The 72,089-nt window shown below is 36.6% G+C and overlaps 8 protein-coding genes across 8 annotated transcripts; all 8 read right to left on the reverse strand.

Moving 5' to 3' along the window:
- Positions 1-238: 238 nt before the first annotated feature.
- On the reverse strand, positions 239-1,213 carry LOC308678914 (olfactory receptor 5F1-like; the record flags this gene model as incomplete). The annotated part of the gene is made up of 1 exon (XM_081346144.1): positions 239-1,213. The coding sequence occupies one exon, from the start codon at positions 1,211-1,213 to the stop codon at positions 239-241; it is 975 nt and encodes a 324-aa protein (XP_081202270.1).
- An 8,750-nt stretch (positions 1,214-9,963) lies between these two features.
- LOC308678916 (olfactory receptor 5AR1-like) lies at positions 9,964-10,932 on the reverse strand (the record flags this gene model as incomplete). Its single annotated transcript, XM_081346146.1, has 1 exon — positions 9,964-10,932. One exon carries the CDS (start codon positions 10,930-10,932, stop codon positions 9,964-9,966), a length of 969 nt encoding a protein of 322 aa, XP_081202272.1.
- Positions 10,933-14,069: 3,137 nt separating this feature from the next.
- On the reverse strand, positions 14,070-15,092 carry LOC308678917 (olfactory receptor 2AP1-like; the record flags this gene model as incomplete). Its single annotated transcript, XM_081346147.1, has 1 exon — positions 14,070-15,092. One exon carries the CDS (start codon positions 15,090-15,092, stop codon positions 14,070-14,072), a length of 1,023 nt encoding a protein of 340 aa, XP_081202273.1.
- A 6,031-nt stretch (positions 15,093-21,123) lies between these two features.
- LOC308678918 (olfactory receptor 1E16-like) lies at positions 21,124-22,101 on the reverse strand (the record flags this gene model as incomplete). Its single annotated transcript, XM_081346148.1, has 1 exon — positions 21,124-22,101. The coding sequence occupies one exon, from the start codon at positions 22,099-22,101 to the stop codon at positions 21,124-21,126; it is 978 nt and encodes a 325-aa protein (XP_081202274.1).
- Positions 22,102-27,013: 4,912 nt separating this feature from the next.
- Positions 27,014-27,979, reverse strand: LOC308678919 (olfactory receptor-like protein OLF1; the record flags this gene model as incomplete). The annotated part of the gene is made up of 1 exon (XM_081346149.1): positions 27,014-27,979. The coding sequence occupies one exon, from the start codon at positions 27,977-27,979 to the stop codon at positions 27,014-27,016; it is 966 nt and encodes a 321-aa protein (XP_081202275.1).
- A 9,441-nt stretch (positions 27,980-37,420) lies between these two features.
- LOC308678920 (olfactory receptor 5G3-like) lies at positions 37,421-38,398 on the reverse strand (the record flags this gene model as incomplete). The annotated part of the gene is made up of 1 exon (XM_081346150.1): positions 37,421-38,398. One exon carries the CDS (start codon positions 38,396-38,398, stop codon positions 37,421-37,423), a length of 978 nt encoding a protein of 325 aa, XP_081202276.1.
- Positions 38,399-45,560: 7,162 nt separating this feature from the next.
- On the reverse strand, positions 45,561-46,616 carry LOC308678921 (olfactory receptor 1M1-like; the record flags this gene model as incomplete). The annotated part of the gene is made up of 1 exon (XM_081346151.1): positions 45,561-46,616. The coding sequence occupies one exon, from the start codon at positions 46,614-46,616 to the stop codon at positions 45,561-45,563; it is 1,056 nt and encodes a 351-aa protein (XP_081202277.1).
- A 12,303-nt stretch (positions 46,617-58,919) lies between these two features.
- LOC308678922 (olfactory receptor 6C75-like) lies at positions 58,920-59,897 on the reverse strand (the record flags this gene model as incomplete). The annotated part of the gene is made up of 1 exon (XM_081346152.1): positions 58,920-59,897. The coding sequence occupies one exon, from the start codon at positions 59,895-59,897 to the stop codon at positions 58,920-58,922; it is 978 nt and encodes a 325-aa protein (XP_081202278.1).
- Between the last annotated feature and the right edge of the window lie 12,192 nt (positions 59,898-72,089).

The following is a 72,089-nucleotide window of genomic DNA, read 5'->3' on the forward strand; positions in this document are numbered from 1 at the left end:
AGATACTTTTAATCCAGAAAGTTCAAAAAGGTTTTGTGGTTTTTTTTGTTCCCTGAAGTTTGTAAGTCTCACTTTGTCTGCAGCCCAGATTGTTTTCTTTTTTGTCACAGCTGTTCTGTATTGTTACAGCTTTGAAGGTCACAAGTAGAGATCAGTTTTTTCCAGATTTTGCCAAGTCCTGAATGAAAGCCATAGCTGTTGTAGTCTTCATCTGCCATTAGATGTCAGCACTGGTTTATTACAATTTTGGGTGATTCATGCCAAAAATTAACACTTTATTAAAAAGTCGTCCTAGGGCTTTGTGAATATCTTTGTTTCTTAAAGAGTAGATAAGTGGATTAAGCAGAGGAGTTACAACAGTATAGAAAACAGAGATGATTTTGTTGAGATGTTTTAGGAAGGAAATATCTGGCAATGTATAGGCAATGACTGATGTGCCATAAAAAAGGCAGACTACCAAGAGATGAGAGGAGCAGGTTGAGAAAGCTTTTTGCCTTCCAATGGTAGAATTTATTTTGATGACACTGACAATGATGCAAATGTAAGAGGTGAGCGTCAAAAGAAATGGAGGAATTGTGAAAATGATGGTCATGCAAAAAGTAAAGAGTTCAAAAAGAGTTGTGTCACTACAAGACATTTTTGTCAGTGGATGTAAATCACAAAAGTAATGGTCTATGACATTTGGTCCACAGAAAGATAACTGAGCCACCAGAGCCACCAGAACAGCATTAAATATCATACTACTTATCCAAGTCCCAGCAATAAGCTGGAAACAAAAATTCTTATTCATAATAGAAGGGTAGGACAGAGGTCTACAAATTGCTGAATAGCGATCATATGACATTGCAGCCAAAAGATACGCTTCTGTAGCTCCACTAAGACAGAAGAAATGATATTGGGCTAGACATCCATTCACAGTAATTGTTTTCTCAGCACTCAGAAAGTTTGCCAACATTTTAGGCAGCAATGTAGAACTATAACAGGTATCCAGAAATGACAAATTTGCCAGGAAGAAGTACATTGGAGTATGAAGGAGCTGATCAGCCATAACAAGCAGGAAGATGAGGATATTTCCAATTATTGTCATCAGATAAATCACCAAGAAGAAGCAGAAAAGGAGAGGCTGCAGTTCCTGGAGATTCCCAAAACCCAGAAGGATAAATTCTGTGATGCTTGTCTGATTTTCTTTTTTTGTATCCAAAATGTTTTCCATACATCAAATGTCAATCAGATCTACAATAAATAGCAATGTAGCAGATGTGTAATATACAGTAAGAAGCAGGTAATGACAGAGTTAAGAAGTATTATTTTCTTATTATTCATGAAATTTTAGTAGCATCTTGAAAAGGTTAGTAGCTTTTATGTATCCTTATTTCATGCAGGATTTTAGCTATAGTTGAAATACTGCTGGTGCAAAATTATCCTTTTCCCTCATATCTGTTTTGGAAAAATAGGAGACACAGAACATGCAAATAATGCAGAACAGTTTGTGGGCTCAGGCATTTCCATTTATTTTTTCACTCCCAAATATATCTCCTATCAATCCTCCATAGATTTCTAAACTGTGGTCAAGATGAAATAAATAATTGTATAATTCTAGGGTTCATTTCCTTGAAAGCCATATTCCTATAACCCAATAATAGTTCTGTCTCCATTCAAAAAAATAGCTAACAGTTTTGATAAGATACTTGAGGAATAGCAGGTCTCTAAGCAAAACAAATTCTCCATGAGAAATTTTTTTGATGTTCTGAAGATATGAGTCAGTCACAACTAGCACAATGATGAGAAGATTCCCAGTTATTGTCACAAGACAAATCACCAGAAAGAGGAAGAAACTCAAGAGACTGCAGTTCAACAGGATCCCTCAAACGTGAGGATGAATTCTGTGATGTGTGCTTGATTTCTTTCTCTGCACCCAGCATTATTTCAGTTCACCAGATTTCATGCAGAAGCAGAATGTAAACAGAAAATCACGAATTCTTAGCTAGATACTTATAATACCAATTCTACTTCAAAAAGCAGTTTGCAACTTAAATCAGAATGTCATCCTAAGTGAATCATCCCAACTTTCTACCAGCCTTTCTGGCTATTAGGTAATAAATGAAATCATAAAACTGACTGAACTCAGAAGTCATCCTTTGTTCATCTTTTTTTTTCCCCTGTGGGTATCTAAAGGCCTGAAAAAAATGAGCATTACATAAATATATTAATAGTGAGTTAGTTGCAATGATATAACTTCCACAAATCCTTACAAGGTAAAATAGAACTTCATATGCAGTGGATAGTGACAATGGTGATAGCAGGGAAAAGTAGTTTAGCTACAATTAGTTAAATAGGATTTTTAAAAAAAAAAATAGTACTCAAATGTTACTGCATTTTTTATAAAATAGCACAAAGGTTGATTAAATGAACTAAATGTCTTGGGAATAGGGTGCTGTCCATCTTTCTCTCTCTCTCGTAGGACGCAACCTTTGGATTAAGTTTCTTACTGAATCTAGTGCAACATGAAGACTAGCCTAACCCATGGTTTCATGCAAATAGCATTCATCCATATAGTCAAATTCACATAAAACAGTTTTCAAGATCCTCTTCCAAAAAGATATAGGGATCCAGGAGGACTACACTCAGTTGTTGTCATATGTATTTGTCCCATTTTTGGAAATTAAGGTAATATAATGAACATGGACTGAATTCATACATGACAGTAAACCAAAACAATACAAATCATATTATTATTTAATGAATTATATAAGCCCATTCTAATTTCAGAAATAGTCTGGAAGTATCGGAGGATGTAACTTACCTGCCTCAAGTGAATATCAACTTCATAGCAATTGTAGTCTCACTATTGCTATATCTGTAAATTAATGCAGAAAACCTGGCATTTAGTATACACTAGAACACTCCCTAAGCACTTAAATAAGTGATGAAAGAGATTGGAGTTGACCTTCTCATTTACACAAGTTTTAAATGCAACAGTCTCCTAAAGCCAAATGTGATTCTTGTGTTAATTAATTGTCCATGGGATTTCTGTCTTGCTTAGAATCTATTATTTTGGAAAATAATTAAAATCTTTTACAATAAATGCATCTTGTATGCAAGATAACATCATGCACACATGATAACAAGTGACCTGTAGATACCAACTGGAAACTAGATTTCATCAGATTTATATATACTGCTCAAAAAAATAAAGGGAACACTTAAACAACACAATGTACTGTATTTAATTGTAAGATGTCTTATCTTGTGTTCCCTTTATTTTTTGAGCAGTATATTTACATATATACTTCTCTTTTTGATCCCATGTTACACTGAAATCATTTTCAGATTGAAATGATCATTCTTTAACTCATTGATGACCCTATATATTTTCATAAAATCAGCCCAAAATAAAAAATATTCCCAGCCTTTGAATTCATATGTCCTGGATTGACTTTATGCATTGCATGAATGCTTTATTTGTTTGAACCAATTTCTTGAAGAAATCACACTGTCTGAACTTACTGATAAGGGTAAACTATACCATCGTTGTCAACCATTCAATTGTGACCAACTTCAGCCACTCTATGGATCAGCACTCTCCATACATCCTGGTATCAGGCTTTATAGTATCCAGCCAATGGATAGTAAGGCAACCCCTTCTTTTTCTGCTGATCACTCTCAGCATGATTGACCTTTTGAATGAGTCAATCACCTGATATGGCCAAAGTATGATAGCCTTTGTTTTGGCAGTTTTAGCAATTGAAAAAATCATTGCATTGACTAATCTGCATTTGGTCAATCATTGCATTGACTAATCTGGATGTTATTTATACTGGACATTGCAAGTATTACAAGTGCTGCATGCCTTTTGATATCAGGGTTGCCATGACTATTTATTATTTATTTATTTAATTACTTTTATATATCGCCCTATTCCCGAAGGACTCAGGGCAGTTTACAGGGCAAAATTTAAAAGACAATATAAAAGTTGAAATAGAAATAGAATTAAAATGACTATGCTGGTTGATTTTAGAGCCCAGCAAGTTGAACTCCTTTACTGTTTCAATATTCTCACTGTTGATCTGCACTCAGATCTGTGTGTTCTCTGTAGTCATCATTATCTTTGTTTTCTTGATGTTAAGGTGTAGTCCAAATTTTTCACTTTTATCTTTGACTTTCTGAATTAACCACTCCAGATCTATCTTGCTTTCTGCAAATAATGTTGTATCATCTGCATATCAGAGGTCTTTGGTATCTTCTGCATCTTTGAGGCAATTCATAACATTTTTTTGGCAAAGAAAACTGAAGAAGGTCACCAAATCTTTCTCCATCTAGAGCCATGTTGGCCAGTATAATAGGCTTATATTGTTCAACCCCCTCTCTTCACTGTGTGGAATGGTTGAACTTAGGAGCCTTGGTGGAGCAGTGGGCTAATGCCTCCTTAAGTAACACCAGCTGCCTGCAATTAGTGCAGGTTCGAGTCCCACCAGGCTCAAGGTTGACTCAGCCTTCCATCCTTCCGAGGTAGGTAAAATGAGGACCCAGATTGTTGGGGGCAATAAGCTGACTTTGTAATAATGCCGCTGGGGGGGCGAAAGCCCTAATAAGCAGGCATATACATAGAATGAAGGCTATTGCTAAGCACATTGATTTGTGCTTAGATTGTAAGCCACCCTGAGTCTTCGGAGAAGGGCAGGATATAAATGGGATTAAAATAAAAAAATAAAAAATAAAAATACTATACCATTTTTACAAATCACATAGGCTATCTTCCTAGATGAAGTTGAAAATCCATATTACGAGTTAGTACAATCTTTAAAGCAGTCTAATCTTCTAATGGGAAAGAATGTCATGACAGAAGGCATCATCTTTCTACAAGGTATAATTGTGTTTGATAGATTCTCCAAGAAATCAGTAATGTTGATCTCCAAATTATTGCTTGTTCATTAGTTAACTTGTCTGATAGAGATGAAAGAACCACAAAACTTGCACTTATTTCCCAACAGTTCAGAGGAGAAGTAAATGCAAGATCTGAAGAAGCTTATAGTGATAAACTAGATTGAAACTGGGAAATAGCTACAAATAATTAATGTTTCTTTTCTGTTTGTATGGCTCTAAAAATAGGAGTGATAAAATATGGGAATGTCAGCATTTTTAAATATCAGACATTTTCCCCCAAAGTATGGTTGGAATGGGTAGAAGAGGATATTCATGTTATTTAAAAATGTCTACATACAGGCTTCATAGAAAAAAAATATCCAGGAACAAACATTTTAACTTGAACAAAACAAGATTTTTATGGTTGTTATGACTGCAGAATCGAGAAACTAGCACACCACCATCTCTTCAAGTGTATAGTATTGTTCATGGAATAAGTAATTAGACATCTAATAGTGCTTTTAAATGGATGAAAAGGCAATTAAAGAGATGTATTAGTGGTGGGAAAGATGGATTGTAGTGATCTACTAGAAGGCATAGAAACAAGCAATGACTGATATGCTGGGTGGTAAATGATGGGCCAGAAAGACCCAGTTAGGTTTAGTGATTAAGATGCTGGCCTACAAACCAGTAAACTGTGAGTTCTATGTCTTTCTTAGGCATGAAAAGCCAATTGGTTGTTAACCTTGGCTCAGTCACTCTCTCTCTTTTAGCCCAATCGACCTCACCGGATTGTTGCTGAGAAAATACGAGACAGGAGAATTAGGTATATTGACTAACTTGAGATACTGTATATATTGCAAAGGCAGGAAATATGGAAGAGGACAGGAAAGGGAAGGAGTTAAACTTAGTAATAAGAAAAAGGTGAGGCCTGTAAATTGGTTAGATCTCAAGGATGAAGCAGTTCCCTGTGGGCAAATCGCACAATATCTCTTGAGTGTGATTGCAACAAAGATAATATATTTGCATATTTTTTCCCCAGGAAGGATGTTCTTCCTCTCATTATCTTGAATTGTTCATGAACCCAACAAGGAACAAACATAACAAAAGCAGGAATGAATGAATTGGCATGTCTGATGAACTGAAACATTTATGGCAAACAGACTGCTGTTTCCTTTTAGGAAGCCAGTCATCAAAGAAATAGGTATAAATTTCCTTTCTCTCCCCACATTCTGTTGGCCCATAGGAATCATTAATAAGAGTATGCTGATAATTCAGCTTCATAAAAACAAGGAATCTATTGATTTCTTGGAATAAAGGGAGCCCACTTTTTCTACATATACTTACCTGTTAAGTTTTAGGAGATTAATAACAAAGTATTGATCAGGTTTTCTGCAGATATTTTACCCCCAATTCCAGCAAGCCTTCCTCAGTTCATTATACACTGCATCATTAAAATGAAACGGGAAATTAAAAAAAAACATCTGGCAAAACATCTGGGAAAGCTGAAAGAACACAGCCAGAGCCTAAAACAGGTGCCTATTTTGATAAGGGGATTAAATAGAGCTTGAGTTTTTGGAACTGAGGATAGTTCATTTGATTTAATGGGCCATCACTGGATCAATTACATTAAAAAAAATAAAAGCAAGTTTAAATCAGCTGTGTGCATAGCAACACAGCAGTTGAAATGACTAAGAAGACAGTGACTAGCAGCTGGAGGTGAAAGGACTTTTCAAATCCTGTAGCCAATCATAGCTGTGACTTTAATTTTATTGGGACAAAGCAATGGAGTATATCCATTCTGAAAGGCACAGGTCAAAAACAGAACTATTGAATCAGTATTTGAAAACAGGGACTGGGAAACTATTTGCAATGAGCTACAAGGAAATTGGCATGTCTATTTTAATGAAAAGAAATACTAGGGCGGACATGACAGCAGTGTTCCAATATCTCAGGGGTTGCCACAAAGAAGAGAGAGTCAAGCTATTCTCCAAAACACCTGAAGGCAAGACAAGAAGCAACAGATGGAAACTGAACAAGGAGAGAAGCAACCTGGAACTAAGGATGAATTTCCTAACAGTTAGAACAATTAATCAGTGGAATGACTTGCCTCCAGAAGTTGTGGGTGCTCCAACATTGGAAGCTTTTAAGAGATTGGACAACTGTTTGTCTGAAATGTTATAGGGTTTCCTGCTTGAGTAGGGGGCTGGACTAGAAGACCATCAAAGTCTCTTCCAACTCTGTTATTCTGTTATTTTCCATTCCTGTCCTGAATGGCATCATATAGGCAATTAGTTAAATATAAATCTGGCTATACCAAAAAGAGAAGAATTTTGATATTCTGAGACTTATAAATATACATGACATGTAAATATGCACTGATTGAATTATCATATCATGAAATAGGCCCTCTACTGTGAATATTAATTACCAATTTGATAAAGCACCTTTCAACTAGGCTGCATTAACAGAGGGATAGAATCAAGATCACGTGAAGTACTAATACCACTTTACAATGCCTTGGTAAGGCCACACCTGGAATACTGCATCCAGTTTTGGTCACCACGATGTAAAAAGATGTCGAGACTCTAGAAAGAGTACAGAGAAGGGCAACAAAGATGATTGGGGGACTGGAGGCTAAAACATACAGGGAACGGTTGCTGGAATTGGGTATGTGTAGTTTAATGAAGAGAAAAGTGAGGGGTGACATGATAGCAGTGTTCTAATACGTCAGGGACTGCCACAAAGAAGAGGGAGCCAAGATATTCTCCAAAGCACCTGAAAGCAGGACAAGAAGCAATGGATGGAAACTAGTCAAGGAGAGAAGCAACCTAGAACTAAGGAGAAACTTCCTGACAGTTAGAACAACTAACCAGTGGAACAACCTGCCTCCAGAAGTGGTGAATGCTCAAACACTGGAAGTTTTTAAGAAGAGACTGGCCAGCCATTTGTCTGAAATGGTATAGGGTTTCCTGCCTTAGCAGGGGGTTGGACTAGATGACCTCCAAGGTCCCTTCCAACTTATTATTATTATTATTATTATTATTATTATTATTATTATTATTATTATTATTATTATTATTATTATTATTATTATTATTATTATTATCTTTCAAAGACCATTACTATTAAAATCTTTATCATTCTTTTGAGAAAGTATGAAATAAACAATGTTACATCAGGCAGATAATAAGCATCAATTATCAGTAAGAAGACAATGCTATTATTAGAACAATTTTATTATTTTTATTAAAATATATCATTGACATTTCTTTTTACATTTTCAACTTCCATTAAATTCCATGAGCTTAATAATAAATTTACTCTTATTAATACACACATATGAATAAATGAATGAATGAATATATACATTCAAGTTGTATGGATTGTAAAGGTCATAGGCTAAACAGTAAGTCCAAATCCACTCTAGTGGTGACTTATCACTAAAAATAAATATATCCCATACTCAACTTATGAAATGTATTGTCTGTCAGGCATATGCATTACCAATGCAATAAAGTAATTTTCAAATGCATACAATCAATGGTAATTAAAATGTATATCATTCTGCTGAGAAAATATCTAATAAATGATATTACAATGTAACAGATAATAAGCATACATTAACAGAAAAATTGTCAGAATAATTTTTATTATGTTTATTAAAATGTATTTTACATTTCAAATTTCCACTAAATCCCATTCCATTTTAAATTTCTGTTATGAATTATCAATAGGCTTGTGTAATATTAGAAGTACTTTTATAACAAATGGTAAACTAGATTACTAAAATTTTCAACAATATGAAATATTTTCAGTGAAAACTCCAAGGCAACCCATATTATAGGATACATTGGAAACAACAGTAAACCCATATGAAGGATGTTAGAAGGCTACTTTGGACATAAAAAAGCCAAGGGCTGGCTGAACCAGAGAGAAGTTAGGCTGAACTAGAATGTAACCTCTTTGCAAGCTTGCCCAACAAATAACTCTAGTGATCAAAATGGGTAGTGAGATTAATGAACAGTATAAGGAACATTCAATCTAAAACAATACATAGAGCCCACCTGCCTGCATAGGTACATAAAAGTGTAATTGTATGGTGTATAATCACAACAATGATCTGCCATAGATCAGGGGAAAAAATCTAATATGACTGGAAGATAAGAGCAAGACATGAACTTCCAGGATCAAAAGCAACACAAGAAAAATTAACAACTCCCCAAAGTGGTTTTGAATAGTAATATTTTATGACTACATTAATGAGATTCGTCTGGTTACTTTTGGATAAAAAGAAAGGAAAATGAGAAAATCAGGTTATAGATTGTAAGGGCTTCTCTATTCTACAGTCAGCTACTACTTTATTTTCTCCATTTCTACTTTACTCATTCCTTTTTCTACACTCTTACTAAAATCAAAAAGCAACAAGACAACTTTTGGGAACTATCTTACTAGATACTAATTTAAGTAACCTCTCTGCAATAGACAAAAAGTCAGTTTAATCGTGTGTGTGTGTGTGTGTGTGTGTGTGTGTGTGTGTGTGTGTGTGTGTGTAAAAGAGAGAGAGAGAGAGTTTAGTTGTGTTGGAACTGAGGACAACAATAAAGGGATAACTGTATTCATATTTTTATACAAAAGCTATGCAATTGTTGTACATGAAATGTTATTTTCTTGAGTGATTGTTCCAACAAGGAACAAAGATCACAACAGAATTGGAAATAAATTTTATGTATTTTCTCCAAGAAGGAATTTATATACAGAAAAGGAATTAGTAAAAAAATGCTCTATGATGATCAAAACTATCAGAACTTGATAAGCCAAATAGCTAATTTTCTGCTCTCTGTTCTTCATACTTATGGCTAACTTGCAGTGTTAAGCTTAAAATACAGTAGTTATATGATAAGGTCCTTCAAACCTTGCAAAACACTTATGAAAAAATCAAGCTCCTTCTATATAGATTAATTCATCTACTCCAGTTATGTTGCTCTATCACCAGCGACAGCCCTGCTATCCTATAGGAAGGAAAAACAGTCAAAATTGTATGGCAGCAAAAAAAAGATATCTGTCTCTACTTTAGAAGCTCTTTTACAGATGTTGTGTCTATAAAGAAAAGAAATAACTTCTTTCAAAAATTCTCAATTTCTTTTGAACCCATCCTAAAGCTTTGTGAATATCTTTATTTCTTAAAGTATAAATGATGGGGTTGAGCAATGGAGTCAAAATTGTATAAAATATGGAGAAAAATTTATTGAGATGTCTCAGAGTGGGGCTATCTGGCAACATATAGACAATGATAAGGGTGCCATAAAAAAGACAAACCACCATGAGATGAGAAGAGCAGTTTGAGAAAGCCTTTTGTCTTCCAATGCTGGATTTGATTTTTATTATGGCAATGATGATGCATATGTAAGATGTGAATGTCAGAATAAATGGAATGACAGCATCAATGAAGGAAAGGAGAGAGACAATGAGGTAAAGAAAACTTGTATCAGTACAAGATAGTTTTTCTAATGGAGTCAAGTCACAAAAGTAATGGTCGATGACATTTGGGCCACAAAAGGATAGCTGAGCAAGAAGAAGCAAAGTGATGCCATTAGCTAGTAACCCATTTAGCCATGACCCAGCCATAAGATAAACACATAGCTTCCTACTCATAATCAAACTATAAAGGAAAGGTCTACATATAGCCAGATAGCGGTCATAAGACATTGCTGCAAGGAGATATGTTTCTACACTTGCAAAAGAGCCAAAAAAATAAAATTGGGCCAGACATTGACTCACAGTAATAGTTGCCTTTCTAGTTAACAAATTACTCAACATTTTTGGCAATATACTTGAAGTATAGCATGTCTCCAGACAGGACAAATTCCCCAGAAAAAAGTACATGGGGGTGTGAAGACATGGGTCAGCCACAACTAGCATAATAATGAGAAGGTTCCCAGTTATTGTCACAAGATAAATCAACAAGAAAAGTAAGAAAAGCAGAAATTGCAACTGAACAGAATTCCCAAAACCCAAGAGAATGAATTCTACGATGTCTGATTGGTTCCCTTTCTCTGAAGCCGGCATTTTTTTTAGTTGACGGCATCACATTCAAAAGTACAGTATAATCAGAAAATCATGAGTCTGAGATTTCCACTGGATCCCTGAATCCACACTTCCAAAAGGTAGCCTGTATTGTGGATGAAATCAAAGATGTTGTCTACAATGAATCACTAAAACTGTCCATCTGTCTATGAAATTCTTAGTGATCGGTGGTATCATTTCAATAATTAACCTCAGAAGGTTCTTCTGCCTCAGAGTTCACCTATATTTTTCTCTGAATATCAAAAGACCTGAAGAATTGAAAATTACAAGAAACAAGGCAACAATGAATGTTAATGTTAGTCCCATCAACTACCTCCCCAAGCACAAATTACAGCAAGAATAGAGAGACTTGGTCTTTTGCAATTGTCCCAGATAATGATAATGTTAAAAAAAGATACTAACAAATTTTCTTAACACTATTGCATTATTTGTCTAGGATCCTTCCACATTCATATTTTCATTTTCTAATGCATAAATTGTACATCAACAGAAACCTGTTTATTATTAGAATAAACATAAAATATTTATCAAATAACTAAGCAGAGGAAAGATAATCCTGAGTGATAAAGATAATTCTGTATGCAGGGACTGATATTATTCATGTTTTGCTACAGAATCCATTTTATTACAATCATGAATTCACTTAAAGCTTCTGTTGATTAACCATGTCGGCAAATGAAATAATCCAAATTCAACATATTCTTGAGTTGGTCAAAATTTGTCTGATTGACATTGTTATAAAGGAACAATGGTTTAGCTAGTTTGGCTAGCTAGGAATGTATTCTGACTTGTGATCAAGTTTTAGATTAGATTTGGTTGACAACTTATAAATTTCATCTTTTTATATATATTTTTTCTTTTTATCTTTCTTGCTGAGTAAATTGAATTATATGTTGAGTACATATTTGTACATATGAAAAGAAATAGGTAACTATATCCTGCTCTGCTTACTGTTGGACTTTCTGCAAAAAGGATATTGTATTGCTTTGTATAAAATATTGCATTGCTATGTTTAATTAGCTACTTATCACTAAGAGGAGTGAAATAATGCTTTATTAAAATATTATCATTGATATGTTAAAATATCATTATTGGTCATCACCTTAAATAATCATAGTCATTTTTCATTCTAAGTAGTATCTTTGGGCAAATATCATTTGCCAAGATGAACAAGCCCAAATAGACCAGATCATCTTCCAAAAATTCAAAGATAGGCAGGATAGCTTTGCTACCTAAATACTAACTGAACACATTTCTTAATCATCACCTCAACATTTTTATTGAGAATCAGAATTTAGACAGTATTAATATGAAAATAGTTTGAAATTGAATGAAGTTTAGATTATTGACATTTTGTTATACTTGTTTCTCCCAATTGTGACCTTTAAAGAAATAAATTTAGAATAAATACGTGGTCCTGAATCATAGTACAAACGAGCAAGAAGCATTGTTTATAAATCACAATACACAAAAATGATCAAATTATACATACAAACATACAGTATACATATTACATATACATATACATGAGTTAATTTGATGTCTTCATTTTCTAATTATAAGTCTTGCAGTATCTGAGACTAGAACTTACCTGCCTTGAATGAGTATAAAATTCATAGATATCCTAACCTTCATTAGTGCTATATCTTTAAATTGTATGATAAAGAAAAAAATATGCAGTATATTGGAACATTACCCACATCCTTAGAACTTCAAATGAGTACACTGGGGAATTTGAAATTAATCTGCTGGTTTTCTGGAAAACTATAAAATGCAACCAGTCTCCTAAATCCAAAAGGGATTTTACATTAATTATTTTCTAAAATCTTTTTAAGATTTCTATCTTGTAGACAGCTTATTATTTTGAAAAAGTAATTTAAATCTTTCTCAGGTAACACTTCTTGAGAGTCTGCAGTTGTGTTGTCAGACATAAAATAACAATTGAATTAGAGCATAAGCCAAAGAAAATTTTGTCAGCCTTTTAAGCTAGTCTAGATAAGAAGCACACATAAAAATATGTGTCAGAACCATGGCACTGTGCTTTATTGTAAGGTTATTAAAAGAAACTTGTAAACCTGAAATTACATTTCTCTACTCTCATCTTTATAGAAACTAGGGAGGGTGTCTTCTGAGATATTTGCCATGCCCACATTATCTGACTATTGCCCTCACTGCACTCTTCCCCCTGTCTCCCAAGGTCCTTTCCACATACATTATAGATTTCATCCAATCCATATACTTATTTACTCCCCCTCTTTGGTTCTATGTTACAACCTCCTAGAATGCCACCAAATAATTATAATGATAATTCTTATACAATAGCCACACATCTCAATTTCCAAGGAAAGAAGCTACTGGAAGGTGCTTATTTGATTTCAGTATTACAAAATGTGCACTCACACAAGACCAGTCTATTCATTTTGGATGATAATACATCTTCCCATTATGTGGCTGAATTAAATTTCAGATTTATGTGATTCACATTCAAAGGGAGAGTAATATTCAAGTCTCAGTTCTGAAAGACCAGCCCTTAATTTTGGATGATAATGCATCTTCCCACTATGTGGTCAAATTAAATTCACATTTATGTGATTCACATTCAAAGGGAGTGTAATATTCAAGTCTCAATTCTGAAGTCCTAATGAAGATAAATATTTTCTGTTTTAGATAGGCAATACCCACTACAAAAATCACACTGGACAATTCCTCATTAGAAGAGAAATTGACAGAGCCTCCCATTTTATTTGGGTGGTGAGCATCAAGACTCAGTGGTTAGTTTGGAATTAATCCCAGCCTCAGTATCAGGAATTAACATAATAGTGTGGTAGACAAAGAGACAATGATTTCATTAGTGAAGAATGACTCAAAGACTTAATCAATAAAGTCCCAAGCCCTGAATGCAAATTCCTTTATTTAATAAATATGTACAAAAGTATATTCCTGAAAAATCTAAATGATGGAACTCACTGAAATAATTATATCTGATAGTATCATATTATAATGATGATATAAATAATATCTCAATGATAAGAGACTATAAAGAAATTTCTACATCCTGGTGACAAAAGATGCAAAGTATCAACAACTTTTAATAAATATCCACTTATTTACATCAGATTTTAAAATCTAGCATTAAAATTTAGTAAACTAATGAAATGAAGAGATGTTGTAAATTTCAGATGATTCATGTGATACATTATTTTTTTATTAAAAAGCCTTTTTATGGTTTTGTGAACTTCTTTGTTTCTTAAAGTATAGATAAGGGGATTGAACAAGGATGTCATAACCGTATAGAAAATGGAGAAGATTTTATTCAAGGGTCTGAGGGAGGGAGTGTCTGGCAGCACATACACAATTATTAATGTGCTATAAAAGAAGGAAACCACCAAGAGATGAGAAGAGCAGGTTGAAAAGGCTTTTTGTCTTCCAGTAGTGGATTTGATTTTGATGATGGTTCCAATGATGCAAACATAGGAGGTGATGGTCAATAGAAATGGAACAATTATGAAAAAAACAGCTTCACAAAAAGCAATTAATTCAATGAGACTTGTGTCAGTACATGATAATTTCTGCAATGGACGAAAGTCACAAAAGTAATCGTCTATGATGTTAGGCCCACAGAAGAATAACTGAGTGGTAAAACCCAGCAGAATCAGATCAAATATCAAACTATTTATCCATGCCCCAGCCATAAGCTGGAAACAGAGTTTTTGATTCATAATAGAAGCATAGCGTAAAGGTCTACAAATTGCCAAATAGCGATCATAAGACATTGCAGCCAAAATGTATGTTTCTGTAGTTCCACAAAGGCACACAAAATGATATTGCATTAGGCATCCATGGACAGAAATGGTTCTTTCACCAGTCAGCAAGCTGACCAACATTTTAGGCAGCAAGATACAGCTATAGCAAGCATCCAGGAAAGACAAATTTGCCAGGAAGGAGTACATTGGTGTGTGAAGTTGCTGATCAACCAGAACTAGCAGAAAGATGAAAATGTTTCCAGTTATTGTGATCAGATAAATCATCAAGAAGAATGTGAAGAGGAAAGGCTGCAGTTGAGGGAAATTGCCAAAACCCAGAAGGATAAATTCTTTGACACTCGTCTCATTTCCATTTTCAATATGTAGAATTTCTTCCATGTATCAAATGTCAATCAAATCTAGAACATATATCAAGCAGGCATTTTCAAAGGCAGAGTTATGCTAAATTTCCTTATGACCTTAAATTTTGCTAAAAGTATTTTGTAAATGTTATTAGCTGATATTCAATATTATTTCACTCAAATAGCAGAATGACTGGGATTTTACATTATAAGTAGCAAAATCGTACTTCTATCTGAAGCCTATGCTTGAGGGCAATATAATTGGATCAAACATTTCCACTTCTCTTTTCTTTCCCAAAGCTACTTTTTGTTTTCTAGAGTATTTGTTGTGATATGTAGATGATTCTAGTTATAGATATAGTTGTCTCCACACAAGTCACAACCTTTCTAATTTTTGTAGTAATTTGATCTTGGAATTAAAAAAAAAACAACAGATAGCATTATTGACCAAGAAAAGTACCAAAGGAAAGATGACTGGACTTAATGACATACTTAATATATTGCAGAAGACATGTGGAACACTAAAAACATTGTAATTATGTTTATTTGAAAAAGGGAAGACTGTGCAATATACAGTAGTTACAGTATATAATGTAGCATTAATGAAATAATCTTGCATTTACCACAAATAATGTTTAACATTAAACTCTTAATACATAATTTTTCACATATTTGGTTAAAACCTTTTAAGAGGAGTTCACTCAAGCAGTAACCATGAGTCAAGACTGAATCAAAAACATAAAGAATATAATGTAATACTCACAGAATATTATTTTTTTCAACTCTTGTTCTTGAAAAATCTGCATTGTATTACCACACTATCTCATAATTTCCTTATCAATATTCAAACTTTAGAAAGGAATGAAAATGACAGACTAATCTCTTACTATATGAAGAATAAATGTTTTTCTTCAGCCGTTCCTGAATTAAATTCTACACATGCTATCAATCCAGAAGTTGAAACTGCATAGTAAATCATATGTAAAGTCAGCTGTAGCACAAGAAGCTATCTTTTTAAGCACCAGAAGTTATTTTCTCCAAAGAAAAATATCATATATTTTCACAAAGAGAAAAAGAGTCCCAATGATTTGAATTCTTTTTCTCTGGGATGGATTTATACATTGCATGATTGCAAGTTGTGTTTTAACAGAAGGTGGGCTCAGACATGTGGTAAAAGTTTACAAACCACAAAGACTAAAATTAAAACATAATATGATTTAGTGCAATCTGCTAAGCCATTCAAGCTTTAATGGAAAAGAGTGCTATGAAAAAGTGCATCAGTCTTCTCCAATGTATAATTGCTTTGAAACTGGAATTTCTCTCCACTATATTAATGACTGATTGTCCAAAGATTTGATATAGATTTTTCTCCTAATGACTTGTGAAGGACCTATTCTCTGGACATGCTGGAGCTTTTCTTGCTATAAATAGAAGTGTTTCTACCAATATATAATTAATTAATCCTAGGAGATTTGGCATTGATTTTCTGGTTTACTGATGCAACTCATTTACACACCCAAAAGGAGATTTCTCTGTTAATTTTTCTTTCCTGGGATTACTTTGTTATTTAGCACTTCCTGATTTTGAGGACTGATTGACTCATTTGAAATCTTTTTCAGACATGTCTTCCTGAAGTATAAAGTGTCATAATTATTCATGAAAATAAAACCCTTAATACTTCTGCCCTCAGTATGTTGAAAAAATGATTTATTCATTAGTCATCCTGTGTGATGGGAAAAGTAAGGACCATAGATCTTGCACAGACTCATTAATTGAAGTCTTTGCCCACCCCCCCAAAAATAGCATGAAATCAAATGCAATATGGAGGATAGTATAATAAGAACCGAGTCCCTTGGACTGCAAGGCGATCAAACCGGTCAGTCCTAGAGGAGATCAATCCTGACTGCTCTTTAGAAGGCCAGATCCTGAAGCTAAAACTCAAATACTTTGGCCACCTAATGAGAAGGAAGGACTCACTGGAGAAGAGCCTAATGCTGGGAAAGATCGAGGGCAATAGAAGAAGGGGACGACAGAGAATGAGGTGGCTGGATGGAGTCACTGAAGCAGTAGGCGTGAGCTTAAATGGACTCCAGAAGATGGTAGAAGACAGGAAGGCCTGGAGGAATGTTGTCCATAGGGTCGCGATGGGTCGGACACGACTTCGCAGCTAACAACAACAACAAATAATAAGAACTCTTGCTATAGAATATTATACTATATTAATGACAGATTCTCCAAAGATTCAATACTGATTGTTCTCTAAATAGGTTGGGCAAGCTGGAGGCTTTTCTGCTATACTCCAGAAATGTTTCTAAGAATATATAATTAATTTGTCATTGATTTTCTGGTATACTGCACCAACTTAGCAAACACCCAAAAGGAGATATCTCCATTATTTTTTCTTCCCTGGGATTGCTGTGTTATTTAGAGCTTCCTGCTTCTGAACATTTGAAAATTTTCAGGCAAGTCATCCTGAAAGTGCAAAGAATTCAGGTCATCTTGAAAGTACAAAGACTGAATTCACATTCAGTCAAAAAAATAAAAGCCATCTATATTTTGTGTCATCAGCATTTTGAAAATTTGGTTTGTCCACTAGTCATCCTGTATCAAGGAAAAGGCAAGAGCAATAGATTTTGCATTTATTTTCCTCAGTTAAATTATACACTAACCACAGAGACCATATTGTTTGTGCTATGACAGCCAGATAAATCAATTTTAGAAATTATTGCTTATTTTTTTCTCCAAATTTTCTTATATTAGACTTTGAGCTTCCTGTATTTTTCTGTAGATCATATTTTTTTAAAAAAATATTTCTATTTGGAATCTTCATTGAAACTTTGAATCATTAACCTGATGTAATGTATAATGACTGGAGCTGTAGTAAGAACTCACTTTTTTAAAAAAAATATCAAGCATATTTTCACTTATTTTTCTTAAAATTATTAAAACTACTAAAGCACATTTAAACCAGGAGATACATATATTATACAATGAAAAACTGAATACAGGAAAAATATCTGTATATTGGCAACCAAGAAAGACAAAAACTAACAACAAATTTTCAAATCAAGCATCCGTTGAAAAAGAAATTTCTCAAATAGAAGACTTTGGTGAAGGCATGGTGAATTAAATGAGCCTCTTTGGAGAATAGAGACTGTTAGGCATAGGATGATAGCCTACATATTGGGTTGGAAATATATAAGCCATGATGATGTTGTAACTTTAAGAAGGTAATTGATCCATGGGCGTGTGAGGTTGCTCATGGCCATAAGAGGGAGCTAGAAATGTAGATTCTCTCTCTCACTGGATCTCTCTGAATATCTGAATTTGCTGATCGCTCTATTATTGCTTTTTTGCTCTGTATCTGCATAACTGTGTTTTTGACCTCTGGACTGGTAAGAAGACTTTGTATTAGGATTTGTACTTGGACTGTTATTTTTGTGTATGACCTGGACTGATTATTTTTGACTGTGCATTTTTTATTTTACACCACCTTGAAGTAAACTACTTTCTATTTTCACAACTCAGTGTATCTTGTGGTTACTGTGAACACTTACTGCTCTCAATACCCTTCCTTGTCTGTGCAATTCCTTGGTAGCACAAGGAGACCTCTGCACAACAATACCTAACAGAGACAACAAATACCAAAGAACCAGTGAGTAGACTGGTTCTTTGGAAACTTTAAGAACTTTGGAAAGGATGGGAAATCACTTATATGTGCTCTGGACAGCTGCTTCTCATTCTATTGGTTTGAGTGCTAGGAAACAAAGGGATTAATCAGCAAGCTCTCAACAACAGCAGTCATTTAAAGGACACTATGTTTGCTAGCTTCACTTCTAATCATTTCTAGAAATTGTTTATCTAACGCAGGGGTGTCAAACTGCCGGTGGCCAGTTGCATCATGCTGAGACTGCACCCATCCCAGCTCCGGCAATGCAAAAAAGTCACGATATGTCACGACACATCATGTGATGCAGCAAGTTTGACACCAATGATCTAACATCTTAAAATTAGAAGATTTTTTTTTCAAAAAATGAAAAGTTTGAAAAACCACAGTGAATTCATCTTCATCTTCATCCTTCATTTCTGAACAAAAAAATATATCCAGACAAATTTGGAATATTGAAATTTTTACTGTAAGTTGCACTAACTAATAAATAAACCATATAAATTAAACAGGTTTTCATGGCAACTATATTATTTTGTCTATTAGAAACCTAATGATTTATATCAGACACTAGAGGGGACTAAAGATACCAGCAAAAAGAGGGGGGAAATCACTCCTTTTGAATTTTACAAAATGAACAAAGCAGTGTACCAGTTGTTCCACAGGTGCTTTTGAAAAAGCAACTGGACTTTGTTTTTTTCCTTGAAGACATTTGCTTCTCATCCAAGAAGCTACTTCAGTTTGTGAAATGTCTTCAAAGAAAAAAATAAAGAACATCCAATTGCCTTCTTAAAAGCATCCTTGGGACAACTAAGAGGTAGTTGACTGAGAATCTCTATAGACACTGTAACTATTGAAATATTAAAGGAGATCTTTGAAGAATTGAACCATAAATTAATAGCCATAATACAGCAATAGCAACAGCATTTAAATTTAATACCACTCCATAGTTCTTTATAGCACTTTCTCAGCAGTTTCCCCCCAACAATCTGGGTTCTCATTTTACTGACTGCTGAAGGATGGAAGGCTGAGTCAACCTCAAGCCCATCAGGATCATGTCTGTAGGCAGAGTTAGCCTGTAATACTGCATTCTAAGAGCTGTGGTGATGGATTGGTTAGAATGCAGTATTTAAGGATTATTCTGTCAAATGCCAACAGTTCGATTCTCACTGGCTCAAGGTTGATTCAGCCTTCCATCCTTCCAAGGTTGGTAAAATGAGGATCCAGACTGTTGGGGCAATATGCTGACTCTGTAAATGACTTAGAGAGAGCTGTAAAGCACTCTGAAACAGTTATATAAGTGTCAGAGCTATTGATATTGATACTGATACTTATTGATATTGATAACAACTGTGGTATCACAGCTCATGTTTCTGTATATTAATAATGTTTAAAAAATGTTAATGAAAAATGGCACAAAACTTGTTTGACACAGAAGTAGTGGAATCAAATATTGGATTTAAAAAACTGTGGATTACAAAACAGGTATTATATAAAATGGAAACAGAACTTGCAAATCAAAAGAGTAACCCAGATACCAATTTTTTTATTGGATATACAAGCAAAGCTGGGTGAAGTTTTAAAAATAAAAAGGAAAATATAAATGAAAGACCTGGATAATGTCTTTTTACTGGATTTACAAAAGAGGTTTGTTCAAGCCTTAAAAAGAGATCAGTTCCCGTGAGAATATTTTAATGAACTAAAGATTAAGATTCTCAGAGGTAAAGTAATATAAAGCAGGTTTATTTGATCAAGGTTAAAATAAGACACCTGTTAATGAAATTCAGGCAACCATTTACAGAATTTTTGCTGCCATTAGAATTAAAAACTATATGTTTTATGAAGTTGCTTATAGATAAGAAATGGGTTATGAGAAGACGAGATATCTGTTTGTAACTATATTGTGATGAAGAGCTATCATACTTGTTTATACTTGCGATAAAGATTGGAAGTAACTTCTTCATTGTTTCTTTCTTGCACTTTTTTCTTTTCTTTGTGTTCTTTTTTGTTCTTTCTTTTTCCTCTCTTTTTCCTTTTACTCTCTTTTTAGTTATCTTTCTCTCTTTGAGTCCAATCTGTATTAGTTTTCATTAATTAATAACATATACATAGATACACACATACACATATACATGCACATTGTCTGTTTGTCTGTCTATTATCTATTAACTATCATCTATCTGTACAAACATATATATGTATAAATATACATGGAAATACATGGAAAGACAACAGGAGTTAAAACAGAATTACCTCAGAAATAAGGAGAGAAGAGCAATCTTACATGAAACAATGTTGTCCCTCCATAATCTACTCTGAATTCTCAAGTAATACTGCTAAACAGAATATATGTCACCCTATTGTTGACACCAAATTTTCATTTCCCCAGTAAAAACTTTGGCTACCTAAAAAAGTGAAAAGAAATACCAAGGATTACAATTTTATCAGAAAATCGTATTAGGGCTTTGTGAACTTCCTTGTTTCTCAAAGTATAGATAAGGGGATTGAACAAAGGTGTCATAATTGTGTAGAAAATAGAAAATATTTTGTTGAATTGTCTGAGAGAAGGTATGTCTGGCAATGTATAGACAATGATTAATGTGCCATAAAAGAGGGAAATCACCATAAGATGAGAGGAGCAGGTTGAAAAGGCCTTTTGCCTTCCAATGGTGGATTGAATTTTGATGATGGTAGCTATGATGCAAATGTAGGAAATGATGCTCAAAACGAATGGAATAACAACAAAAATAATGGATATGCAAAAAGAGAAGTATTCAGCGAGAATAGTATATGTACAGGACAGTTTCACCAGTGGACGAAAATCACAAAAGTAATGGTCTATGACATTAGGCCCACAAAAAGAAAATTGAGTCATGAGAGCTACAAAAACTACATTAAATATTAAACTACTTACCAATGCTCCTACCATAAGCTGGAAACAAAATTTCATACTCATAATAGAACCATAGTGCAAGGGTCTACAAATTGCCAGATAGCGATCATAAGACATTGCAGTCAAAATATATGTTTCTGTGGTTCCACATAGACAGAAAAAATGATATTGGGCTACGCACCCAATAACAGTCATAGTTTTCTCACCAGTCAGCAAACTGGCCAGCATTTTAGGCAGCAAATTACAGCTATAGCAAGTGTCTAGGCAAGACAAATTGGCCAGGAATAAATACATTGGGGTGTGGAGGTGTTCATCAGTCACAATTAAAATAAAAATAAGAAGGTTTCCTGTTATTGTCGTCAGATAAATCACCAAGAAGAAACAGAAAAGGAAAGGCTGCAGTTGAGGAAGATTCCCAAAACCCAGAAGGATAAATTCTTTGATGCTTGTCTGATTGCCTTTTTCTGAATCCAAAATTTCTTCCATTTGTCATATACTAATCATACTGTATCTAGAATACAAACCAAGAGGCAGACAGCTTCAAAGGCAGTTATAGTAAATGAAACATTCCTTTCTTATCAGTTTCTTAAACATTTTAAATTATCCTCAGAATACTGGTATCTGTTATTACTGCTCAACATGGGGCTGCCCTTGAAAAACATCTGGAAGCTCCAATTGGTTCAAAATACGGCGGCTCCATGGTTTTGTGCAGACCCAAGTGTGCACATGTGTTACCTCTTCTCTGCAATGGCTTCCAATTTGCTTCTGGGTGCAATTCAAGGTGCTGATTATCACCTTTAAAGCCCAACATAGCTTGGAACCAAGGAATCTGAAGGACCATCTCTTGCTGGTTACATCCACCCAACCCATCAGAGCAGGGAGGCAGGGAATGTTGTAGGTTACTTCTCCTAAGAAGGTACATCTGGCAGGACCCAGAAGAAGGGCCTTCTCTGTGGTGGCTTCTTCCCTTTGCAACATTATCTCTGTGGAGATTAGATTGGCCTCCTCTTTGACACTGTTTTGCAAGGCCCTGAAGATCTAGTTTTGCCAACAGGCCTGGAGAACCAGAATAGGATGGAGTCCATCAAGCAGCTTGTTTGTTTGTTGTCACTGGGATAGGTGGGTGGAGTGGGCAGTTATTGTTTTTACTGTTTTCATATTGGGATGTTTATTTTTTGTAAGCTGCCTAGAGTCAGTGAAAGTTAGTGGGCAGTCACTAAATTCTCTAAATAAACAAATAAAATTAGTTCACTGAAAATCCCCAGGTTAGAAAGCACAGATTTGAGTTCAAGTCCTGCCTTAGCCATGAAAGCCAATTCGGTGACCTTGGGCCATTCACTCTCTCAGCCCAACCTACCTCAGAGGGTTGTTATGAGGGAAATAGGAGAAAGGTGTGTTGAATATGTTCACTGCCTTGAGATATTTCTAAAAATAATAAAGCTGTCATACAAATAACTATGTAGCAGGATAACTCAGATTTTCTGTGTAAAAGTAGTAACACTTTTCTCTTCATGTCTGCTTTGGGAAGCAGTATAGTTCAGGCTATCAGGCTTTTTGTTTCTTCCCTTCCCTTTCTTCACACTTTTTTGTTTTCCCTTTCTCAGCCACTGTCCCTTACTATTTGTTTTTCACATTTTACATTATAAATGAATAAAACTTTATATTTTCTTTCCCCTTGCCAACCATACCTTCTATTCAGCTTCTGCAGATTTTTAAGTTGTGATCAGGGTGATATAAGTAATTCTAAAGTGTCGGATCACTTTTCTGGAAACTCTAAATAACCTTAAGTTAAAAGATATATTAGATATGTACATTTTGGATGCAGTTGTACATCTAGTTATACACTCCACAACACATTCTAATTTTTAGAATAAATTGGTCTTGGAACACGACCACTAAAAATATAACATTTATTTACCATGAGATGGATGCATCTGCAGAAAGATGGTACAGAAGATAACATGCCAAAAGAATTGCAAAAGTGTTGTGGAATGTTTAACACATTGGAATTACACCTATCTGAAAAACAAGAAGAGAGTTACATAGTTATTCTTTATAACAAATTAAGAAAGCTATCACTAATCACTTTTAAATCATCAAAAGCTGATACATAATTTTCTAAACATTCCAAAAGTGAGGTTGTAAGTATCCACAGAACTACGCTCTATTAATTTGTCTATTAAAGAAATTGTTAAAGAAATCACAGGGCCATGCTTTACCATCCAGAAAAACTGTCTTCCCTGATGGAGTTGAAATAAAATATTATGAGTTAGTACAAAGTATAAAGCCATCTAAACTTTCAATGGAAAAGAAAGAGGACTTCATCTTTCCTCAACTATAGTAGTTGTGCGTGAAAGAGGATTTTTTTCCAGCAATATTTTAATGAAAGATTGTCCAAGAATTCAACATTGATGTTTTGTCTACATCACTGCTGGAAGATCTGTTCTCTGGGCAAGTTACAGCTCTTTCTACAGTTAAGTGCTTTTAAGTATGTGTAATTAATTAATCCTGGGAGATTTGTAGCTGATTTTCTGATTTTCTCAGGCAACTCAGTTCCCATGTTCATTCTTCTTCCTTGGGATTGTGATGTTATTTAGTTAAATAATTCTGAAGATTGGTTGACTCATTTAAAATATTTTTTGTAGAATCCATCCTGCTAGGTCACATTTATGCACAAATGATAAAACACATCTACACTTTCTACCATCAGCATGCTGAAAAATTGTCTTGTGTAAGGGAAGAAGTGGCAGAACTTGGGGATTAGCCTAGAATTTCAACATAGCCACAAACAAACTAAATGCAATGCTATCTTCTTGAATTCACTGATCCTTATCTAATTCCTAGCAGGTCATAACTATTAGTTGACAATATTCCAGAGTGTAACCATGAGCAGCAATAAATCAGTTTTATTAAACCTTCACATGTGGATTTGATCTATCACACGTGACAATTTGTACATGAGTCACTTTGATGCATAGAAAGTTAAAAAAAAACATAGATCTTTCATTTAATTCCCTCAGTGTGTGAATGGGCTACTCTTATAAAACAGGTTATGAATATAGACAGTAAAATTTGAGAAAATATTTATTTTCTTTATTTTCTTTTTTCTTATATTTTCTCTTGACATTAGGGTCATATAATGTTTTACTTCCCCCTAGATCAGGGGTGTCAAAATGCCAGCCTGCAGGCCGAATGCATCATCTGAAAGCCACACCCATCCCATTGCCGGCAATGGCAAAACAGTCCCGATACACCTCACGATGTCACGTGACGTCGTGAGTTTAACATGTCTGCCGTAGATTCTTCACTGAAATTTGAAGTCATCAATCCTTTTCAGTGAAACATTTGGGGAGTGAATTTTAACAATATATCCCAAGATATTGAAAGGTTATTATGGGAAAAAAGAGTAAGATGTCAGATGATTGTGGACTCCAGTTGATGCTACTAAATGACAAGTCAGCTCACCTCATTCAGGTAGGTATGAATTACTGAGGCTTGTCTGGTCAAAGAAAAGGGAATGCCCTTTCTAGGAATGTGTCCGGAAGAATTACAGTTTTTGCACCAACCACAAGTCCATAACAAGGAAAGGGGTGCTGCTGTTGTCTATAGGAGGATGTGAGGGTCTCTGCCCTGCAGATCATCAGGTGTGAGACCTTACAGGTAAGGTTAAGAATCACTTGGTAATTCTGCTACTATACCAGCCTTCATCCTGTTTGGCAGCCTTCCTGCCCAAGTTGTCATCGATGGTAAAGATTCCCATACTTCTTTTGGGGGGATTTCAGTCTACCATCATTAGAGACTCAATGCATGAATTCATAGCCACCTTTACAGCCATGGAGCTGAGCCAATTTTTCATGAGACCCCTCCACAGGAACACATGCTATCTCAAGGTAATGGCTATGTGATCTGGAGTTGGGATATGTTGCCATCTACCCCTTGTCACTATCTAGTTTATATTGATATTTCCATAGTACTCTCCTCCATTTGAAGAGGAGTAGGATCTATTTGATTAGCCTGCTTTCAACATCTAACATCCTTATGGAGTTTCAGGGGAGCTTGGGGTTTTCCCTGGGTTTGTTACATAGTTGTACTAAGACCTTTGTTGCTGCCTGATATGAAGCAGCAGGAGCACTTTCTGTTTTATCAGACTCACAACTTGTATACAAGGTATCTTGTGCAGAATTTCATTTTGTATCCCCTTTAAAAAGATATTAATATTGTTGCAATTGTTTTATGCATTCATCTATCCCCATGCCCAAGACCAGTGTGCACACTTACGTTTCAGGTGAATCATGATTTATTTTTATTTGCATCTCTTCCTCCCCTTCCCCAACAAATTTAGCATTATTGCATGGCACACAATTTTCATATCAGGTTGTGGCAGCTGTGGACTCTGATGATTCCATTGCTCTTGACTTGTTCTTAAGACAACTTCAGAAATCCCAGCCTGTATTGCAGTGAGCTGCTAATACTATAATTGTGAAATAGTAATAAAAACAGCTCCCAGTATATCATCTTTGCTTTTCTTTGAATTTATGAATAGAATAATCCAAACAGCTGCTTCTCACTCTTCAAAAAGGACTTCATTGATAATATCTCCATAATACTTGCTGTTCAACAATTTTTTCCTCCAATTATGATCCAATATATCTTGACAGTCATTCTCTAATTGCATTTTATGCAACAGAGAGTGTCAGAAGTCAATGCCTTTTGTTTCTTCCCTTCCCTTTCTTCACACTTTTTTGTTTTCCCTTTCTCAGCCATTGTCCCTTACTATTTGCTTTTCACATTTTACATTATAAATGAATAAAACTTTAAAAAGTTCATTAATGCCTCTCTAACAAATCTCCATTTTTCAAAGAAATCTTCTCATTAGAATCTGTTAGCAGCAGATTAACTTCCAGTCCATCCAATTGCATACCTCATTTAGCTACTGTTGCCTGTGTCTATTTATCTTCTTTAGGTTGATTTACAGTAAATTCATCAAACCTTTTATTCAATTTCTCATTTAAAACTTGTAAATCAGCAAATATTTTTTCAAAAGTTTCCAAAAAGGCTTTAACGTTAAAATTACCTGAATTTGTTTTGAGTTTCACTTTGAAAACAACATACATTTTGAAAACTTTGAAAACAACATACATTTTACGTAAACATACATTTTACATAAAATATTCCAATTTTCTACAATCAATTAACCAGTATCAACATTGCAAGAGATTTGGAGGTTAATGGCATTTCTAACCTAGTGTCATGAAGTGATGCTATTCAGTGCTATAACCATCATGATCTCAATCAGAAACTTCAGCCATTACAGCTAAGTAGAATAGGGACCAATTTTTGACCTTACTAATTCACACTTAAATTCAAAATATAACTAGCCAAAAATAATAAAAGAAATTTATAATTTCAAATGATTTCTACCAACAATTATAATTTTACCATAAAGTAATCTGAGAGCTTTGTGAACTTCTTTGTTTCTTAAAGTATAAATTAGGGGGTTTGCCAAAGAGGTCATCATTGTATAGAAAATAGAGAAGACTTTATTGAGGTATCTCAGGGTGGGATAATCTGGCAACACATAGACAATGATTAATGTGCCATAAAAGAGGCAAACTACAATGAGATGAGAAGAACAAGTTGAAAATGCTTTTTGCCTTCCAGTGTTGGATTTGATTTTTATGATAGTGCCAATAATACAAATATAGGAGAGGAAGGTCAACAGAAAAGGAACAATTACAAAACTAATGCTTATGAAAAGAAGGACGAGATCAAGGAGATTTGTGTCAGAACAGGATAATTTCTCCAGTGGGTGGAAATCACAAAAGTAATGGTCTATGACATTAGGGCCACAGAAGGATAATTGAGCCACAAAACCCACTAGAATAATATTAGCTATCATGCTATTTATCCATGTCCCAGCTATTAGTAGGAAACAGAATTTCCTATTCATAATAGAAGCATAGAGCAAAGGTCTACAAATTGCCAAATAGCGATCATAAGACATAGCAGCCAAAAGATAAGTTTCTACACCTGCACAAAGACAGAAGAAATGATATTGGGCTAGACATCCACTCAGAGTTATTGTTTTCTTAACTCTTAGCAAGTTCACCAGCATTTTAGGCAGCAAAGTAGAGCTATAGCAAGTATCCAGGAAAGACAAATTTGCCAGGAATAAGTACATTGGGGTATGAAGATGCTGGTCAGTCACAACTAGCAGAAAGATAAGAAGATTTCCTGTTATTGTTGTCAAATAAATCACCAAGAAGAAACAGAAAAGAAGAGGGTCCACCTTAGGGGAAGTGCCAAAACCCAGAAGGATGAATTCTGTAGTTTCTGTTTGATTTCCTTTTTCTGTATCTAGCATCTCAAAATGACTCTTCAGATCTAGAATATATAAGAAAAAGAAACCAAATTCAGATCTAAATCTCTGAAGCACTTTCTTTCTCACCCACACTATAAATAAATATCTGGATAATTTGGGTAACTAATGTTCAATCATATATCAGGAAGGGGAGATTAAGCTAAAATAACATGGGTAAAAAACTGAATACCCCATTATTGTCTTACTTGATTTATAGAAGAGATGATATGGTTATGAAATCTTTGCATTATAACTCATAGTTCAGTTATTGTCCTTTCTCTTGACCCTCCTAAATAATATAATTCTATTCAATTCTCTATTGTTTTCTTAGTTTAACCATAATTCCAAGGCAAAATAAGGAAATCAACAACACTGGGATCCTGTTACTAAAAATATTAGAGTATTACCTCCAACTATTGGTTATAGGTGTTGTATTTAATTCAAACAAAATTATTGATTTTAAAATCAATCAAAAGATAAAATTTTTGAGTAATCAACTGCCTACAGAAAGATCATCCTAAACTTATGCTTTGGATCTTCTGTATCACCAATTTAACAACATATTCCTATTAAACTTAAGTAAACCTATTTTGTCTGTTAAAAATAAACTCTTGTAATCTAAACATTGCCTCTGTGTTCAGTAAATTTCTTAGAGCTTTCTTTATCATATAAGTAAGCATTCATTAGGGAATCAAGAAGGAAAAATGCTGGGCTTATTATTTCCTATATTTATTGAAAATATTCAATAAATTATATAGTATTAGATAAATTCTCAAAATGTTTTATTTCTGTGTATATCAGCCCCAAAGTATTTATCAAGCCCCTGTGGAAAATTTGTCCCTTTCTTAAATGTAATAAAACCATCAAGATATTTAATACATTCCAAAATCCATATTAAGCAGCTGATATAATTACATGTTGAAATGTGAGGTTCCTAGGCCCCTTTATCTTTTAAAATTTGTAAATTGTTGAATTTAAAGCTTGGTCTTTATTGAGACCATGTAAACCATAACTTGTGCCAGCCATTTACTATCTTATTCTCATTAAGAACTGTTATCATTTGAAACAATTTTTAATCCTGGTAACATGTTAATTATTTCTGTGGCATTCTTCCTGACCAAGAAAAATTAAACATTTACTAAACAAATTAATGAGATTCAGTTTGGTACAGTAATGTAAGGTTAACTGTTAGATTTTGGATTTGTCTGCATGGAATTTCAGTTTCAAAAATAAGCTTATGTGTTCTTCTGGTATTCCATAATGATCACTTATCTTGGTTTGATCTACTGAACTTGTAACTGATGGAACAGGATAGCAACAGGTAGGCCATAACCTATGTTAAAATCACATAAAATAAAATATTTGGCAGGTCTTCATGGCTTCACATCACAGGTCTAAGGCATGTTTGGAATAGTGACTAAAGCAGTGGGCTAGAAATTAGGAACTTGCAAGTTCTAGTCCTGCCTTAAGATAAAAAACAGCTGGATGATCTTGGGCCAGTCACTCTCTTTCATCCCTAGGAAGAAGACAATAAGAAACTATTTCCAAATTTTTTGCTAAGAAAATTGCAAGAATCAAAAGAAAAATATGTATTGGTTTGTTTATTTATTTAATAAAATGTTGACAAATGACCTTATATTTGTCTTGTCTATATCTGATAATCACCATAAGCAATCATTCTTTTGATGAGACTCTGCTCTTGTATTAAGGATAAATAGTTTATTTCATTCACTCTTTAATCAATTTGCTCTGTAAACTATAATATATTATTCAAGAGGAACAAGAATGCATAATACTTAATATTCCAGGATCATTTGAGAAAGATCTTCCTTTGGAAGTTTTAAGGTTACTTTCCTAAAAGGACAAAAGCACTTTGCCATAGGCTTTCAAAAATGAGCTAAAGAGAAGAACTTAGCTTCTCTCTTAGCTTCTTTAAATTTATAACATCTGGGCTGGATTTACTCATGATTCAAATGCATGTTCTATTTTAAAAAGGATTGTTAAATAAATCACAGTGGTTGGGCTCCCTGATAAATCATGATTTACTAAGCACAAAAATAACCCCTTCCAGATTGTGTTAAATCACAATGAAAATGTGTTACAGTTTGGTATAATCTGTGAATGTTTAAAAATAGAGTTTACCTGGACAAAATACGTGTTATAGTTGTTCCGAGATTGAATGTCCCTATTTCTCAAAGTGATTGCAGAAAAAATTGCACTCTGGGCAAATTTTAAACATTGCCTAGATCTTAGGAGACAGTTTCAAAAATAGCTTTCTGTAAACGATTAAATTAATTAATCTTGAGAGATTAAGAGTACTGATTTTCTAGTATTCTCTTACAAGAAGATTATCAATCCCAGAGGAGGTCCCTTATTAATATTTGCTCCTTGATGAAATAGATTTAAAGATAGATTTAAAATCTTTTTCAAGGATCCGTTATACAAATCTTTAGGGTCAATTTCATACAGGGATAATAACAAGAATCTATTTCTTCTCCTGACTTAAAATCTTAGCAGAAATAATTCTGGATTTTGGATGATGAAGATAAAGATGAAAGCTGCTTGTTCTAGAGCCTCTTGGGCATCTATGATAGTTTAAAAACAATGTTCATCATTTTGCCTCCCTTCCTAGATGGTGCTACAAAAAAGAAAGAAAACTTTGTTAGGTTAGACAGTGGAATCAGGTAAAGGTGGTTAAGAATATGTCTAAACCTAGGTGAGCAGAATGCCAAATAGCATAAATGACAACACTAACTGCTATGAGGTGAGAAGTTGATAGAAGCCACTGATCTAGAAGTGGTTTAGTGCACTCTTGCCAGACAGGACATTCATGTAATTTCTCAGACCAGGATGCCTGTGGCTGAAATGGCCACACTAACTATAGATCCTGATAACTTACAATTAAAAAAACCTGTTGTGTAGAATTAGTAAGGCAATTCCAAATCAAACTAGTGGAAATCAAACTTCTCTCAAATTAGCTGGTTGAGAATATAGATTTAATGATCCTGCAGCCTCCATATCTCTCTGATTTCTATGTCAAACCCAACTGCCCTCCATTTTGTCTCCCACAACATCCCTCTTGTACTACTTCTTTCCAACATTTCTCCCCTCCCTCTGAGATCCCAGATTCGTCTAAATCTATCAAGGATGATAATGTAAGAGATTAAGGGAAATAATTGAAATCTAAATAATAAAATACTTTCAATATATCATTTTTAACTTGCTTATTTGGATGCTCTAGCTAAGTTTCTTCAATCACTCAAACAATTATGTACACTTTCTCTCAGCATCTCATACAATTACACCCCTTAGTTGCTATCATTCCCTGCCCCAGATTTCATTCATACCATGTGCCTCCTGAAGAGAGTTTCTAATTATTCCATTGCTTGTTACTAATAATATCTCCATCTCACATCTAGAGAGTCTTGCATACTTTTGATTTTAACCAAACAGATCCCTCTTTAATTCTTTCTTACTTTCAGGCTTAGTCTTTTTTTTAATCCTCAATTGATGTGGTTAGTTCTAGCATCAAATGCTGTCCTTGGCTTGTTCCTGTGTGGTTTACTCTCCTAGTAATCCATTAACTTTGTCTTTTCTATAATGGATCTTACTGGTGCTGCAGCTGTAGATATGTAATTCTTTCACACATGCTTGCTAATGATTACCCATTGTGAGTTATGACTGTTTTTATGGGGTAAGAAGATGTTACTGCAGAAAATTAACAAAGTATATAAGGTAGTAAGAATCCATGAAGTAAAGTAATTATGTGAGGGAGCAGGGAGAGCCAGCTGAAATTTCACTATAATATTCAGTGGGAAAATTAATAAGTAGACCTTAAAAATGTATTTCCAATTTGTATGTATCCCTAACTGGAGTGCCTAAGAATGGAGAGGAAGAGGGTGGGGAGAGAGGGAAACTATGTGCTGATGGGCCTTCAGAATACAGAAATTGAGATAAATACACAAGATTCTGCAGTCAAGAACACCATTACTTAGTGGGTATAATTGGTAATAAACTCAGTTCATCCAGCAAAAATTTAGTTTCTGAAAATTCTGACGTGCTGAAAAGAGAGTCAACTATCCTTGATTGATCAAAAAACTGTCAAGATTATACCCTGAAGAGTTTTTGAATTATAAAAATATATAACAAAAATAACTTTTGGATTGAAAAAAAACTGAAAAAAGAAATAACTGCTAACATCTAGTGGAGAATCAGAGAACAGAATACTAACAAGGATTCAGAAATTAGCAGAATGCCTAGAAACAAAGAAAAAGCTGTTCCTTTGAATTGCAAATAACCTTATAGACAGCTGGGAACAAAGGAAGAGCCAGCTATAAGATTAAAAAATGTCTGGGGGAAAAAACACCTGGATTGTTGCTTAAATCTAGGAACTGTTTATGGAAAAGAAAAACCTTGGTTTTTGGCTAATCTTTTAGAGGAGAATCTACAGGAAGGATTTAAATTGGCTTAACACACTAAACTGTAATTTTGATTGACTGACATTTGAATTAAAATATTAATGAAAGATTATTTGAAGGGGGGACAACATGGATATCACATATGTATCAAAAAATTACAGGACGCCACATTCAATACTTTCTCCTGAAAGACCTAGCCTAAAAAATCAAGAAGCAGTACTTCAAGGCAAGATAAATACTTTCCAGGAGAAAATATATGTAATGTTAGGACAAATACAAATGACAATAGACTCAAACCTGGAGGAAATTGGAAACAAGTTTGATGGTTTAAATAAGCATGTTTCCAATCTAAATCTAAAATTAAAAAACACCCAGGAAATAACAACAAATGAACAAATAAATCAGATAACAGACTACAAATTGGAAGAGTATGACCAAATTGATGAAGTAACAAATGAAAAGAATTACAATTGAACACAAACAGGAAAAAATCTACAAGGTTCTGATACAACAAGAAGAATGGAATGGACTATAGAACCATCAAAGTTTGGGAGACAAAAGTATTCATCTTACTTATTTCATCTTTTGTATTCCCAACATTTGTAAAAATACAGGAACCACTGGGTAAGCAGATTACATCAACTTGGAAAAGTACTCAGTAAAAGAAGACCAGAGACAGATACAAGAGATTTGACCAGTGCCTGCCAGACCAGACCACTGCCTCCAGAAGTGGTGAATGCTCCAACACTGGAAATTTTTAAGAAGAGACTGGGCAGCCATTTGTCTGAAATAGGCTTTCCTGCCAGAGCAGGGGGTTGGGCTAGATGACCTCCAAGGTCCCTTCCAACTTTATTATTATTATAAACTGATCCTCTGGATGAGTTTATCTCTTTGCTTAGACATTTTTTTTTATTTTGAATGACTTGCCTTACCAGATGGACTATTACGTGAATAAACATTTATTTGAATATGGCTAAAAGAATAGAGAATTTTGAATATAAAGGGACCTTATAACAAGAAGGATAAGAGATTTAACTAATATAGTATGTTCTATAATATATGAAATGTAAAAATAGCTGGTTGATGTAACTTTTATTAATATAAGTGAAGTATAAACTGATTAAAAGGATGTTATATCTAGATACTATAAGACAAAAAAAATGCCTCTGGACCAAATGTAATGTCTTTAGAAACCCAAAGTGGCCAGCTTGCTTGGCATGACTGCGTTGAAGCGCCTGGAGTCTGAGGGTATTGGGCAGGTACAATTTAGAGCCTTTCCAAGCTAAACCATCCAGTTGGGTCAGTAGGATCTTATTTGTAACACCATGTAACACCTCTACTCCGCAAGCTGCATTGGCTTCCGGTTGCCCTCCGGGTGAGATTCAAGGTGCTGGTAATGACCTATAAAGCCCTAAATGGCTTGGGTCCGGGATATCTGAGGGAACACCTGCTGCCAGCATCAAGTTCCCTTCGTCCAGTGCACTCCCACAGGGAGGGCCTTCTCAGGGTGCTGCCGGTAAAAGATTGCCGGCGGGTAACACCCAGGAGCAGGGCCTTCTCAGTGGGTGCGCCTGCCCTCTGGAACCAGCTGCCCGTGGAGCTGAGGACTGCCCCTGACCTCCGTTCATTCCGCTGGGACTTGAAGACCTGGCTCTTCAAGCTCTCTGGCCCAGGCTGAGAATTTTAAATTTAATTTTAATTGGGGGCTTTTACTTTTTCAGGGACTGTTGTAATTTTTTTAATCATTTTTGACTTTTGTATTTCTTGTTTTAATTACCCTGTAAACCGCCCTGAGTCCTTCGGGAAAGGGCGGTATACAAATCTAAATAAATAAATAAATAAATAAATAAATAAATAAATAAATAATAAAAAAAATTAAATTTGCCAGGAACCAAGAGTCAGTTTTTAATTCTTCCCTAAGTTTTTTGTAAAAGGGCTACCTGTTTCAGTAGACTACATGTGCAATTGGCCCCTAGTGGTAACTTGTGACACTGATTGTGGCAGCAGAATAGTAGAATTTCCAATCTCCACTTAGTGGCTTTTGTACTGGGGCATCCTAGACAAGGCATCAGCTAGGAAATTTTACAACACGCACCCCGGGTAGTATTTAAGGGTGAAATTGAAATGATTAAAGTACTGTGCCCAACAGACTTGTTTGGGGGACAGATTTTCAGGGGTCCTTAGAGCTTCTAAATTGTTATGATCAGTCCACACTTCAAAAGGCACTTTGCCCCCCCCTCAAGGAAATGGTGCCAAGTTAGTAGGGCCCACCTCACCATGAAAGGCTCCTTTTCCCATATAGCCCATTGCCCTTCAGTGTCAGTTAATTTCCTGGAGGCGTAGGTGCAAGATTTGTAGGTCTCCTCTTTGATTTCTTTGCAGAAGGACTGCTCCCACGGTGACATCACTTGCATCAGCTTGAATTATGAACTGCTCATCAGGATCAAGGTGTTTGAGAACAGATTCAGCATCAAATAGTCTTTTTAGATTCTCGAATGCCACTTAGCATCTGTTATTGAGATACAGGTTTAATATTAGTTAATGAACTAAGAACCAACTGATAGTTTGGGGTGACTTTGGCCCAAAATGACCATGGCAGGGACTGACAGGATCAAGATTTCCCCCCACCTTTTCTGGTTTTCAGTAGTTCAGTAATCGGTAGAGCTATTTTAGCAAAAGAGGGAATGAATTGCTGATAAAAGTTTGCGAACCCAAGAAAGCTTTGAAGTTTTGTGGGGGGGTTTATGGGGCTGCCATTCCAGCTCACTTTGACTTTGGCTGAGTCCATTTCCACCCCTTCACTGAAGATTCTGTATTCAAGGTAGTCCAAGCACATTTGATGGAATTCACATTTAGAAAGTTTAGTGTATCACAAGGTAAGCAAGAGTAGCTGATCTGCTTTCCTCCACAGCTCAATGAACCAGGATTTTCCCTATGGGAAGAATACTTTATCTTCAGCAAGGAATAGGCGAGACAGCAGGCTCAAGAACAACCAGTTTATTGTAGTGCGGAACCGGGCGCTTGACAGGTTTTCTGCGCTGCTATTTATACTCCAGCTGGCACGCTAGGGACCAATCAGAAACTTGCCGGTTTCCCGCGGATTGCGAGGTCCAATCCGTGGCGGCTGGTTTAGACAGCCGGAGCTGCAACATTAGCCGCGCTTGCTCAGTCGCCGCAGTTTGACAGTTGACAGCTGTCAGACTGCTGCGCCTGCGTGAAGCTAAGGCAGCTTTGACAGCTGTCAAAGCTGCCGTGTATTCCGGCCAGTTTACCTCATAACTAGAGAACGTATTAACCCAAACACATAAATACATAACAAAGAAGGTCAATTTAAGAAAATGTCAGTATCAATCATCACAAACAAATCTGGGCCCCAGAGATTCAGGGGAAGTAATTAATTTCAGACTTTTGTCACCTCCCCTGACAAAGAACCTGATACTATACTACATCTTATTAGCTTCCCAGCATAATTTGAAATTATTTATTTGTTGTAGGAGAAGAAGAGGGATAGCTTGGGGATGGAATCAAGAGAGGAATCAGCTTGCAGTCTTTATATTCCCACAAGTGGTCCCCGTACAACCCTTCTTGAATTCCATTAACTCTTATCTAGCACCAATTTAGTGCTGACCATTAGTTGACTAAATTCTTGTTTTGCTTTCAGTAATTTTTTGAGCACTTTGCATACTAATCTTATGTGCTGTGCCATATTCTTTGTGTAAATAAGGATGTCATCAAGATAGACTAGAACTCCTTTATACAGATGATCATGCAGCACTTCATTGATCAGCTGCATGAACACAGCAGGGGCCCCTTGGAGGCCGAAGGTCATAGCTTTGAATTGAAAGCTTCCTAGAGGGCTGTTGAAAGCTGTTTTCCATTCATCCCCCTCTTTAATTTGCAAACTGGTAACAAGCCTCTCTTAAGTCCAATTTTGTGAAAAAATTTCCTTTGTCAAATGGGTAAACATTGCGGGGAGGTGGGAGCATTGGGGAGCTCCTGCAGTCTTGTCCACTGGAGATCAGATGGTGAGAAATTGGCTCCACATCTCCCACTTTGAGTCAGTCAGACTCCTCTCTCAGCCTATTGATGGAGTGGCTATGGTAGGTGATCAGGTACTTCCACTCCCTTGATTCATCCCATCTGGCTGGCTGCTTCATCTTCCTCAGCACAGGTGAATGAAGGCCATGGGACAAAATCAGTGGGAATTCTGCCTCAGAAGCTTTAAGGGTGCTCTGCTGCTGAGAGGTAATCTCTGGCTGACCAAGCTTCCCCAGGGTTAAGGTTCCCTCCGGCTGCCCCTGACATGCTAACGGAATTGCCCAGACCATTGGTCGCATTCCAGCAGCAGGAGCCCCACCCTTTGCCTGGGCAGTAGCCTGCATCCCAGTTGCTATTATCACACTAAGGGCAGAGGACAACTCTCCTTTCCATCTCTGTTTCTTTCCTCAGTCTTCATAGTCCTCCTATGGAGTTAGGTAGGTGACTGGGGCTCAGGAGCCCAAGTACAAAAATTCAAGGAGTCTTGGTTTATTATGTCATGGTTCCTATAGATGAGGCCAACTAAAACAGAACTCTGAGGCTTGAGGTTTCCTTTAAGAACATGTTTATTGGTTACAAAGTATCTGCACTGTCAAAAGTGAAACCAAGACTAAAGTTCCCTATGCAATCAACTATGTTTCCAATAAGATAGTTTGGAGGGCTTTCTAACAGAAGGCTCAGCCCCCCCATCTAACAAACAGAAATTACCTTGGTTCTCATGGGATAGAGAATTCTTTAAGCTAGCAGAAAAATTCTACCACCACCCTCCCATTCTGGTGGCAACCGAAAATGAGCCAAATGGCTTCATTCAGGTTCATTGCAGAGTTGACAAATTGTTCTTCCTGTCATTTCTAAAGAGAGAATAATGAAATATAGATGAAAAATTCCAAAATTATTCCCAACATGAACTAATTCAACATTATCTCATGTAACAATTAATAGAAGGGAGATCTGTTATTGAGATACAGCTTTAATATTAGTTAATGAACTAAGAACCAACTGATAGTTTGGGGTGACTTTGGCCCAAAATGATCATTTTCCTGTAAAGTTGTCTTAGGGCTTTATGAACTTCTTTGTTTCTTAAAGAATAGATTATGGGATTCACCAAAGGTGTCATCACTGTATAAAAAATGGAGAAGATTTTATTGAGAGGTCTCAGAGTGGGAGAATCTGGCAACACATAGACAACGATTAATGTGCCATAATAGAGGCAAACTACGATGAGATGAGACGAACAAGTTGAAAAGGCTTTTTGCCTTCCAATAGTGGATTTGATTTTGATGATGGTGCCAATAATACAGATATAAGAGATGACAGTCAATAGAAATGGGGCAATTGTGACAATAATTGCCATGAAGAAAGCAATGAGGTCAAGAAGACTTATATCACTGCAGGACAATTTCTCCAGTGGGAGAAAATCACAAAAATAATGGTCTATGACATTAGAGCCACAGAAGGGAAAGGGATCCATGAGAGCCACCAGAATGCCATTGAATATCAAACTATTTATCCATATTCCAGCTATAACCTGGAAACTTAATTTTGTATTCATGATAGAAGTGTAGAGCAAAGGTCTACAAATTGCCACAAATCGATCATAAGACATTGCAGCCAAAAGATAGGTTTCTACACCTGCACAAATCCCAAATAAATGACATTGGGCAAGGCATCCATGTAGACTTATAGTTCTGTCACCAGTCAACAAATTGGCCAACAGTTTGGGCAAGATGGTGGAGCTATAACAAGCATCCAGCCAAGACAAATTTGCCAAGAAAAAATACATTGGGGTATGAAGATGCTGATTTGCCACAACTAGCAGAAAGATGAGAAGGTTTCCAGTTATTGTCATCAGATAAATCACCAAGAAGAACCAAAAAAGAAGAATCTGCAGCTCCGGAAAAGTCTCTAAACCCAGAAGGATGAATTCTTGAATGGCTGTCTGATTTCCCTTTTCTGTATCTGACATTTCCTTAATTCATGAAATGTCTCATCAGATCTAGAATATATATAGACATTGTTAAATCCAAAATACTGAAATATTCTTTTCCTCTTTCTCTCTATGTATATATCTGTGTAATAAATATTTATTACAGGGAGTATGGATAATGAATATTCACAATTATTCCACTCATATATCTATAAGAAACATTTTGAATGGAAGAATATGACTAAAAGCAGCACAATAACATGTGTTATTTATGTCATAGAAGAGATACAATCTAAGACTGTACTATCTAGTTCAGGGGATCAATAAGTACCCTGTTTCCTGCCCCTCTCAAATATATTTCCTTTCAATCCTCTGTTGTTTCCTAAAATGTTTTTAGCTATGATTTCAAGTCATTTTACATCAAACTAAGTCATTCTCTAAAGCATGGATCCCTATCCTAAAAGATTACATGTTTAGGTGAAGGTTATTGATGCTTTGTTAGATAGATAGACTACAATATGTATTTGTGCATTTGGTTGTCTTTCAGCATGCAAAATCTTCTCTTGATTTTTGTTTATGTGTACACATTCTATGATAAACATGCTCATTAAAGAGGGTCATAGAATTCCTGAGCAAGATTTTTTAAACAAGAATTCTTGAACAAGAAGTACCTAAGGAAAAGTGACCCTAGAATTGATTTGAATATGCTTAGGACCTACAAAAATTGTTGCCAGTCTGATTGAATCACTGAATATGTTCCATTACACTTAATACATATATAAATTGAAAGCAATATCAAGTTAGCATCGTATTATATAAAATAGGATGGGAATGGGATAATCATTTCTTACCACATATTTTATATCTCATAAATTAGTATGTAACCATTCATATATTTAAAAGCCTGGAAAGTAAATGTTATTAGAATTGCACTTATAGAATACAGTAGAGGTCAGTACTGTATAAATTATTATATATTTTTCATATATTTAAATAAAAAGCAAGTACTCAAACAACTTTTGTTCATTTCTCTACAGTATGTTTGAAAACATATAAATTTGCTATCATGATTTCTGACAGTTATTACAAGCAAAATTCAGTTGAGGGAATGAAACTGAAATACAACTTTCTTACTGTATAAAGAAACTGTTTTCCTCTACTCAGTCCTTAATCAACTTATCTTGTAAGCAATACTATTTTAAAAGACCAAGGTGCACTATTTATAATATCTCCATAGGCAATTAGTACAGTTATAGATAATCTACCGGTAGTTAATTTTATCTGGTTAAAAAATAATTCCACATTTCACTATTAACTCTTTAAGTTAATTCTACTGGGATTTTTTTCAGCAGTTTGTTTAAAGAAAAAACATATATTTTGATAGTGTGAAACAGCCGCTATTAACTCTTTGGTTAATAGTGGGCTGGTTTCATACATTATCCAAATATATGTTTGTTTGTTTTTAAATGAAAAAATTCCAATGGCTGGGTCCATGCTAAAACATGATTTCCACCAATAAATATTATCTCCCCAAATCAGAATGAACCAAATTGAACTCATGTTACAATTTAAGCACAATTTGGAAAACCTTCTAATGTTTCTATGCAAAATTGTGTAGTAGTAGTCGTCGTAGTAGTAATAGTAATAATGATGGTGGTGGTGGTGGTGGTGGTGGTGGTGGTGGTGGTGGTGATGATGATGATGATGATGGAAGGAATCTTGGAGGTCATCTAGTCCAACCCCCTGCTCAGGCAGGAAGCCCTATACCATTTCAGACAAATGGCTGTCCAGTCTCTTCTTAAATTTTCCAGTGTTGAAGCATTCACAACTTTTGCAGCCAGGTTGTTCCACTGATTAATTGCTTTAACTGTCAGAAAATTTCTCCTTATTTCTAGGTTGCTTTCCTCCCTGATTGGTTTCCATCTTTTGCTTCTTGTCCTGCCTTCAGGTGCTTTGGAGAATAGCTTGACTTCCTGTTGTTTGTGGCAACCCCTGAGATATTGGAACACTGCTATCATGTCCTCCCTCGTCCTTCTCTTCATTAAACTAGACATACCCAATCCCAGCAGCCGTTCCTTATATGTTTTAGCCTCCAGTCCTCTAATCATCTTTGTTGCTCTTCTCTGTAGTCTTTCTAGAATCTCAACATCTTTTTTACATCATGGTGACCAAAACTGGATGCAGTATTCCAAGTGTGGCCTTACCAAGGCATTGTAAAGTGGTATTAATACTTCACGTGATCTTGATTCCATCCCTCTGTTAATACAGCCTAGCACTGTGTTGGCTTTTTTGGCAGCTGCAGCACACTGCAGACTCATATTTAAGTGATTGTCCACTAGGACTCCGAGATGTCATTCCTAGTTCTTCTCTTCATTAAACTAGACATACCCAATTCAATTACTTGGATGAGGGGATAGATGGGGAACTCATCAAATTTGCAGACAACACTAAGCTGGCAGGAATAGCTAACCCTCCAGAAGATAGGCTTAAGATACAGAAGGATCTTGACAGACCTGAACATTGGGCACTATCTAACAAAATGAAATTCAGTGATGAAAAAAGTAAGGTTCTTCATTTGTGCAAGAAAAACCAAATGCACAGGTATAGTATAGGTGGTATCTTGCTCAATAGAAATAAATGTGATAGGGATCTCAGAGTCCTACTGGACAATCACTTAAATATGAGCCAGCAGTGTGGTGCAGCTGCCAAAAAAGCCAACAAAGTGCTAGGCTGGATTAATAGAGAGATAGAATCAAGATCCTATGAAATGGTAATACCATTTTACAATGCCTTGGTAAGACCACACTTGGAAAAGTGCATCCAGTTTTGGTCACAATGTAAAAAAGAAGTTGAGACTCTCCAAAGAGTACAGAGAAAAGCAACAAAAATTATTAGGAGACTGAAGGCTAAAACATACAAAGAACAGTTGGATCAAAACTCACCTGGCATAGTCATAGATGTTCCAGAAACTATTGCTGCTATTTCCCCAAATTATTACTGAATAATTTACATGCTGAACAAATTTGAACATTTCCTTTTATAAGACAGTAATATTTCTTCAAATACTTTCCATAAACATTTTAAATAACTAACCATTGGAGATTTGCTTACTAATTTTATCATTTTCTGATGCAACTAGTGAATCCCAAAGGATATCCAATATTAAGAACTTTCTCCTTAGATTGCTGTGTTGTTAAGAGATTAATAATTTGTTGATCCATTTGAATATTTCTCAGCAAATCCCAAGAGTTCATATGGTCACACTCATACACATATTAGTTACTTACTAACTGGATTCTGGATATTGACTGCTTGTTTCAGGCCATCCAGAAGAAGATGAAAACTATCAAGATGAGTATCCTAAGGCTTTTCTTGAGTGTCATGACACACATAAAATAAGTCAAGGCTTCAATTGTCTGATCCCAATAGAAATCTTGATTTTTCAAGGTCTTTTGCAACAGTACTGGTTGCAGAATACATAAAAATATTCCATACTGCCAGGCCACAACTGCTAAATAGCATACTTTCTAGGATTATTTCTTATTATTTGTTTATTGAAAACCTTTATATAACTGCCTACCTTTTATTCAGACATGGGTGCCTCCCAATCAAAGATTAAAATACATACATATCATATTAAAACTATAAAATTAAATCAATTAATCATTAGGAAAACAAAAACTTAATGTCAAACCAAACTTATAATATGCAAAAATCTAGTCTTCTCTCTTGAGGGAAAAGCCAGCTCTTCATAGCCTTACAGAAGGCTAAAAGATGGAGGCCTGTTGAACTTCAGGGACAGTGTTCCATAAAGAAGGGGCAGTTGTGGAAAAGGCACATTTCCTAGCTAATGTCAGATGGCAATATTTAGGGAAAGCGACTACAAGGATACCTTCTATTTGCGACTGATAGGACAGGTAGATGGTTTTAGGAAAAGGTGGTCCTGCAAATGGACCTGTTCCATAAAAGATTTTAAAAGTGATAACCAGCACCTTTAATTGAACCCAGAAAGAAAATTAAGTCATACAGCTGGCATAAGAAGAGGTCACATGGGCACCTATGGACCCCCCCCATTACTGTGCAGGTTGCTGCATTTTGAAGTTTCTGGATATTCTTCAAGGGCAGCCCCATGTAGAACACATTGCAATAATCCAGGCCAAGGCATGAGTGACTATGAGTCAAGCCTCTTGGGCCAGGAAAATGTGCATTGATGCACTAGATAAACCTGGTCAAAGCACGTACACCCTCAGCCATGGCTGCCACTTGCTCATTAAGCGAGGGCCATGAGTCCAGAAAGACTTCCAAATTGCACAGCAACTCAGTCCATGGAAGTAGCACCGCATTCCAGAGTCAAAGATGAAGAATCATCTGGCCCTGTGGGCCCAAAAAACTTTAGCAACTCTATCTTATCAGGGTTGAGTTGAAACTGGTTCATCCCAATGCAACTCTGGATCAGCAGCAATAGAGCATGATGACAGAAGATAGAAAACCATTTTTCTAATAGTCTTTGGAATTGTAAGTATTGTACAGTAAAATACATCTTCCAAAAAAATTGAAAAATTATCTTTTATTCTAAGTAAGATGAGTAAACTTCATCCCAAATGTTAACTAGCAATTTAAAGAATTTAAGGAATTTAAGGAATATAAAGCAAATTATAAAAGATGGATAAAAATGTATTGTAAAAACTTTTTGAAAAAACTTTCAAAAACTTTTTGAAAAAACTTTAAAAATAGCATTTCTAAAGGGATACAAATTTATTCCACAAGAAAGAAATTATAGGCTGAAAATTGAAAACAAAGAGAAATGAAACCTGAAACTTCAGAACATAGAAATAGGCCACTGGATGGAACATAAATTTTAAGCAGGAAAAAGAAAAAATAATCTACCAAATGACATATAAAGATATTTCACTAAAAGCATTTTGGAAGAACCAGAAGAAAAGCTTATAACCAATCTGAAAGCAGTAATCTCTGCACCAGTAAATGTATTTTTGAAGATTATAAAAAAGAAATGATTGATTTAATAGACAAAATCTATGGAAAAAATTATAGATAGGAGGAAGAGGAATATAATTTTTTGTTCATGGAGAAATACTAGAAAATAAAAGAACTGAAGGTTTTAATACTGTACTGAGATGACAGTGAAAGTGGAAACACAAATGACAAATCACAATGAAAATAGATCTGGGTAAGGATTTATTTTTCGATGTGCAAAGGAGGGTTGCTAAATCTTGAAAAAAAATATCCAGATGGAAGAAACTCTGCACTGAGCAGAAAAAAGCAATTTGATCAACTAAAAATTAAGATTGTTAGAAGCAAAAGAAAGAAATATGAAGTTGGCTTGTTTGAATATTTTTATAAAATTCTGAAAACCTTTCATTGACTTTTTGCCAACATTTGAACAGAAATGAAAATGATTTTGGGTTCGTGAATGGGGAGGGCATCATAGCCCTCCCCATTCACGAACCGTGTATGTAATTATCATAGAGAATAAGGAACTATTAATTTGTTTGTAATTGTTGCAAGAAAGAACAAGAGGGGTTTTTATTGTTTTTTTATTTTCTTTTTCTATCTTTTTTCTTTTATATGCCAGTAGCAGTAAGCCCTGATGGCTTCTCTCAGAATTGGAGAGTATCATGTGTGGAATTAATGAGGATCCAGCAAATCAAATTGATGAATCACTGCAGATGGACTGGTACATGAAGTATTGGCTGAAGAGACTATAATTATATTGACTTCATAGCAGTGCTTCTTAAGCTTGGCAACTTTAAGCTTTGTGAACTTTGACTCCCAAAATTTTCCATGCAGCAGCTAGAATTTGCCAAATTTGGGAAACATACTTTATAGAATACGTGCCCTCAGACCAGTCAGATTCCACCTTCAAGTCAATCCCAAGCAACTGTTGTCAACGCTGCTAACATCGAATGTTATTACTTGACATGAGATGAAGAAGTAGCTATTTCATATGTTAAACTTGTGTATTGCTTTAAGACTTGTGTATTGTTTAGTTTAAAATTGGTGGGAGGGAAGAGTAGGAATGCACTTTGAAGGCCATTTGTCTCTCTAAAGAAGATAAGACTTTGGCAGTTCTTCTAACGGAAAGGAAGCTGATTCTTTAAATTAATTGGAGAATATGATTAATGACAAAAATAGAAAGGTGGAGAATTGTGTTTAATTATATTGTGCAAGGGGCAGAGATTTCAGATTCCAGCTTCCTTCGAGCAAGCATTTGCCGGTGTATTAGGCTAATAAAGGACTTTTAAGGTAAAAAATGCCTCAGAGTCACTTGAAAAGCCCATACATCGGAAACTTGACAACTGTATCCAACAAGTCCCTTCTTGTTTTAAAACATACAATAATAAGATACATCCATAATCTTCTAGGTAAGAATGCTAGAAATGTGCTTCTAGGTTACTGCACATTCCTTATAATGAATAATATTCAATTTTACAAATCATGCTGCTTTCCAACAACCCAGGAACCGCATATATTCCTTCATTATGATTTAGAGAATATCAAAATCTTCCAAGATTATCAAAGGCATTTATTTCTCATTTGTCCCATAATTGTTAATGCAAGCAGCCTTAGATGTATAGCTTTTTGGACAATTCATTATGGTTTATGCACTTCATTTTAAATATTTCTAGGAAAAAATAAACCAGCAACCGGAACAAATAGAAGTTAACAAGTCAATCAAAGCTGTGTTGTAAGAGGAAACATCAAAACAGATCCATTAACAATAGAAAATTATTTTTAAAATCATTATTTCATACACACTTTTATGTTGATTATTTAAAGGATTATAATATAAACTACATTTAAATTTTTTTAAAAAATTAAAAGCCTACAATGAGGAAAAAAACTGAATAAGATTTTTTTCTTAAAAAATAATAAATGGTAATTAAATATAAACTATTGGAAATATACTAACAAAACTATTCAGATTGTACAGATACATTAGCAAAAGTTTTAGAATCCATATAAAATGATCGGAGACAGCAGAAAAAACTGTAGAATCTGACAACCTGTGAAATTTGACAAGCTGTAGAAATAAATGTACATGGTGATGGGAGGCCATAAAAGAAATGGCAAATTTAATTTAAAATTAGTTATAAAGATCCTTTTCAGTGACTCTTACAGCATTTCTATATTTATCAGCTCTAGTCACGATATTCTATATTTAAGAAAAGAATCCTCTTGGTTACCACTTCCAAAAATGTGTCAATTTATTCTGAAGACGACTGAGGGTTTTGTGAACTTCTTTATTCCTTAATGTGTAGATAATAGGATTAGCCAAAGGAGTCAGAATTGTATAAAAGATAGAGAAGATTTTATTGAGATGTCTCAGAGTGGGTGTGTCTGGCAACATGTAGACAATCATAATGGTGCCATAAAAAAGACAAACCACCGTGAGATGAGATGAACAGCTTGAAAAAGCTTTTTGCCTTCCAGTGCTGGATTTGATTTTCATGATGGTGCTGATAATGGAAAAATAAGAAGTGAGTGTTAGAACAAATGGAGTAGCAGTCAAAATAAAGCCCAAAATAAATGTAGTAAGTTCAATACGGCTTGTTTCAGTACAGGAGAGCTTTTGTAGAGGAGTCAGCTCACAAAAGTAATGGTCAATGATATTGGGGCCACAAAAAAATAGCTCATTAATCAGAAACATCATGATGCCATTAGCTAGAAATCCATTCAACCATGCCCCAGTGATAAGCTGGAAACATAATTTCCTACTCATAATAGAAGCATAGAGCAAAGGTTTACATATAGCCAGATAACGGTCATAAGACATTGCTGCAAGGAGATATGTTTCGGTAGCTGCACAAGAGCCAAAGAAATAATATTGGGCTAGGCATCCACCCATAGTAATAATTCTGTCTCCAGTTAACAAACTGGTTAACATTTTTGGCAAGATATTTGAGGAATAGCAGGTTTCTAGGATGGACAAATTCCCCAGGAAAAAGTACATGGGGATGTGAAGGTGTTGGTCAGCTGCAACCAGCACAATAATAAGGAGGTTCCCAATAACTGTCACAAGATAAATTATCAGGAAGAGGAAGAAAAGCAGAGGTTGCGGCTCAGAGGTGTTCCCCAATCCCAAGAGGATAAATTCTGTGACGCTAGTCTGGTTTCTTTTCTCTCCATCCAACATTTCTTCATTCTCAGAAATGTCCTGCCAAGCCTGGAATACAATGAGAAAATCATGTGGTCTGAATGCTCCACTGGATAAGTCATTTTCCCCAAATCCCAACATACTTTGAAAAAGTACACTAAATTCTAATTTGGATCAAATATCTGGTCCAGGATTCTGTACTTTCCTACCAGATTTGTTGCTAATTGATATTATTATAGCAATGATAATAAAGAGCCATGGTGGTACAGTGGTTAAAATGAAGTAGTGCAGACTAATTCTGCTTACTGCCGGCTGACAGCAGTTCGGAAGTTTGATTCTCACTGGCTCAAGGTTGACTCAGCCTTCCATCCATCTGCAGTCAGTAAAATGAGGACCCAGATTGTTGGCGGCAATATGCTGATTCTGTAAACTGCTTAGAGAGGGCTGTAAAGCATGGTGAAGTGGTACATAAGTCTAAATGTGATTGCTAATGATTGACATAAAAAATAGCTTCTGCCCCAGGGTTCACCCAACTTTTTCTGAAAAGGCCAGAAAAAAAATCAAGAAATTAGGAAAAAAAATAGAAGAAATAGGTTAAAAGTGAGCTGATTGTAAATTTCTTAACACCCCTACAATGCAAAAATAATAAAAAATGAGTTTTATGTTGCAGGGTTACAAACATAGCATTCTTAAAATTCCATCACCGTTTGACTCTTATGCTCCTTAATTCCCATTTTTCAATTCTAAATTATAAAATTAGCAATATAAGCATCAGCGCTCAATAAGATGTGAATGTTTCTGATTTGATTGAAACAATGATGCCATCACATGTTTTAAATGAAAAGTTTTATTTGAATTCAAAAGATGGAGAAATTATCACAGGGAAATAATTTTTCCCAGATGAAATAATTTCAGACATTCTTAAAAGATGAATAAAAGAAATATGTCTTCAAATGGCATAGAAGATAACAATAAAACTCAAAAAAAAGATGTTGGTCACAAATTTCTGAAATTTTAAAAGAGAGAATTGTATTAAAAGCCACACATAAAATGGCTGTTGATCACCTTAAAGGTAAGAACTGTCATGACCATCTATTTCACATTCTGGGAAACACATATGGGAGGGCATTGCTGCAACCAGTTTTTGCTATCAGATTCCACAGAGGTGCCTCTTTTAAACTGGAAAGGAGAATCAGATGAGCTTTGACCCAATCCATCATGGCATGGCATTAAATCTCTATTAAGATTTACCCTGGCAGCAAATAAAATATCCACACAGGTAGTCCTCAACTTACAGATGTTCATTTAGTGACAGTTCAAAGTTATGATAGCACTGAAAAAACGTATTATGATTATTTTTCATACTTATGGCCATTGAAGAATCCCCATGGATATATGATCAAAATTTGGACGCTTGGCAACTGGCATGTATTTATAACAGTTGTGGTGTCCCAGGGTGATGTGATCACCTTTTGCAACCTTCTGACAAGTAAAATCAATTGGGAAGCCAGATTCACTTAAAAACTGTGTTGCTAACTTAACAACTGCAGCAATTCATTTATCAACTGTGGCAAGAAAGGTCATAAAATGGAGGGAAACTCACTTAGCAACGGTCTTACTTAACAATGGAACTTTTGGGCTCAATTGTGGTTGTTAGTTGAGGAATACCTATAGTAAAAAAAGGAACACTAGTACACAATTTTTATTCTTTGGGTATTCCAAACTTTTAGAAAGCTAAAAAAATATTAACAGATATTTATTTATTTATTTATTTATTTTTATTTTAATCCCATTTATATCCCGCCCTTCTCTGAAGACTCAGGGTGGTTTACAATCTAAGCACAAATTAAATGTGCTTAGCAATAGCCTTCATTCTATGTATATGCCTGCTTATTAGGGCTTTCCCCCCCCCAAGCGGCATTATTACAAAGTCAGCTTAATTGCCCCCAACAATCTGGGTCCTCATTTTACCTACCTTGGAAGGATGGAAGGCTGAGTCAACCTTGAGCCTGGTGGGATGCGAACCTGCAATAATTGCAGGCAGCTGGTGTTACTTAAGGAGGCATCAGCCCACTGCTCCACCAAGGCTCTTGATATAATCCAGTGAAGTTTATTTGGTCATAAACTTCTAGTCTAATTTTATCCAACTTTTTGAAATTCAGAATTAATTTGTTTTAATTTGAGATATTTGTTTTACATGATGGATCTATGGGAAATAATAATGGAAACCATGGAGGGAAAGATTTTAATAAGGAACCATCTGATGGTTTACATATGATTCATTGGCTGTGAAATTATTACCATTTCCCCCTTCCCTCTCTCCCTGTGTCTTTCTCTAGTTTTTATATTTTGCTGGAGATTTTGCATAAGATTTTATCCTCGTATTACCCTATTATAACATTTAGTAGTTTCATCATGCAATAACATTCTGTATTTTAAAAAAACCTTAACCTACACTATAGTTAATTATTTTGCTCTTGGTAGATTAATAAAAAATCTAGGGTATTTTTAAGAGATTCTACATTATCTTAAAAGGGACGCGGTGGCTCAGTGGGTTAGGACGCTGAGCTTGTCGATCGGAAGGTCGGCAGTTTGGCGGGTCGAATCCCGAGTGCCGCATAGCAGAGTGAGCACCTGTTAGTCGTCCCAGCTTCTGCCCACCTAGCAGTTCGAAAGCACGTAAAAATGCAAGTAGAAAAATAGGGACCACTACGGTGGGAAGGTAACAGCGTTCTGTGCGCCTTTGGCGTCTAGTCATGCCGGCCACATGACCACGGAGACGTCCTCGGACAAGCGCTGGCTCTTCGGCTTTGAAACGGAGATGAGCACCGGCCCCTAGAGTCGGAAACGACTAGCACGCATGTGCGGGGGAACCTTTACCTTTACCTTACATTATCTTAGTCCTTTTATTTTATTTTTCTGTTCAAGCTAAACTTATCTGAAGGTATAGAATCTGTTTAAAAGATAACATTCTGTATTGCTGCTGCTGAAAATATTAGTAATTAAATGACTCAGCTTTATTTTATCAACATTACTACTGTATTCCAGTTACCTCTTCCTTAATTTGTGTGCTTTGTTCAGATATTGTTTTTCACAAGAGCCTTGCATAAACAATTACACCATTTTATATCAATGGAATATTGTTTAAAGACTGAAAAGATATAGAATATCATAATAGAAAAGCAAGGTGAGAAAATAAGTTAATTTTGAACCACAGCCTCAGTTTTTATTGGGAGCTATTTGCCCAACAATATTTGAATTTCAAATGTTATGGAATGATGAACTAATTGTACTCAATCACATTGCCGATCCATAATCACTATACTGATTGAACTCAGATGCCACGGTTACCCATATTATGGTAGGAACCTATCCTATATTTTAATGAACTAATTATCAAATTCACCTCATGTATAACTTACTTGCTAACATATTATTCTCTGATTCTTGGATGTCGAAGCAATCAACATAGCTGTCTCTTCATGTTCTTCCAAAAAATAACACCACTTTGTAAACCTTCTCCACAATAAATACTCTCTATAAGCTCTTAAAATAAGAGCTGTTGATGTAATCCATCTCTTAACCCCAAAGGAAATGCCAACATTACATAATTTCCCATATGAATTTTTATCTTATTTAGGCCATATTAGGTTTTAAGTCTAGTTGATTGATCGGAGGTGCTTTTTTTTTTTCAAAAAGTGTGTTTTGTAAGTTTTGGGGTACAAACATCCCCAGCTTATAGCAAGTGATTTGTACTATCTACTGATATAATTACAATTTCAATGTATTGCTATGCTATATAATATGTTTAGCATTGACAGTCTGCTTCTATGTTGCCTTGGAATTTCTTCCAGACAAATGAAAAGGATCCCCACTAAAAGCAAATTAGAACTCTTCTTCAACAACAAGATTTTCAAGGTGCTGTTAGTGGGGATCCTATATGAAAAGTCTGCACACTTGATTCTTGCTCATGAAACTTTGCTTACCTCTTCCAGCAGAATGGAAGTTCTGCTTCCTGCTCTACAACAGCTCCTGCAATTTTCTGATAGCCAGAAAAAGACAGCATCAAGTTCCCAATAGCACTTCTTTATATAGGTAGTCCTTGAGATACAACTGTAATGGAGCCTGTCCGTTACAGTCACATGTTGTGGCAATCATTAGATGAAACATTCATGTAACAACCCTGACATCCCTGTTCTCCCCAATGAAATGTAAAATGAACATGTGAATCATTAAGTGGAGCATGGATTGCCTCGTGGGTGGAAGAAGCCATTGGAGGCCCAATACAGGCCCACATGCCCTGGCCATCCTGATGGCCAAATCTGGTCCTAGGTTCTGCCTCAACATACTTTTTAATAAGCAACTGAGTTGGAACATCATTTAAAAGCAATTTATTTAAGTAGTCTGATAAAGTGGGTGTTCTTGTGAAAAGGGGGAACCTGGAAAAATGGCTTACATTTACTTTTATAGTTAACATAACAAAGAACTTCAAAGTAAATGTTGGTTTGTTAAGAAATAGCCACCTATCCAGTTACATCACAAGAATTAAAGCATCCATTATACATGAGCATAGCCATAGAAAAGAGCATTATATTCTGAATAATAGTAAAGGAAAAAAGAAAACATCATGATGGGTATGGGTGTGATGCATTCTTAGTGTTTCCCAAGGTTAAGCTTGAATATTTGCTTTGATCATGGATGCTTAAGAACAGCTGAAAATTTACAATTTATAAAAAGCTCTCCTGCCAGTCCTGGTTTTTAAAAGAGAGGCTTTTCTTGAAGGTTAAGACTTAGAGCAAATTGTTGGCAATACATTTAAAAGCAAATTTAAAATACAAAAAAAACCCAAATTAGTTAGCCAGTGCAAAAGTACTACAAAATCCATATTGGAAGTATTATAAAGTCCACCCTATGTGGCCCTCAGTCCAAGGCCTTCCCAACCCGAGATGCCCCATGCTCCAATTCCCCTCCTTGGATGGCAAGGGTGTGTCACACAGAAAAGGGGGGGCCACCTATTCTCCAGAGTACCAGAGAGCAGGAGAAGAAGGAATTAATGGAAATTCATTAAGGAGAGATCCAACCTGGAATTAAGGAGGAATATTTTGACAGTGAGAAGAATCAATCAATGGAATAGCTTGCCTTCTGGAGCTGTAGGTGCTCTATCACTGGAGGTCTTCAAGAAAAGATTGGATATCCATTTGTCCTGGATACAATAAGGTCTCCTGCCTTAAGCAGGGGGTGGACTAGAAGACCTCCAAAGACCCTTCCAGTCCTCTGATTCAATCATTCAAAGAAGTTAGTATTAGAAAATCAGCTCTACACATTGCCTTCCAAGTCTGGAAACTGTGTCAAAAACCTTTCAAAACCTGAAAACATTAACACAGGCAGAAGAATGGAGATTGGTCTTTCCCCTTCCTCTTGCAATTCTTGCTATCAAAGCCAAGATAAGCTAAACACATTTGACATTTATAGTATTATAAGGGGGAAAATATAGTTGAATAGACAATGGAATTGTGATTTCAGTGGTACTGAGCTGCCATCAAGGTTAATGGCTATTGACAGAGCAATGATCCATGAAATTATCCAATCCCTTTTCAAAATGGTGGCCATTATCTTGTTTTATGTCAGACAATTCCATCCTTCAACTATGTATTTTATTAAATAAAAATAATTCAGGCACAGATCTCCCCAAATTAGTATTAATCAGGTTCCCAAGTTCAAATATTGTAAAGGGAGAACCTCCTGTCCATTCCAATTCTCCATAACTCATTTGAAAATTATATATTTGATTGACAAAGATACAGAAAATTCTGACCTTTGGGGGATAACCATGGTATGATTGGGTGAACACAATGGTAAGATTTGCCCAGACTGTTTCCTCTACTTGGCCCCATCTGCATTTTGGAGGTAGGTTCAAAGGACCTCAGTGAAGAATCAAAGGGACTGATTGAATAAAACAAAGTTGTACTGAGCAATGTTGATCAACCTTACCACTTTTATGAAGTATGGAATTCAGTTCCCAGAATTCCCCAGCCAGCATGTTCCTCATCCAAAAAACCCCAACCCAGGAGTTATGTTGCTATTGTGATTGAGAGACTCTCTCTCTTCCTCTCCAAGCCATTTAAGGACATTCTGTATGTTCATTGGAAGATTTGAAGCCTTCCCTAAATCTTTCACCACACATTTTTCCTTGTTTGACTCAAGAGACTTTGCCTGAGACATCTGAGACCTTTCAGGATCACTTGTTCTAGCTTATAATCCTTCATATTCAAAACTACAGTTCCTCTGAGTTATATGGGGGTGCATACCTAACATCTATCCAAAACTAGATATTAGCTTATGACATAATATAACAAGTCATAAATCATTTCCTGTGCTGTCACTTGATTGTGCTCTATAGCCTCACACAACAGGGGCTATCTCTGAGTGTATGCCCAGCTTTTCAAGAGAAGGCATCTGTCAGGACCCACCCCAAACCACATCTTAGGAAGACAAAACTCTTGGAGCCAAATCTAGTCCAAAAGGAATCTTTACTATGACATGCTTGGTTGTAGGAATACAAGACAAGACTTAATATTGTTCTACAAACTAAAACCTTATAAAGAGTTCCTGGTTCAACCCCCCCTTAACCCCATTTGGTCAGCCCCCCATCAGTTACCTCGTATCATCCCTCTCGTGGGAAAAAGGAACTTAGGACCTTTTATGTTTATTGCTCTCTTCCTTGACACAAACCAGATGCTACCTGCCCTAACCCTCCCTTTTGTTCCCCCAGTTCAAAAGGCTTCTCTTTTCCTTTGAAATGCCTAATACAGGCTCAATACACATTCGTTCCTTCCTCCTCGGGAGATGACAGGATCCAGGAACAACGTTTTAAACATACATTTATGAATATGATATAAATGGATTCTGACAGTTCACTCTCCTTAGAAAAAAGATATGTCCATCTGTAAGGGAAGAAAAGAGAAGAAAAAGGGAAAGAAAACATAAATGTTAATCCGGTTTGTTCGGATACTCTGTATGAAATCTCTTAAGAAGCTTTGGTGCTTTAACGTGGCGTTTATCAACCCATTCATTCTAATTGACTGAAGGAGATTGGTTGTTTTAGCCTCCTCACTGGGATGCTCAGTTCCTCCACCAGTGTCGGGCTGATGAGGCAGCGGATGCAGCCAGAGTCTATCAGAGCTTTTATTTCGATGGCTTTAGGTATAGAGGAAGCTAATATAGTCACTGTCTTAAGTATGGGTGGAAGGGGTCCACTTACCAATGGTTCTCCCTCTGAGCTGTCTTCCAAGGTGTCCACCACCCCTGCGGTGTAGGCCAGAGTCCAATCCCAGGTTTTGGCAGGAATTGTGAACTCTACAGCCTCTGTCCCCTTCATGGAAGATTCTTTTGGGTTGCCTTGAGGCTTCCCCAGCTTTTTGGAAGATGATGCCTCTGTTTTGCGTGGAGGGGCTTTTGAATGACATTCTGCAGCACGGTGGCCCTTTCTCCCACAATTGAAACATTCCTTTGATTTTTTAGCCATGGCCAGTGGGTTTTCCCCCTCACATGTTTCCTCGAGTGGTGGGTGGCCCCATGGTTTTCCTCTGCGTTGTTGTTGTGATTCAGGGTCAGCCTGTGGGCTCAGCAGTTGGGTCGGACGACTCAGAGGAGGAGGAGGGGGGTGTTGAAGAGCTTGCTGATGATGGCCTTGAGGCTCCGCAGAGCCCTTAGCCGGGCCCCTCCCACCTGGTCACGACGGAGACCCAGCTGTGTGAGCCTGACAGCGTGGATGAAGATAACCCACAGCTGGCCCTGTTCAAGGACGCCCGACGCAGGAGGCAGTCAATCAGGAGTAAACAGAGGAAGGCAATGGGGCACCTCGGAAGGAGGCAGAGAGAGACCACGCCCTGAACTGTATTTAAGGGGAATGTGTGGGAGGGCTGGTTTGCTGAAGGCAACCTCTTGAATAGTTCCTGTTTCATAGCTCCTGTTTCATGGTTGGTGTCTTGTCTTGCTCTGTTTTATGTTAATAAATTTGGCAGGCTTTATTCCAGCCTCTTGCCATTTGTAAAGGGGTTGTCCCTGCTTTTGCTGCAGGGCCGGTAGCAGGCTGGTACAGAACAGTTGTCTCTTCAATAGGTCTATTTCCACTTCCTCTGCCAGGACATACTTGCAGGACCGTCTGCTACCGGGGACGACTTCCCATCGCCCAGTGCGCTCACACAGAGAGGGCCTCCTCAGGGTGCCGTCGGCCAGACAATGTCGGCTGGCGACCCCCAGGGGGAGGGCCTTCTCTGTGGGAGCACCAGCCCTTTGGAACCATCTTCCCCTTGAGCTTCGGATGGCCCCGGACCTCCGGTCCTTTCGCCGCGACCTCAAAACTTTTCTCTTCCATCAGGCTGACCTGGATTGATGATGGGTTTTTAAATATGTTTTAATTTTTAACTGTAGTTAATTTATTTTGGGGCTGTTATTTAATTCGTTTTTTTAATTTTTGTATTGTTGTTTTTTATTGTTGTAAGCCGCCCTGAGTCCTTTGGGAGATAGGGCGGCATATAAGTCCCAAAAATAAATAAATAAATAAATACTAGTCGTCCAGATGGTAGGGGTCTCCTCGAGGCAGGCAAGCATCATACAGGTCGTAGTTTAGACCGTCTTTGAAATGGCTGAGGAGGATGTCTTCTGGCTAGTTCAGCTTGCTGGCGATGGCTCGGAATTCTTGGGTATATTCAGCCACTGTTTGCCTGCCCTGCCTCACCATTTTGATTCTCTCCCGGGCCTTCCGGTCAGCCAAAGGGTCCTCGAACCATCGCCTCAAGGATGACATGAATCGGTTGAAGTCATTGAGTTCTGGGGCATTGGAGTCATACAGGTTCATCACCCAGTCTGCAGCCGTCCTGTCCAGGATGGATTGCACAATTCGGATGCGGGTTTTGTCACTGGGGATGTCCTGTCCGTATTCTTCCATGTAGCTGAGGACTTGGGTTAGGAAAAATCCCAGTCATGATGGCTCCCCCTTGAACTTTGCTTCCAGGGGTGGGAATCTTTGACTGGAGCCTTGTCTGCGCCGCGGAGGGTATTGCTCCTCATCTCGATCCCCATCTGTGGGTCTGGGGGGGGTACCACTGAGTCAGGGACTCCTGTTCTATTGGATGGCCCTGGTGTTTCAGGTGTTGGATCCCTTCTGTTACCCCTCCAGTTTCAACCCCAGGTGTTGTGCTGGTTGGGGTTTCCAGCTCTCTCCTCCCTTAGTGAGCTCAGGGTTGCTTTCATCAAGTCAATAGCTTTTTCCAGAATCCTCTCTTCCTCACTGGCGTGCAGGGAGCTCTCCATCTCTTGTTTCCATTCCGGTTGGTGGTCACTCCGTCTCAGGGTCACTTCTCCCAAAGCCTTTTTCCACTCACTTTTCCTTCCAATGCCCATCGACCACCAGGGTTTTCATTCGTGCTGCCCCACCGTTTCCTCCCAGGAGGAATATGACACTTCAGCTTCCCACTGTTTCTGGGAATTCAGTTGGGAGGAAGACTCCTTCTCTGTGGGGCCTCCCTCCTCTCTGGCTTCATCGTCAGACATCATATTTATTTGCAAAATCCCCCAGTAATGTTTCTCCTTCCAGGTTGACTTTCAGTGCAAGTCCTGTCTAATGTCAGGACCCATCCCAAACCACATCTTAGGAATACAAAACTCTTGGAGCCAAATCTAGTCCAAAAGGAATCTTTACTATGACATGCTTGGTTGTAGGAATACAAGACAAGACTTAATATTGTTCTACAAACTAAAACCTTATAAAGAGTTCCCGGTTCAACCCCCCCCTTAACCCCATTTTGTCAGCCCCCCATCAGTTACTTCGTATCATCCCTCTCGTAGGAAAAAGGAACTTAGAACCTTTTATGTTTATTGCTCTCTTCCTTGACACAAGCCAGATGCTACCTGCCCTAACCCTCCCTTTTGTTCCCCCAGTTCAAAAGGCTTCTCTTTTCCTTTGAAATGCCTAATACAGGCTCAATACACATTCGTTCCTTCCTCCTCGGGAGATGGCAGAATCCAGGAACAATGTTTTAAACATTCATTTATGAATATGATATAAATGGATTCTGACAGCATCACATTTGGAGCTTCATCCTTGTTGAAGGTGCTAGGATCCTGGTAAGGAAACAGTTCTGAAAGGTTGACTCTACGGGTTACTGGTTGTTTCCTAGACACTTAAAATTAAGTTTAATAACAACAGAAATCCAAGTCTTTCCTTATTTGCTAGATTGTTTTATCCTATATCATTGGCCCTCTGCCTTCTTGCTGGGGAGAAGGGAGGGCAGCAGGAATCTCACTTCTTTATAAAGCACTGTGATGTCATCACCCACCCTGTGTTCTGCTTCTATAGGCCAGAGAAGCATTCATGGAAATGAAGATGACAGAGACTGGCATTCTGCTTTGAAGTTCACCAGAATCATATTGCATTTTTGCTTTCAGTATTTATTTTTGAAAAGGGACACGGTGGCTCAGTGGGTTAGGATGCTGAGCTTGTCAATCAGAAGGTTGGCAGTTTGGCGGGTCGAATCCTGAGTGCCGCGTAACAGAGTGAGCACCTGTTACTCGTCCCAGCTTCTGCCAACCTAGCAGTTCGAAAGCACATAAAAATGCAAGTAGAAAAATAAGGACCACTAAAGTGGGAAGGTAACAGTGTTCCATGCACCTTTGGCATCTAGTCATGCCGGCCACATGACCACGGAGACGTCCTCGGACAAGTGCTGGCTCTTTGGCTTTGAAACAGAGATGAGCACTGGCCCCTAGAGTTGGAAACGACTAGCACATATGTGCGGGGGAAACTTTACCTTTACCTTTATTTATTTTTGACATTCAAATCAGGTGGCAGACACCTTAGTGAATGTCTATAACACTCTGGTTGTCAATCCTTGTCTTAAAGGCAGATATATTGTAGGATGAATGTAGAATACAATGAAGACCTCTGTTCTGATTAAATCTTAGGGAGAAAAGCTGGGAATATCAATATCAATAGAGCTTTTTATATGAAGCTTCTCATATTTGTAAATTTTATTAATTCAATTATGATCTCATATAACCTCACAAACAAGGTACTACCTAAACTGTGAAAAAGTAATTTGTTTTGCTATCTTTATAGTTTGGCATTTGGGAACAAAGTGAGAACATTTCCCACACATTGCATCTGAAATGTTATTTCTAGAAATTGTTTTGAATTGTTTGTGACTATTGTAGTATGAAAGAGAAAAAAAATATGGATTGAAAGACTCTTCAGAGGGAACATTTATGGCCAAGTATATAGATTACTATGGATAGTTCAGGAGATCCATGGTTGTATCCTTTACTTAGTAGGATTTAAAACAATTTTAGGGTTATTATTTATTGCTTTAATATGTTCATGTTTTTGTCTTGTTTTTATTGATTGTAAGGCACCTAGGGTTGCCTGTAGGTGAGATGGGTAGCATATAAGTTAAACAAACAAATGAATAATGAAGTTGAATTCTGTATGGAACTGAGCAGTGAAATGTGGAATTATAGAACACATTTTAAATAGTTTACAGTTACATTAAAATGTTCTGTTCCTATATTAGTGGAATAAAGCAGTTGTGAATTAAGCTTCACAATTATCTCCAAACCATATATGAACCTTACACCTGATTTTTATTCTCAGAATATATGTATGAGAGATAAGGAAAAAACACAAGAAAAATGGTAATGAATAAACATGTTCTAGTTGTATAGAAAGGGACGCGGTGGCTCAGTGGGTTAGGACGCTGAGCTTGTCGATCAGAAGGTCGGCAGTTTGGCGGGTCGAATCCTGAGTGCCGCGTAACAGAGTGAGCGCCTGTTACTCGTCCCAGCTTCTGCCAACCTAGCAGTTCGAAAGCACGTAAAAATGCAAGTAGAAAAATAGGGACCACTACGGTGGGAAGGTAACAGCGTTCCGTGCGCCTTTAGCGTCTAGTCATGCCGGCCACATGACCACGGAGATGTCCTCGGACAAGCGCTGGCTCTTTGGCTTTGAAACGGAGATGAGCACCGGCCCCTAGAGTCGGAAACGATTAGCACACATGTGCGGGGGAACCTTTACCTTTACCTTAGTTGTATAGAATATTTTCAAAAGCTCACTGAACCATTTTTTTATACATATACAACATCCAGAATATATAATTGTATGAAAACACTTTGAAAAACACAGTAATAAATAAGAAAAATAAGTTTGCATAGAACTTTATACTTCCTAGTATCCGTAATAAAAATATGCTAAAATGAATCATGCAAATTCATGCAGTGAAAAGAAAGAATTGCAAGGAAGAGATGGAAGTCAGTGTATTTCAGTCCTGGTACCTATAAGTATTCCCACCATGATCATATTCAGAATCCTCCCCTTTAATTAAGAAAACATTTAAATATATTTTATTTAATATATTTTATTGAGATTCAACATTAATACTAGCTAATGAATTAAGCACCAAGAGATAATTTGGGAAAACGTTGGCCCAAAATGATCATTTTGCTGTAAAGTTGTCTTAGGGCTTTATGAACTTCTTTGTTTCTTAAAGAATAAATTAGAGGATTCACCAAAGGTGTCATCACTGTATAAAAAATGGAGAAGATTTTATTGAGAGGTCTCAGAGTGGGAGAGTCTGGCAACACATAGACAATGATTAATGTGCCATAGTAGAGGCAAACTACGATGAGATGAGATGAACAAGTTGAAAAGGCTTTTTGCCTTCCAATAGTGGATTTGATTTTTATAATAGTGCCAATAATGCAGATGTAAGAGAAGAGAGTCAATAGAAAAGGGGCAACTGTAAAAATAACAGTCATGAAGAAGGCAATGGGTTCAAGAAAATTTCTATTACTGCAGGACAATTTCTCCAGTGGGAGAAAATCACAAAAATAATGGTCTATGACATTAGAGCCACAGAAGGGAAAGGGATCCATGAGAGCCACCAGAATGCCATTGAATATCAAACTATTTATCCATATTCCAACTATAAGCTGGAAACTTAATTTTGTATTCATGATAGAAGTGTAGAACAAAGGTCTACAAATTGCCACAAATCGATCATAAGACATTGCAGATAAAAGATAGGTTTCTATAGCAGCACAAATCCCAAATAAATGACATTGGGCAAGGCATACATGTAGACTTATAGTTCTGTCACCAGTCAACAAATTGGCCAACAGTTTGGGTAAGATGGTGGAGCTATAGCAAGCATCCAGCCAAGACAAATTTGCCAAGAAAAAATACATTGGGGTATGAAGATGGTGATTTGCCACAACTAGCAGAAAGATGAGAAGGTTTCCAGTTATCGTCATCAGATAAATCACCAAGAAGAACCAAAAAAGAAGAATCTGCAGCTCCGGAAAAGTCTCTAAACCCAGAAGGATGAATTCTTGAATGGCTGTCTGGTTTCTCTTTTCTATATCTGGCATTCCCTTAATTCATGAAATGTCTCATCAGATCTAGAATATAAATTTTTTAAAAGGCATGTTTAAATCCAAAATATTGAAAACTCTCTTATTTCTCTTTCTCTGTATCTGTTTAATAAATACTTATTTCAGGAATAATAGATAACTAATGTTCACAAGTGTTCCACTCATATACTGTATTTAGAAAAATAATTTTAGTTGGCAGGAATATATGACTAAAAGATAAGTATTATTAGTCACGTGTTCACACAATTGGTTTTTCTCCTCTTTTCTATGTTGGAAATCATGATTTCTGATGGTTATGATAAGCAAAATCCAATTTTTTAGGGAATGAAACTGAAGCATAGCCCTGTTACTACATTCATAAAAATGTTTTCCTTTGGTCGGTCCTCAATGAACATGTTCTGCAAATCATATTATTGAAAATGCCCCTGTAGTACATATAATTATATAAATCCCATAGCTATTCTAGTCAATTTCATCTGATTAAAACATGTCCACATTTGTTTCTTAAGAGACTTCTTAGAAATAATAGCTATACAGAGCAGATCCACTGAAAGAGAGGAGTATTCTTATCATAATACACAGTGGCCAATTGGAATAGAGATGCTTCTCATAATAAAATGAACCATGAGGAGAGAACTGCATCATGTACCCCAACATAAGTTAGAAAGCACATTTTTCAATCTGTATCAGGAAAGGACAGGTGGAGGCATTCACCCTGATAGGCCAGGGGCAAGTAGAACAAATTATGTCATGTACCTATCCTCAAAAGCTGATCGTGGCTCATGCTGAATCATGAGCAAACTGGTTGCTTGTGTAGCCCAAGGATCTTTATTTTCTGTCTCCACTACTACTACTTGATCACTTTTCCTCAAGAATGACTGTAAAAATCTTAGTTGACCTGTGTCAATATGGCCTTTCTATCTACTCTTTGCTTCCTCTAGAACAAGAGAATGTGAAAGCCAAGAGTTTTCAATATTGCATGGAATATTCTAACTTTGGAAATATAAGCTCTTTGCTGACTCTATTCCTGCCTAAAGGAAAATACTTTCCCTTTAGTCCTTCATTAATCACCTTGTTCTGCAAATTTTTCTTTAAACAAATATATAATATTCCATTAATATTATTATATATTATTATATATCCATCCATATAATTATTTGTGACTCAGAGAAAGAGAGATATCCCTTCGCAAGTATCCAAAAGTTTACCTTCCCTAAAAGATAAAACTTGTCCTTTAGTTGCCAAGAATGAGCTAAAGAGGAAACCTTTATTCTGTATCCAAAATTCTTTGGAGGGATAATGCTGGGGCTGGAGTCACACATTACCAACATGTATGATTTAAAAAAAAATATGGATTGTTGAATAAATCACAATGGCTGGACCACACTAAAATCACAATTCCCAGCAGTAATCATTGTCTCTCAAAGCATGATGAACCAAAATAACCAAAATAAACCCATATTACAGTTTAGCACAATTTGGGAAGCCTTCCAGCGTCTTAATGCAAAACTATATCATGAAACTATATCAAAACTATATCTTCCCAAAATATACAATAATACTGAAGTTGGACTGAAACTTACCTGTAAGAAATAACTGGCCTAGTAACAGATGTTCCACGACTTAGTGTTACTATTTTTTTCAAATTATTGATAAACAACTTCCATGCTGTTCAAATTTGAATATTTCCTATTATGAAACAGAAAAGTTTCTTAAATACTTTTTATAAAAATTTAAAATAATTAATCCTGGGAGATTTCCTGCTAATTTGTTCATTTTTGATGCAAATGAATAGTGAATCCCAAAGGATATCCAGCATTAACAACTTTCCCTTTAGATTTCTGTGTTGTTTAGATAGCAATAATTTGTTGATCCATTTGAATATTTCCAAATAAGTTAATCCCAAGTGTTCATCTGGCCAAATTCACACTTTTTAAAAAAGGTGTATACTGTATGTTATTTACTGATTGGAGGCTGGATATGGACTGCTTGTTCCAGAGCATCCAGATAGGGATGAAAGGCATCTTAATGCACATCCTGCCACATTTTTTAGTGTCATGACAGATATAAAATGGGTCAGGGTTTCAATTGTCTGGTTCCAGCAGCATCTTGATTTTTCAAGTTCTTTTGAGACACCACTGGTTGCAGAATAGAACTATAGACCTATATAAGCAACTCTATCTACTAGACAAAAATAATTCATGCTACCACATATGACTGCTAAGCAGTATACTTTCTTTGATGAGCTCTTACTATTCTCTTGAGATGTTCTTACATTCCATTTTCTGTAAATCAGAAACTTAATTATTTTCTCTTGCAATCTTCATGGAAGGTTGGTGTTATCTATCAGGAGCAGTAAAACAATATGACCAAAGATAGAAAAATCTTGAGTCTCTATTTTCAATGAGAAAAATGCTGAACTAGACCTCTTTGAAACAGCTGAAATAATTAAGTCTACACAAAATTATTTCTACTGGTTTAAACATTAAAAAAGAAGGATAAAAACATCTCTTCACAAAGAATGGGATTACTACAGAATTCAAAAACAAAACAAAAAACTGTGAGATTGCCCTCCGAATAGAACTTCTTCTAGGGAAAATATTGTTTCCTAAAATTCTTTTAAACATATTAATGACTATACATAATAATGTCTACTGATTATCTTAAATATAAGACATGGCATTCCATTTCAGGTCCTGTGAAACCTAAATAACAGGGTATCATTGCAACCATCTTTTGTTTTCGGATGGTACATAAGTGCCTGGCATTTTTCTTTAAAATGGAAAGGAGGATTTGATCTGCATTGAAACTATCCATCATGATATTAAGTTAAATCATCATTTGGCAGAAATTAAAATATCACTAGCACAGATATCCAAACTTTGTAGTTTTGTATAGAAATAGTCAAGCATCAAGTTCCCTTCGTCCAGTGCGCTCACACAGGGAGGGTCTTCTCAGGGTGCCGCCGGTAAAAGATTGCCGGCGGATAACACCCAGGAAGAGGGCCTTTTCTGTGGGTGCTCCTACCATCTGGAACCAGCTGCCCGTGGAGCTCAGGACTGCCCCTGACCTACGCTCATTCTGCCGGGACCTGAAGACTTGGCTCTTTGAGCTCTCTGGCCCAGGCTGAGAATTTTAACTGGGGTTTTATTTTCAGGGATAATTTAATCTTTTAATTCTCTTTTAACTTTGTATTTTATATTGATGTGATTTTAAAATGCCCTGTAAACCGCCCTGAGTCCTTCGGGAAAGGGCGGTATATAAATCTAATAAAATCTAAAAAAAAATCTAATGGAAACATAGTCAGATTTAACACATCTGTTGTTTTTCACCTAAAATTTATGAGTCAGTTCATCCTAATCCGTTATTTATTAATATACAATTTTAGCATCTACAGTAGTAGTTTTTTAGCTCTCTGCACTGTGGTAGACTCAACATGCAACCTGTTTAAAATTCATCATTCTGTATTTGTTCTTCACATGCTGAGCATATTAGTTAAGTAACCTAGTTTTTTTTAGTATTTTTCAGCTTCAACATTACCTTAGCATTTGTATTTATATTATATTTTAGCTAAAATTACTTTAAAATGTAATTTGTTTAGAACTCAACATTCTGAATTTCATGTAATAAAAATATAAGCAATTAAGTAACTTAATTTTTTGGCATTTCATCCTCACCACTACTACCTTCGCAGTTCCTTCTTAATCTCTGTAATTTTTTCAAACTTTTTCTAACTTGAGTAAAGAAGTAATAGAATTAAGCAAATGAGTACTTCATTATTTAAAGATAGGCAAAATATGGAAGATAGTGCTATAAAAATAATTTGGTTTCTTTTAAAATATAGACTCAGTTTTTTGTTGCCAGTCCTTTGTCTCAAAATCTTTGAATTAAGGAAATTGCAGAATGATGCAGCCATTGTGCTAGATTACATTGCTAAACCATAATTAGATACTGAATTACTTTGCCCATCACAGTAAAATATATTATCATGTGAGCCTCTCTTTCATTCTAATGTATTAATTTTAAAATGTCTTCCCAAATAGAGAAGTTTCTAAAAGTAAAACTTACTAGACACAAGTTACTCTCAGATTCACTGATGTTCCAACACTCAGCATAGATGTTTTTTCAAGTTCTTGTAGGAAGCAGTAGTGCACTTTATACATTTTCCATGATAAAAATAACTGTCCTTAAAATGTTTTCCCTTAGCTCTTAAATTAAAGATTTGCTGTCAATCTTTTGGTTTTCTGAGGACACCATGAGATAATCCATGTCCGAATCCCAAAGATGCCTTTATCAACCAGTTGTCCTGGGGATATTTGCCTTATTCAATGTTCACCCATTTCAAAGATTAGTTGATGCATTTGAAATCTTTTTCAAGAAGCACATTTTAAGAATCTGCAAGGTACAATCATACACAAATAACAACTGATTTGCTGTATTGTATTTGCTTATAGAATATATCCATATATTTACCATCCACACTCTGTAATATCTTGGAATCTCTCCCAGGCAATTGTAAAAATCATTGTTTTACTCTATTGATCATTCATTTTGATCTGTGAGGGAAGGAATATCTTGGACCAGAGGTCCCCAACCTTTTGAGCACCAGGGACCAGTTCTGTGGAGAGAGGTTTTTCTGAGGACCGGAGGGGGCGTGGTTTCATGTACTACCTGCATTCTGCAGATGGGGCTTTGGTTGTTTGCACTGCCTGGTTTCTGGCATGCTGCAGCCCAATGCCAGTTCATGGGCCAGGGGTTGGGGACCCCTGTCTTGGACTACAAAATGTTCTTTGTCCTAAACATAAGGTAAAGGTAAAGGTTCCCCCGCACATGCATGCTAGTCGTTTCCAACTCTAGGGACCGGTGCTCATCTCCATTTCAAAGCCGAAGAGCCAGCACTTGTCCGAGGACGTCTCCGTGGTCATGTGGCCAGCATGATTAGACGCCAAAGGCGCACGGAACGCTGTTACCTTCCCACCATAGTGGTTCCTATTTTTCTACTTGCATTTTTACGTGCTTTCGAACTGGTAGGTTGGCAGAAGCTGGGATGAGTAACAGGCGCTCACTCTGTTACATGGCACTCGAGATTTGACCCGCCAAACTGCCGACCATCTGATCGACAAGCTCAGCGTCCTAACCCACTGAGCCACCGCGTCCCTTGTCCTAAACATAAGAATACATTACTTTCTGGATGCTAATACACTGATTCCACTATTCTATAAGGGCAAATTTTAAATAACTGAAGTTTAACTTAATAGGAAAGAAATCTTCTATTCCATTCTGGAATTCTAATCAAGAAAGGTTTTTTTTAAAAAAAAAAATAGACACTATAACTCATACTGTGCAATTTTCACCCAAGGTAAGAAAGATCAGATTGAAACTGAGAATTACCCACTGTAAGGCAGGCAACATAAAGTCACAAGGTCACTTTCCCTTACTCAGATAGTAACCTCATGATAACATAACAATGGCCGTGATTTCTTTTTCTGACAGGCACCATCAGGCAAAGTGATCGGTCTCTCCTGTTCAGGTGAGACATATCAGCCTTGGATTGTACTTACCATATATACTTGAGTATAAGCCAAATTTTTCAGCCCACTTTTTGGGCTGAAAAATTCCACTTCGGCTTATACTCCAGTCAACAAAAAAACTTACCGAGGACTTGTGCGCGGCCGAGGCTTTGGTGCTTCCGGGATCGCGCGCACCTCTCCCAAGCCACCGCCATCCGGAGACCTGCCGAAGTTTGGGGAGGTTTGGGGAGGTGCGCGCGCACCTCCCCAAACCTCCCCAAACGTCGGCAGGTCTCCGGACCTCCGCGCCTTGCCTGCCTGCTTCTTTCCGCAGCGGAAAGAAGCAGGCAGGCAGGGCGCGGAGGAACGGAGACCTGCCGACGTTTGGGGAGGTTTGGGCGCCTCCCCAAACCTCCCCAAACGTCGGCAGGTCTCCGTTCCTCCTGCCGACGTTTGGGGAGGTTTGGGCACCTCCCCAAACCTCCCCAAACGTCGGCAGGTCTCCGTTCCTCCGCGCAGACCTGCCGATGTTTGGGGAGGTTTGGGCGCCTCCCCAAACCTCCCCAAACGTTGGCAGGTCTCCGTTCCTCCTGCCGACGTTTGGGGAGGTTTGGGCGCCTCCCCAAACCTCCCCAAACGTCGGCAGGTCTCCGTTCCTCCGCGCAGACCTGCCGACGTTTGGGGAGGTTTGGGCGCCTCCCCAAACCTCCCCAAACGTCGGCAGGTCTCCGTTCCTCCGCGCAGACCTGCCGACGTTTGGGGAGGTTTGGGCGCCTCCCCAAACCTCCCCAAACGTCGGCAGGGCAAACGTCGGCAGGAGGAACGGAGACCTGCCGACGTTTGGGGAGGTTTGGGGAGGCGCCCAAACCTCCCCAAACGTCGGCAGGTCTGCGCGGAGGAACGGAGACCTGCCGATGTTTGGGGAGGTTTGGGGAGGCGCCCAAACCTCCCCAAACGTCGGCAGGAGGAACGGAGACCTGCCGATGTTTGGGGAGGTTTGGGGAGGCGCCCAAACCTCCCTAAATGTCGGCAGGAGGAACGGAGACCTGCCGACGTTTGGGGAGGTTTGGGGAGGCGCCCAAACCTCCCCAAACGTCGGCAGGTCTGCACGGAGGAACGGAGACCTGCCGACGTTTGGGGAGGTTTGGGGAGGCGCCCAAACCTCCCCAAACGTCGGCAGGTCTGCGCGGAGGAACGGAGACCTGCCGACGTTTGGGGAGGTTTGGGGAGGCGCCCAAACCTCCCCAAACGTCGGCAGGTCTCCGTTCCTCCGCGCCCTGCCTGCCTGCTTCTTTCCGCAGCATAAAGAAGCAGGCAGGCAGGGCGCGGAGGTCCGGAGACCTGCCGACGTTTGGGGAGGTTTGGGGAGGTGCGCACGCACCTCCCCAAACCTCCCCAAACTTCGGCAGGTCTCCGGACGGCGGCGGCTTGGGAGAGGTGCGCGCGATCCTGGAAGCACCGAAGCCTCGGCCGCGCGCAAGTCCTCGGTAAGCTCCAGGCGGTCACTTGCTTCGCGTCTCCTGAGGGAAGGGGGGGCGACTGGAGCGGGCGTGTTTCCTCGCCTGCTGGGTGCCGCGATTTGCCCGGGGAACGCGCGGGCCCCGAATGGCAGCGTGGAGCGAGGAAGCGGACAGCCAGGGCTTCCCCGAGAGCCGCGGCCACACAGGGTATTCCTGTGTATTCAGGCTTGCAAAATGGCGGATCGAGCCTCTGCTGGCGGCAGAGGCTTGCAGAACGGCGGATCGGCTTATACTCGAGTCAATAACTTTTTCCAGTTTTGGGGGGTGAAATTGGGGGTCTCGGCTTATACTCGAGTCGGCTTATACTCAAGTATATACGGTAATTATTACTGAAGTAAACAAGACTTTTCCACACAAATTTCCTTTCTAATCAGGCAAAGACCTTACCTTCATATTTTTTTCAATGGAAGGTGGTATATATACAAGCTCATCTCTGTCCAGTATGGAATAGGTACATGTATGTACATAGCTACCCACAGTTGAAAGTGGGAGATTGAAACAGGTCCTTTGTGAAGATTTGAGATCCATAGTTTAAGAGAGGATTTTTATTTTTAAGCCAGTTATTATGCATGGGTTTTTCTGGATCCAGATTGAATTTAGTATTTTTAGTTCACAGCAATGTCAGTATTTTTTACTTAAGCTTGTTTTGATGGCTCATTTTGATGCTTCAGCTGCTGTACAGACATCTGAGATGCTTTCTCATTTGATGGATTGCAGACTAGTTACCCATGACATAAGGAAAACCATTACCTATTTCCATTGAAAGCTAAGAATAATTTAAAAATGGATATGAATGACCAATGGCTTCATGTTATTATGGTATCAATGAATTTGAATTTAAAATTGATTTATTTGTTTGTTTATTTAATACATTTATGTCCTGTCCATCTGACTCTCCAAAGTGATTCTGGGCAGCTTACAATAATTTGTAACATCCATAAATTGTAATTTAAATGTTTTGGATTTCCCAAAGATTGTATTTATAGATTTATGGAAACATTAAATATTAAAAATATGTTAATATATTGAAATATATTCCAGAACTTTGGAATTTGACTGTTTGGAAATACAGGTGTATCATACATGGAGGATATGGCCTAAAGAACTGTATTGAGAAATTGGAGAAGTGTTGCATTTCAAATACTAAAAACTGACTTTGGAAATATATAATTCTTCCTTGAAAAAGCAACCTTTTCTACTAACCAATGTATAAAGCAGTATGTGTTATACTGGCAGACATTTTATATTTTACAGTAATTGACCTATCTAGGTAGTTCTTGATTTACTTAAGACCCAGTTTCAAAGTTCCAATATCAGGTCCTTCTCATGATCATGTGATCACATTTTGGGCACTTGCTCTAAAAACTGATATGTCTTCAGAGCTTCTCAATTTTTTCACCTATTTTAAATCCTTTTCAAAAAAATTATCCTGAAATCTGATAAGGTCAAATTAATAAAGAAATCAAGATAATTTATTGTATTTACTGTTCTAATGCTGGATGCTGAAATTGAAAACAGCTTGTTTCAAGGCATTCACAGAAATAGTGAAGCAAATCATTCAAGATGTAGCAGCAACAGAATGATAAAATGCCTGCTTATTTTTTGTGTGATGTGACACTTTGGCTGTATGGTCATAGCTTCAGTCTTGCCTAACTGAGCACACATACCTCTTGCAAATACTACTATTTTGTTCATTCTCCTCGGAAAAAGCAAAAACTGCAGATCTGGTTTCACACTCAGCCTAGATCCTGGGCATGTGCAGATGAAGCTTCACTCACTTGCCTGCCACTTGTGTGGCCCAGTTCCTAACAGGCCACAGACTAATACCAGTCCACAGCTCAGGGTTTGAAAACCCCTGGTCTACTTGTGACTGATGAGCATCTTCATACCCCAATGTATTTCTTCCTGGGAAATTTGTCTTACCTACACACATGCCATAGTTCTGTCTTGCTGCCAAAACTGTTGGCAAACTTGCTGACTGGTGAGAGAACCATCATTATCCATGGGTGTCTAGCACAATATTTTTGCACAGTAAATTCAAAAATTTTGCATTTTGTGCAACTTAAGAAACATATTTTTTGACTGTCATGATATATGATTGGCAATTTGTAGTCCATCTATGCTAATATTATGAATAGAATTTTTTGTGTTTTGTGGATCTCCGGGGAGCCATGATGTCATCAGAGGAGGTCCATGAAGGCTTGAATAAATGTTATGATTTAAATCTTGAGTTAAGTCTTACAGGTCTGTGACCATGGTCCATGGCTACAAAAGTATTTAGAGGGGGTCTATGGTGAAGAAAAGATTGAGAATCACTGAATACATAACCAAGGGCTCAGCCCATTAGTTTTTGGATGAGGTTAAAGCAACTTTTTACCTGTGGAAAGGCATTTTTTTTACTTTTCAGAATGAGCACTCTCATTCAGAATTTGGGGTTCTGAATGTTTTTTTCTGACTAAAGAAAAAGCTTTCAGAATAATTTTCTCTATCACCATCAAGCTGAGGAGAAGATATTGAAAGTTATCAGTCTCTGGAAAAAGAGAGGGAGGGTGGAAATGTGTTAACTGTGTTTTTAACTGCTGTAAAGGTGATCAGAAATGATTTCTTTTTCTCGCTCTTTTCTTAATCTATTTATCTTTCTTTTTCCTTTTCCTTTTCCTTATATCTTTCTATCTTATTTTTTAAAAATCTTTTTGTTTGGAGCTTCATGGGCTCAAAATGGAATCACTAGTATCAATTAGTCATATTGATTGATTGAAATGATACCTAAAACCTATTGATTACTAGGGGCAATAGATCTACAGAAAGTTCCCAAAATATATTTCATTTCCTTTGTGTGTATACAAATTTTACTTTGTGTATTTCTATGCAATCTGTCTACTGTGTATTCTCAGAATGTTCATCTCTTTGTCCTTCCTCATTTTAATACTATTTTATATTCTGATTCTAAGCTGCTCTTTATGTTCACCACTGATTCACCTGCTCTACAAAATAGAGAAGACTCTTAGCTGTAGAGATTTAAATAATTCAGGCTTTCCTACCAGTGTATTGTTTCTCCAATAAAGCTTATCTTTATTTCCTTTTAGGTAAATACTTCCAGAATAAAAATGCCCATAACATTACATATATGAAGCAAAAAACTGCATTAAATATGTTACCCAGACTATAAATTGCTTGGAAAGATGCACAAAGTTCTGCAGAAAGCATTCAAAAATATTTCCTTACATAAAATGCAAATTAATTTTCATGAATTATTTTTTTAATTCACAACCTCGGGAAAGGAACTGAAAGTCAACTAGACAGATTGTCTCTCTGCTTGCTGTAATAGTGCTGGCTTCTGCTTCTAGCCCAATAAACTCTTGATTATGCATTTTAAGAGGCAGGTAGGTATCTTGCCAGCATTTAGTTGAACAGGACTAATATCAGAACTAAGTCGGGATAGGCTTGGTTAATATTTGGATGGGACACCATTTGGAAATTCAAAAGTTATTGTATAAATTAAACTAAAAATCACAGAAGAAGACAGATTAGGTCCAAAACCCTACTAAGTTTGCTAGATAGATAAAATAATCAAGACTCAAATTGATTGAGAGAAATCTTTATTTTAGACGTGTTCCAAACATCATGAGTAAAACACATTTTGTTTGGTTCTGTTCCACAAATTAGTCGATTCCTTCTTCTTGACTGTCACTCCAATTTAAAGGGGTGTAAAATGGAACATTGTAGTATTGAATTATATTGGTCCATCAAGCACATGAATCCAACAAATTCTGTATGCAGAGGGTTGAGTTTCAGTATTCAGTGTTTCCTATAACATTAAAATGTATAGTCTCATACTTTTCCTAATTCATAATCTCCTTTCTACGTGTAAATTTCTCTGTGGAGGGAATGATAGATTGAAGGGAGATATAGTATCTTCTAGAACCAGTCTAGAACGATTTCCTGACAGTTAGAACAATTAATCAATGGAATGACTTGACTCCAGAAGTTGTGGGTGCTCCAGAACAGAAGGTTTTTTAAGAAAACATTGGACAATCATTTGTTTGAAATGGTAGGATTTCCTGCTTGAGGAGTGGGTTGGACAACTCTATTATTGTGTTATTATCTTCTTTATTTTTTAGATGAGAAAAACTATGTAATGTCCTTTTTGCAATAAAGGTTTTTACAAGACTGCAGTGCCACCTGGTGGTTACTTTATTCAGCTTTTTCATCTTTCCTGCCTTTCCCTTTGTATAGCTACAGAACTTCCAAAAGTCACTCATTTAAAAAGCACAACAATATATTTCTTTTTTAAAAAAAGAATTACATATTTAATGAACCTAATATCTGATAAAACTCTCAGATTAAATTACTTTACAAAGTAATTACAAAGAGAAAAATATTTTTCAAACAGAAGCAAACTTTTTTAATATCTCATAAAATTCCGTTTCAGAAGTGTTATTTCAGGTCTTGAACAGAAATGTCTGGACTATATAAAAGAAAGACAGTTGATAATTATAGCACACAAAAGTAACATTCTAAACTTAATTACAGTTATTCTCAAACTAAATTATAATATTAAGCTACAGCAATGTACTCTTTTAATTCCATACAGTTAAGCAACTGCTTTTTAAATAAGTTTTTACCTCCCTGTTTTTAGGTGGTATATACAGGAGTCAGGAAAAGATTTGGAATATATATGTCATTCTAAGAGGGATGAATTGCCTAAATAATATAGTATGTTTTTTTCCCTTTTTTATTGTCTTTCTTGATATGAGTAATATAAAAAAGTTGAAATGATTTAGATAAAGAAAATGTTTTAGATATTTATATGTGATTGAATTTATAATGGATAAAAATGTTTTGAATAAGAGTTAAAAGACTATATTACTAGATGTATTAAATGGAATAATTAAAGATTAAACATATTTTTAATTATGGTTAAAAAGAATAAGAAATTTTGGAAACAAATATATATTAGCTTAAGAGGGATATATATTTTAAGTATGTTTCTTTACCCTTTCTCTCTTTTCTTTTCCCCCCCACTGTTTATCTATTCCATAAGAAATGTAAAAGTATGAGATGGTTCATATGGAAAAAATAGAGTTAAATTTTTAAATGTAATTAATTTTTGAGAAAATTTTATCCAGTAAAAATACCTAGAATTTGGTGGAAGAAAC

This window comes from Vipera berus, assembly GCF_964194415.1.
Source record: "Vipera berus genome assembly, chromosome: Z".
Lineage (NCBI taxonomy): Eukaryota > Metazoa > Chordata > Lepidosauria > Squamata > Viperidae > Vipera > Vipera berus.